This window comes from Phyllostomus hastatus, unplaced genomic scaffold, assembly GCF_019186645.2.
Source record: "Phyllostomus hastatus isolate PE091 unplaced genomic scaffold, TTU_PhHast_1.1 phas_scaffold_216, whole genome shotgun sequence".
Classification (NCBI taxonomy): domain Eukaryota; kingdom Metazoa; phylum Chordata; class Mammalia; order Chiroptera; family Phyllostomidae; genus Phyllostomus; species Phyllostomus hastatus.
In genome coordinates this window covers 19,553,687-19,625,775 of record NW_025334018.1, presented here as the reverse complement: position 1 = coordinate 19,625,775, position 72,089 = coordinate 19,553,687, and the positions used below count along the sequence as shown (strand labels likewise).

General features: G+C 41.7%; 1 protein-coding gene across 3 annotated transcripts; it reads right to left on the bottom strand.

Annotated features, from left to right (window-relative positions):
* Positions 1-13,548: 13,548 nt before the first annotated feature.
* On the bottom strand, positions 13,549-27,506 carry LOC123804713 (lysine--tRNA ligase-like). 3 transcript variants are annotated; one of them, XM_045817132.1, is made up of 4 exons: positions 27,370-27,506; positions 20,634-20,793; positions 19,841-19,928; positions 13,549-19,147 (listed from the first exon to the last, which is right to left on the bottom strand). In XM_045817132.1, the coding sequence occupies exon 4, from the start codon at positions 19,133-19,135 to the stop codon at positions 17,339-17,341; it is 1,797 nt and encodes a 598-aa protein (XP_045673088.1). In that variant the 5' UTR covers positions 19,136-19,147; positions 19,841-19,928; positions 20,634-20,793; positions 27,370-27,506; the 3' UTR covers positions 13,549-17,338. The 3 variants fall into 3 exon arrangements, with proteins under 3 accessions (XP_045673088.1, XP_045673087.1, XP_045673089.1); XM_045817131.1 differs by lacking the exon at positions 19,841-19,928; XM_045817133.1 differs by lacking the exons at positions 19,841-19,928; positions 20,634-20,793 and having other exon boundaries at positions 27,370-27,470.
* Between the last annotated feature and the right edge of the window lie 44,583 nt (positions 27,507-72,089).

Sequence of the window (72,089 nt, the reverse complement as noted above, 5' to 3'; positions counted from 1 at the left end):
AATGTGCCGTTCCCGTGACGGGGCCCACCACCACTAGAAGACCTTGTAACCTTGGATGAGGTCCACGCACACGCACACGCACACACACTGGAATGTTATTCAGCCGTGACAATGAGGATATCCGACTACCTGTGACAACATGGACGGGCCACGGAGGCATTACGCCAAGTACAGTAAGTCAGAGGGAGAAGTTCAAATACTGTATGACCTCACACGTGGCATCTGGAAAACAAAATAAAAAAGCAAGTCATATAAAAGGAGATCAGACTCCTGGTTATGAGAGGCAGATGGTGCGGGGAGAGGGGCTGGAGAAAGGGGGTCACATGATACAAACTTCCAGCTGTGATAAGTACCGGGGACATAGGTAAAGCGTGATAATTTATTGAACACTGCTGTATCATATATAGAAACACTGCTAAGAGAGTAAATCCTAAGAGGTCTCATCAAAACGACATTTTTTTCTTTTTTTAATTTTCCTTTTATATTCTCTCTCTATGAGATGGGGGCTATTAGCTGAAACTATTGTGGTAATTGCAGTATTTCACAATATAGGTTAAAAAACCCCATTAGGCTGAATGCATTAAACTTATACAGATATAGATGCCAATTACTTCTCAATAAAACTGGATGTCAAAACAGATTTAAGATAAAAAAAGATACCTGCTCGCTCTTTCTAGAGACAGAACTGACTCCAGCATGAACATGTGGGGAAGGCAGCCAGGCAGTAGCCTTCGATGACCTTGTCACTCATCGTGTGGTCGGAGAAAGGGGCTCTAGACCGGTGACCGAATGAGCCCATTAACACTTCCTCTCCACTTGCCGGGAGCAGCCATCCCTACATCTTGTGCAAGTGGGAGCAGCGAGTCCTGAGGAAACATTCAGAAGACAGCCTCGCTTTGCAACGGGAGGAAGAAGTGACGATCAAACATGCCCTTTTCCAAACTCACCGTTCAGGGAGGCGTGTGGAAGGATTAGGGAGAGTTACTCCTGCAAACAGTGCCCACTATGAGAACAGGGGCCCAGGAGAGGGGACGGTCCGAGGGGAAGGGCAGTATTCGTTGTGCATAAAGAGTGCAGTTGTTTAACCGTCCTCTGTCTGTCCCCTTGTTGGATATTTGTTCCTAGTGATTAACCAGAATAAATAGCATTGCAGTCACAGCCCGTGTGCATATACATCTTTGTGTCTTCTCTGATAGATTTGCTGCTTTATGGAGAAAATAGCGGAAACCATTAGTTTTAGAAACGACTGTCAATAAAACTGAGCAGAGCACCGGTTCAAATTTAAGGTCCCCTACCGCGAGGCATTCCGTTTCAGATTCAGTCTTGTCTAGCAAGGAATCACGTAGAAAGTAATTTCAAACAACATGTTATGGCAAACAAAGCAACCCGTGTGTTTGACAGAGATTCTGTTTTCCTCACCCAGCGTGTACTCAGGAGTAGAGGGGGCAGTCAGCACACACCGCAAGAGGCAGGAATGGAGTCAGCATCTCAGTTAGCAGGGGCTCAGGGCCCGCCTGCTGCCTCGGGCATCGGGTCAGCTGGCCAGAGCAGGCTTTGAGGTGCTTCCCACCCCCACCCCCCCTACCCCCGCACCATCTCCTTCTCTGATTGGTTCTCATCGTCCCCACTGCAGCAGCACCAGGCATGACCAAACGCACTCCGGCACTGTCCTCTGTCTCCTCTGTGAGTCCAGATTTCTGTTAAAGACATAGACGAGCATCCAAGACGATGCCTTCCTTTGCCATGTGATAGTAACCCAGCCATCTAACAGTTCCAACAGCAAGAAGACCGAGGGGATCCATAGGAGCTAAGTCGGTTGTAAAATGACCGCAGTGGCCAGCTGCCGATTGATTCCCCATGGCGGTCCTGGGATGGTGCCCGGCAGCAACTGGCTGAACGTTAGCAATGGCAGCTTAATTTTGTCCGTGAAGATTCATCTTTATCCCCTTTATAACCCATTCTGAGTCAGCCTAAGGATCCTCGTGCATTAGACCGTTCTATAGCAGAGGAGCTCTGGAGGGCAGGGAGAGATGGGAGTTTGGCTCCAGCTCAGAGATGACCCCCGGCGGACCATGTGTGGGAGGACCCTGGGCGGGATGACCCCGGGGGGAATGTGTGCGGGATGACCCTGGGCGGGGTGACCCCGGGCAGACTGTGTGTGGGTGCAATGAAGTCCAAGGGCTCAGTGGGCTTCGGCACCTCAGGGCTCCTTTAAGGGAGGAGGGACGCAGGGTCCACATGGACACCCTTGGGACCCTTAAGAACCTGGGTGGCTTACACGACCTTACTTCACCATGAATGCCATGGGCCTAATGACAGGGGCTTCTATTTGAAAACGTGTATTTCAGCCCTCTGTTCTTGAGGCTATTTGCCTCCTATTGATAATATTTTGTTCACGCATAAGAATGTAAGCCATTATGAATTTTCTGGCAAGCAGTAACTGCACCATACTGCTGAGTTGCGAATTGCAAAGTTCTTTTTTTTTTTTAAAGATTTTATTTATTTTTTTATTTAGAGAGGGAAGGGAAGGAGAAAGAGAGAGAGAAATATCAATGTGTGGTTGCTGGGGGCCGTGGCCTGCAATCCAGGCATGTGCCCTGACTGGGAATCGAACCTGCGATGCTTTGGTTCGCAGCCCACACTCAATCCACTGAGCTACGCCAGCCAGGGTGAATTGCAAAGTTCTTTTTTGGAGGCAGAGAGGAAGCAATCTGGTGGTGTTGTTGAAGACCTCATGTACAGTTTCATCAGCCAAGCCCACTTTTAGGAAAAGTAGCTGATAGAAATGAAAGCATCATAATATTAGGATGTATGTACAGAATAGTTATCACAGCACTGACACATATATTAATTTTTGAGATTAAAGGTTATGTATTGGAGAATATTTTACAGGTAGTTAAAATAGGTGGGCTGTGTGTACTGGTATGAATGAACAGCATTAAGCATAAAGTAAAAGAATATTCTAGAACAGTGTGCATGTTTCACCTTGCTAAACAAAGAAAAGAAAAAATAAAACTACATGAATACATATTTTGTTATATTGTGAGAGCATATTGTTTTGTGCAGAAAGGTTCAAAACAAATATAACTTTGATCGGTTTAAAATTTATATTCTTTGCATCAATTTTTTGATCAGTCTAAAAAATTGATGCAAAGAATATAAATATTATTTTTTTCTTAATACTACTCAGTATTTTGACTAGTTATATGGACATTGTCTTACTTTGTAATTAATTTCTATTTTAATGTAAAAAAAATCTCCCAGCAGAATTTCAAACATACTCCTATATGTCAGGATTATGTAATTGCTACATTTCCATCAGCAAGCCTGCGACACATATTGAAATTAATAGCTGGGGAACGTTAAGCTTAAAAAGTTAAATGAAGGAGTAGGATTATTAATATAAGAAAAATTGACATTCAAAGGAAATGGTTTTAATGGAGCAAAAGATTTTATAATAAAACCCCATAATATTCAGGGTACTTTGTTTACAAGTAGCCTTAAATATATTTGAAACAAAACTGTTAGACATGCAATAATTCATTGACATGAAAATGATAAAAGTGTATTTGTTTCACAGAATTATATGTGTCAAGAAAACAAGAAATAAAGTTACAGAAAAATTAGTTAACAAAATCACCCGGCCCCAAAGAAAGGTCTGCTTTCAATGCACACAGAAGTTTACCTTGATGGCTCAGGCACAAAATTTTGAAGGAACTCCAATAAATAAAAAGGCCACTTTTTTATAGATTATGTTCTTCAACTCAGAGTCCATATAATTGAAATTATGGGTTTAGACAACATAAGAATTAACAATAACAAAGAGCCAAATACTCGAAGTTTTATAGAATATCACATTTGAAATTATGAATATTTCAAAATGAATACAACCCAAAAATATCACAAAGCACAACTCCCAGGTTAAATCTCAATTTAACCTGTGCTATTAGGATATTTTTATTATATCTTTAAAATCACAAAATGCTAATTAGGATATTTTTATTGTATCTTTAAAATCATAATTGTTCTAGAAGGAAAGATATACCAACTCCTACAGTGATGGATAACCAGCTTCTCTTATCAGAAAGCCCTGGATTTGCCATCTTGGCTTTGCATCAGCTGGCAAATTATTGGATTTTACTGAGTCTTACATTTCTAAGATGTGTGATCTATTAGCATTTAACCCCTCCAAACTTCTACTTTACATAAATGATGAAAATATTACCCACCTCATGTATTTTTATAAATATCAAACGTGTTGTCCTCAATCCTATGTCCTCAGTAAGTGTTGGGTAACTTACCATTAATTCAAACATTAATATTGGATTTATCACGAAGCAAGTTCTTTTCAAACAATCTCCAAATTATCCCTTATTGATTATCGGCTGACTCTGTCGATAGATACCATTGGCCTTGTGCACGACGTTTGGGCATGCCCCAGAGCATTCGCGTGTCCTAGAGCACAAAAATTTGTCATCAGGACCCGGAAGCTGGCTGCCAGTCGGAGTGCCTCCCTTTGCTAAGCGGATTGGTGACTGATCCGTAACTTACCAAAAATAACCTCTTGGGTGGGGTTATTATAAAGCATTCTGTTGAGAGATGGTGTTAGGGGATTTTTAACATGCAGACATACTTTGCACATTACAGCTGTTAGTTTATGCCACCGCATAGGGTAGAGAGTTTCTTAGCATCCTCTTTCTCAAGCAAATCACTCCTCCCCTGGAAAAGCACGTTGCTTAGGAAAAGAGCATCATTCCCTCCAGTGGAATCTGGATATTCATGAGAATCTGTCTCGGCTGATGCTGGGACCTAATGGGACGCAGTGTTTGAGCTGAGAGGTTCTTTCAACTGAGGACGTGAGACCAGGGATTTGACGCTGTTAAGTCTGTGGAGGGGTAAGGAGAAAGAATCTGAGACCTAAGCAAGGCAGCACAATCTCCTCTCATGTAATCCAAAGGGTGGAAATCTTTGCTTAATTAAAAGATCAATCAGATGACAATTATTATCTTTATTTTACCTGTGCGGCTGACAGAACTGTAGCAACAATCACAATGAAAAAATGAACTGCCGTCCTGTAAAAACGACTGTAAATACTAAAAAGGGAAAATATTATTAACGTGCAGGAATCGCCTGAGGTATTTTCATGATTTCACAAACGTGTATGTTTTTGCATGCACTGACCCAATAAACAGGCCCCGTCTTCCTGAAGCAAGTGGGGGGTGGGTGGGGGCGCTGCCGGGGAATCAGAGAAATAATCCAGAGCTACACAGTGTGATGGGCTCTTCTCCGTGTCTGAATAAAAACTGCACACAGATGGAAAGCAGTCTTTGGTCAGGGAAAGATGAAAGAAAGCGAAACCATGCACCTTTCTCTTAAGAAGCCTACAATTTGTTTGGAAGTTGGAAGGCAGGCTCACTGAGCCACACACAATAAAGAAAGCCGTATAGAGTGCGTGGTTGCATTATGATTCTTTAGTGATATGGGAATTTAGGGAAGGAAGAAGGCCACGAGCAACATGGGAGTGTTCTAGAATGTTCCATAAGTAAATTGCTAAGTACTTTCACTGCATTACATGAAGAAAAAAAAATGCAGGTGATGAGTGGGGAGGGTAGGAAATAGCAAAGGTAAATGCGTGAAGTATTTTACTTTAATGGGTTTAATGGTTCTGAAAATTAACTTCAAGCTTTGAAATACTGCTTCCAAAACCATGGGAAATGCCGGTTTCTCTCTGGCCTGGATCCAGGGGAAGATAATAGCGAGAATAATGCACAGAAACATATCTTGGATGGAGCAAATAAATAAAACTAATGGTCAGAGAGAAAATAGCTGGTTCTATTAAATGCTGCGCCATTTTAAACCTGCTGGTGAGGACCCAGGCAGAGGAGGACCATTTGGAGTGTGGAAGGGGAAGAGGCCTTGCATCTTAAAAGGCCTGCGACGCGGTTTCTGCGCTCATGAACTTCTCTAAGGCAGGAAACAAACCCACACGCAGCGTTTTAAGGTCGAGGACCATCACATGTGCTTTTAACTCATCAGGAACTGACTATTGAAATAATTGAGTAATAAAAAATCGAGAACACATTTGTGATCTCTGAAAGAGGTTGTGGGAGAAACTATCAAGTTTATTGCAAATTGTACTCAGTGGCAACGTAGACTAACCCGCATATGAGGAAGACACATGAAACACGCCAATCTAGCATTTTATTTTCCTTGAAACAAAAGTAATATTGTAATTTAATGAGTTATTTCTTTCAGCCAGTTCTAAAGATTAGTCTTAATTTGCTCATCGTGTGACATGCAATGAAGCGACTCCTCAGGTGCCAGTCTCTATGCTGCCGTCATAAAAATCTCATTTGGTACAAAGTGTTCTACAATCTATCATGCAGGCTGTAATCAATTGTTTGTGTCAGTTAGTCCAGCCAGCCTTTTAGTCCTGAGAGCAGGTATAAGAACTGGAGCAAATTATTAAGCCTTCCTAGGCTTCAGCTTCTGTGTTACATTGCTTCTTTATGTCCTAAAGATATTTGAAGGATTAAAATAAATTATATGCTGTTAACTAAGAGGCAAAACTCTGTTGCGCAAAAACAGTTATCACTACCACTGGTGCTGTTACTCTCCTCCTCAATGATGATACCTTCGGTGGTTCTAACCTTTTGTCCACATAACGTCTCCAGGGATTTTAATATTTTATGTCCTGTGCCTATGGCCAGGTAGACTATTGGGGCCACCCACATATTTGAATTTATTATCTTGGTTTATATCACAACGGACTTTTGTAAATATCGTTAGAGATTATTTTTGCGGAAAGATGCCCAACCAACTGAGCTACCCTAGTCCCTTCATTAAAGATTATGTTTTAACCTCTTGCATTCTACACGCAAAGATAAGGAAGAACTAGGAGTGTAAATTTTTCCATCCTTTGGCTCCTTGGCAGAGTGGGGAACAGGGAATGAGTATCATTTTCAAAAGGAAGTGGACAGGCAGAGTCACAGGAAACCCCGCTCCTCAAAACTGCTCCCTGAGACTGCTCGCCACGTGGAACAGCAGCGCCCAGTCCAACGCCTGAAACAATAACCCACATTTCCCCTGATTAGCAAGACCCTGATGGGCCCCCTTCCTTGGGGCGGGCAGTTCTCTGCCTCCTGGAAGTACATTGAACTAGAGAGGAAGTTTGGTGGACATTTGTTTCCTGAGAGACACATTTTTATGGCCAGCCCGGCTTAGGGCAAAGAACTCTGAGATCAGTCTAATGCATGCAATGCTCGCAAAATTTTGTCAAATAAATAATTCATCTCAACATAGTAAAAATCAGCAAGGAGAGGAAAATTGGGCATAGGATACTTGAAAAATAGAAAAGTTAGTCTTATAGTGATGATGGTGATGGTAAAAGGAAACGATTGCCTAAACATAGCACGAATGTCCCAAATATAAGGCCCATAGTGGCTATCTACCTAACTAGTTCTTGCATGAATAATTGTGAGGCAAGATTCAAGAGGTCTTCAGAAAGAAAGTTATTTGATTAAATATGAAAGATTTCTTTGAAAGTTCACAAAATTCATATAGAGGGATCATTAAAAGCTATAGCATTAGCTATCCTCAGGCCCAGTGTGTGAAGCTGTGGTCAGCCCTTTCATCCAGAAATGTTTAGTTCGGGCCATGGTAATGTCTCCAGCCGTCTCTTCTACTGAACCAATGGGAGAAGTAGATGATGGAGGGAATAAAAACATAAAAGAAAATGTATGCAGATTCATGCTCTTCAGCTCATTTTGTGAAGCACCTACATGATATCATTTGTGTCATCTTTGTACTGAAAGATGCACCCCTGTCTACTTTAAGGAGCTAAGACAATACTGCTCAGCCTGTATTGTTCTTGATGTACTCATGAAGATTCTAAAAGTGATTCCCACTCTAGATTTCAGCATCTATTTCATAATGTTTTCAACTATAGCTGAAGCGGAGAATTTCCATGTAGAAAATCAATATATTTAAAATCAGTCTATTTAATTCCTTGTTCGCATTATTTGAAGGAAATTGTATGGACTTATAAAATGATGTGTGAAGCAGTAATGTCCAAGAGAATAGATAACCTTTTAGTTTCAATGTGGTGTAAATATAAAATTTGTTGATATGAAAGCTACTGGGCAGAATGGCCGTCATGAACACGTCAACAAACAACAAGTGTTGGAGAGGATGTGGAGAAAAGGGGACCCTAGTGCACTGTGGGTGGGACTGCAGACTGGTGCAGCCGCTGTGGGAAACAGTATGGAACTTCCTCAGAAAACTAAAAATTGAACTGCCTTTTGACCTGGCAATTCCACTGTTGGAATTATACCCTAAGAACCCTGAAACACCAATCCAAAAGAACCTATGCACCCCAATGTTTACAGCAGTACAATTTACAATAGCCAAGTGCTGGAAACAGCCTAAGTGCCTATCAGTAAATAAATGGATATAAAAACTATGGTACATTTGTACAATGGAACACTATGCAGCAGAAAGAAAGAAGGAGCTCCTACCCTTTGCATGACAGCATGGATGGAAGTAGAGAGCATTATGCTAAGTGAAATACACCAGGTGGGGGGAGACAAACACCATATGATCTCACCTATAAGTGGAACCTAATCAACAAAATAAAGAAGCAAGCAAAATAGAACCAGAGATATAGAAATAAAGAACAAACTGACAGTAACCAGAGGGGAGAGGGGAGAGGGATAGTGGGGGGAAACAGGGGAAGAGCCATCAAGGAACACGTGTAAAGGACCCACGGACAAAGCCAAAGGGGGTAGCTTTGAGGGTGGGAGGAGGGGCTGGGTGGGGTAGGGGGGTACGTGGTGGGGGTAAATGGAGACAACTGTATTTGAACAACAATAAAAAAGCATTATATATATAAAAAGAAAGCTACTGGAAGAAATCAGCCAAAGAATATGTGCGCGTATATGCGTTGCCCATGGACACAGACAACAACGCGGTGAAGGTTAGGGGGAGCAGGGGCCGAGTGGGAAGGGGCAAAGGGGGGAAATGGGGGACATCTGTAATAGTGTCAACAACAACAAAATACAAAAAAGGACGCTGCAGTTAATCTTATATTTTAAATACCTCTAAAATGGCGTACACTAGCACAGCCGTTTTAACTGCTTGCTTGAACATTAGAGTCCCTCTCCAAAACCTTGACGTCGGCCTCACGCGGGAAACCCATCAGGAATATACGGTGACCCTCCAGCCTTGGACCGCTCACCGCCCTGCAGATACTTCTGAATCTGCAGTAAATCCGTGCCAGTGAGGGGGTGCAAAAGCAAGCGTTCAATGGGGACTACCTCATCACAAAGTGTGATTGTATTTCACGACATACTACATTTCATACATCGTTCATGAATTCCCTTCAAATTAGCCAAGTTGCGCGAGCCACCTGTCTTCCATGATGACGGTGACCAATAGACCACTATACCTGCTCCTCCTCTGCAGAGACAAATACGGATGTCAAGAGAGGGTGGTGGAGGAAGGGTGGACCTCTTCAGGTACAAGATAGTCCAGTGCTTGTCTTACTGGACCACTCTGATTGGCTGAGACTTCCACTGTGAGACTTCCGTTTTACAGCACTCAGAGGCTAATGAGCTACTAAGACTTGAAATGACCTGGGAGGTCATCAGTTCTAACTCACTCAATTTCCTACATGGAGAAACTGGGATGGAGTGTGTGTTGCCTACCATGGCAACCAGAGACTCTCAAATGGTCTTCTCCCTTCCACCTGCATCCACCTTGAACTAGATTCAACTTAGCACCCCGAAGATAGGGTCACTTCTTTGCTCAAAACCTTTCCATGGCATTTCCATTCATTCGGAGGTAAACCCAAAGCTCTTGAAGCTCTTGGAGTATGATCTACTCCCCCCTCTGCCTCTGCGATGCCAGCAACTCCTTCTCTTCGCTCTCTCCTCTGTCTGCAGCTTCCTTTGTGTTCCCTGTTCAGATTCCTGTCTGTGCTAAGCCCTTTGCACCAGAAAGCCTCTCTCCAAATCCTTTCATGGATTACTCCTTCAGTGACAGCGAGATGTCACTGTGTCAACGAGGACTTTCCTAGCCACTCATTTAAAACAGGAACCTTCACTTGTGTTCCATATGCTTTCCCCTTACACTGCCTAATTTTTTTAATCCATCACGCTAATCATCTTATATGGACTATATTGTATTTAATCGCTTATTTACTCTTATTTTCATCTATTTAAATGTAAGCTCGTTAAAAGGCAGGGATTTTTTTTTGTTTTTCTGTTTTGTTTATTACCAAATTCCTGGTGCCTACAAGAATCTCTGGCCCATAAGAGGTGGTAAATAGATGTTTGTTAAATGAATAAATGAGATTGTGAATGGCATAGAAACTCCTGTTTGTGTGATGGGATAGTCGATACTAATGAACCATTCTATGGTTTTACTGGGGTCTTCTTAGACGTATGCAGACACTGAGGATCCATTTCTAATTTACTGGATTTTTGTTATCAGCACAATCATAACTACTTTCCTACATGACAAATCCAAGTACATATTATAGCAAAAGAAAAAAAATCCCTGCTTTTCTAGGATGTAGATTAAAAAAAAATCAATCCAGCTGAAATACACGGTAACCAAGCAAGAGAGCGTGCAGGTCACATTGTCCAGTTACTCCTCCATAAATTACACCTGGACATATTGGCAATAATACTGTGGGGAGGCAAATGGAAGAGGACTTCCTTGTTATATATTTCCCACACTTACTGTTATGTGAATTTAATTAGGATACTAAGCTTGTTTTACAAGGTGATGCTAGACAAAGGAATATATTTTGTTCTTCAGGAGAAAAGTATAGGAATTCATGTTCAAGTTTTCATTGCAAAGCCAGAGATTTACAGTGCTGCTTATCCCTAGTGCATCTTGTAGATTCGAGCATCAGAGGGTGGCCTTCTGCCCCTAAAGGTTCGCTTCCTGGAACCAAGAAGTAGCTACCAGGAAATATTTGTGCAAAGTGGCAGATTCTGGTATTCATGTACCTATTTCCACTGTGTTCTGGAAAGGAAGCTGTTATCTAAAAGAATTTACAAATTCCCCTATTATAGAACTTGGATTCGTCATATTTTTAAAATTTCATGAAAATATATATGTCTGCTTTTATCTTCCTGCGTGACAGCTCAACGGGGTCTTGAAATTTTAGGAAGTACACCTTTGTTTTCTTCTTTTAACTTTTTCTTTTGATGTTGTTTCAAGCTTACAGAAAAGTTGCCAGAATAGTGCAAAGGATTCTGTATAACCTTCAACCAGATTTCTCCTCAGTTAGCATTTTGTCATGTTTGCTTTTGTTTTATCTTCCTGGCTTTCTCTTTCTCTCTCTTAATTTGTGTGCAGATTGACACACTCACACACACACACACACACTGTTTTCCAAATCTGTGAAATTGTAGCTATATATATGCTCTTGTACTTCGACCTTAAATTGAGGATTAGCAGTCATGGTACTGACGCAGGAGAGAAATAAAGAGTTAAAAATCTTTTTGTTGTTGAATGCTATAAAAGAAGAAAGTGCGATGATATTTCTGTTCAAATGTGTGTGAGGAAGACATCGATAGAGTATGTTTTTCATGAAGATAGACTTGAGGATAGAATTTCCAACATGCTTTTCTGATGAAGGCCCTGTGTCCCTCCAGTCCCTCGTCACACTGTCCTTCGTACCCTCAGGGAAACTGTCTTCCCAGGCTTTCACTGGATAACTGGTTATTTATTGGATAAAATGATCACCTGAAAACTATGTCATGCCCAACTGTGCACGAAAGGGTAAAGCCACATCCAGAGGAACCCAAGTTTATTACCTACCAAGTACCATGGAGGGGTTCATCAGAGGAGTTCGTGTCTTCCTTTGCTTCTTGCTCTGCTTAATCACCCTTTCACTAAGCTTTCCCTGGAGCCAGAAATAGGAGAAATGTAGCTCCAGTTAAGACTGCAAGTATCCTGTGCTGAATTCTTATCAGCGCCGTGTGATGTGAGTGTGTGGTCTCAGTGCAGGCTGCCTACTTCCCCGGAGCGTCACTGAAGATAATGATGGCGGACGGCCCACTCTGAGGGCCACATTTATTTTGAGTATTTCAACAACATATGGCATGGACAGGCACACAGTCCATTACTGTAGCTAATGCTGAATCATTTTGTTTATGTTTTAAAAATGCATCGCATTTGAAAATAGCAGAAAACAAAATTGGTCAGAATTTGAGATGGCACAAAACTCACTAAAATATCTTTTATTTCCTCGAACTACAATCACCACCACCAAAATGCTACTCTTTGTATTTTTTCCTTTGCTATGTACCAAAAAGTGTAACTTACTTTTTAAAAAATATTGTTTTTAAAAAGATTATAGTTCAAAAATATCTGTGACGGACGATCGATATTTGTAAGGGCCCACAATGATAAAGGGGAGTTCTGACCAAAAAGAGAATATTTAGCTCAAAATCCCTTGTTTTTTTTTCCTGTATTTAAGAAACAAATACATACTACCCATGACTAGTAAAGATGGAGTAACACCAAGTGCTACAAATTCTGTAATGACGTTGCAGATCACATTTAGATACCAAATGAAGCTCTTAGTCATGACCTTGAAGACAGATGTTTATTTAGTTTTCTTTTTCGTTGGTTCTTGCGTTTGTCTTCGGAAACATCATTGGGTGTGGTCTCATAGAAATGGTGGCTTTTGGTAATCTTCAGGATGATGTAAATGAATACAATGTAATGCCTATTAATGGAAAGTACCCTCAGAGAGTGTTAATAATGATCACATTTAGGTACAGCAAGTAAAAGAATACACATTATTATGTGAGCCATTTTTATTGAATCTAAAATTAAAAGTAGTCTGAGGGGGAAAATAAAGTCAGAACAAGACACTGTGAAATTACTTATTGATCAGACTTTTGAAAATATTTGGGATGTCGCACGGCCAAAGCAAAGCAGGGAAACACATTATGCGCCCACAGGAGCGACAGGGACGTGGAATCTCAAAGCCGGTCACGAGGAGATAAAGGTTCTTGGATTGTTAACATGGACATATTTTCATACTTTTAAATGGAACATAATTAATTATGTAACTAGAATCACTGCAACTGTCTTCTAATGTAGTAGCTGAGCAATCGTAAGAGGACGCTGGTGTTTGAAATGCACAAGTACAAAACTCCAGAACATGGAGAGAACTGCATTTTGCAAAAATTCTTAGTGAGCCAGAAGTCCATGCCCATGAAATGAATCCTTGGGAGACCTCACTTTGAAACAGCAAGTGTGTTTGGGCGGATGAAGGCGACAGTGTGTGGGTCGGAGCCAGCCAGGGTATGTGTTGACTGAAGAATGAGCATCTCTGTGAAAAACGACCCTTTGTAACGGAAGAAAGTATGGAGTCAGCTTGGACTAGGGGAGAGAAAGAGAAAATTTGCACACCCTCTATTTGCACTGTAATCTTCTTTTCCTTCCTCACCTTCCCTGCCCACCATTTAGCCTCAGGGACATGTACTGATACTCTTGGGACTAAGAAACTGTAAACTCAATAATCTCAAGGAACCATTCTTTTATTAAAATATCTTTTAATTAAGTCAGATGGTTACACACTATGGTACTTTATAACGCTCGCCACCCTTTCCCGAAGGTAATTACTGTCTAAATTTATTTTTTATAACATGGAAGAGGTTGGTTAATACTACCTTGAATAGGTATTAGTAAAGTTCTATCCTTTCTTTCATGAAGTTAAGGTTATAGTGTTCAGTATTTCACCATTGAAATGAGTTCCACTAATAAGCTTTCAAACGTTACACACATCTTGCAGTCCTGGGTAAACTTCATTTGGGGATGGTGCGTCTGGCCGGCTTTGTACTGCCTGATCCTGTTTGCTCATGTATCCTGTGTGGATAATTTGAGGTCTACGTCCTTGCGCGTCTAGAAAATTTTGTTTTCATGCTTATCGTTGTCCTACTGTGCACTGAGTCCTCAATGAGGTTGTTTTCTTCTGGAATTTATAATTTTGACTAATACTTGTGTTAGCTAAATACAATTTGATCTAAAAAATGAAAATGTAAAATTCAGATACAACCAACATGCCATAAAGTTTACCCTTTAGAGTGTAGAATTCAGTGAATTTTAGCGTATTTTGAAATTATACAAACATCACAATGCCAAACATTTTCATCGCCCCTCCCAAATTGTTCTCATACTCATTAAATATCATTCCTCCGTTTCCCCCCAGTCCTGGCAAATGCAAATATTTCACTTTCTACACATTTGCCTATTCTGTACATTCCATATAAATAGAATCATATAATGCGTGGCCTTTTGTGTCTGACTTCCTACCATATATTTTCAAGGGTTCTCCATGTTATATCATAAATCACGGTATCATTACTTTTTATGGCTAAACACTAGTCCATAGTATGGATATACCAAATAGGTTTATCCATTCATTGGTTGGCAGGCATTTGGCTTTACTTATTTTTTTTTAGTTATTATGAATAATGCTGCAAGATTTTTGTGTGAGCCTCTGATTTTATTCTCTTGGGTGTATATTACCTAGACATAAATATTCTAGGGTGTATGCTAATGATGTTTAACATTTTTAGAAATGAATGAAACACAATGACTTTAATATTTGACATTGACTATCTACTATGCAAACCATTCATGAGAGTATTTAAAAAGACTGGGATAATATAAAATTATAACTATAAAGTGGTAAAGTAACCCTCAAAATTGTAGGTGAACTCGGAATGGCCAATTTGATGTCATCAATTGCAATTAGTTGGGATTAATTATGTAACTCTTTGTAAAAAATCAATATGCTACTTTATAATCTTAAAATGAATACATTTTTAATGTAACTGCCACTTTAAGGTCAAAACTTAGCTGAGGTATTTAAGTGGAAATGTTGGAATATGTTCCTGGACACATTTGGTTCAATATTGATCTTAAACCCTTTAATTAGACACTTTTATTACATAACATAATTACACAATTGTGTATCTTTCTAATTTTCTCAGGTCATCAAATTTCACTTTTCCATTGGTGTCTCATTCTGAAATTAATTTTTCTGACCACTTTTTAATTATTATCTTGAAATATGAAAACAGTTCTCCGAAGACACTAAAAATCAATAACTATTTAATATAAGCTATGTAATTGTACAGCTTTCCTACTCATATAAAGTTTGGTCGTCAATAAAAGTGGTAAAATAGGCTGCTACCATAAATACATGTTTAATGTATTTTATGCTTGCCACCAACTTCATCCCGCTATTTTCTCTAGTTACATTCCTCCTAAAGAGGGAGATGATTTACATATCATTTTAATAGTTCAAGACGTCCCAGTTTTTAAAGACCAAGGGCTTCACGGGAAGGTTGCCATCTCTACAATCAGCCATCACACGTGAACCGCCCTTCTCAAGGTTATGAATGGATGTACCACTAAGGGCCTTATTTTCCCGCTCTCTGTCATGTGTCACTTGAATGCCATACTCAGGACCTCCCCCTCATTTCCAGGCACTTGGCCTGGTTTCCTGATCACCTCTTAAACTTTTTTTCATGCTGCATGACTTCCTGCTGTTCCCACTGTCACCGTAGATTCTAGACACCTGGACGGACCTTCAGCACCTACCTGTGGTCCCTTCAGGCTACATTAAGGGCCTGACTTCACAGCAATATAAGGCCCTGGCTTTGGCTCCTGCCAACATTTTCTGCGTCACATTGGCAAGGCACAAACCCCTGCTTTAGTGTTCTCCCTGGCATCTGCTTTCCTTTACACCTCCTCCTTGCAGACTGCGACCAGGGTCTCCTGCTCCTGCCATCCTCTATCTTGGCACCATCTACTCCTTGCTGTGAAAATACGGCTGTGGAAGTGGACTGTGTTATTTAAGCCAAATATCTGACTCTCTCATCTTTCTCATAAACACAAATCTTTCAGGTGCTTCCCTGAGAGTGTTTGAATAAGAGGCACAAACTCTATTCCTTGGTGCTTAGATATTCAAATGTACTTGTGTCTCTCTGTTCTTAATGTTCTTATTCCCACTTGTAATTTTTCAGAAATATAAATGGTATAATGAGTTAATCAATGTTTATCGAGTAACAATAATCTGACCAGAACAGTGTCAGAAGTGAGGGATTGAAAAAAAGTTTAAGGTGTGACGGTTAAGTGATTAACCATATGTGACTGAAGGGTGATAAACGGGATGTCACCTCCTTTACTTTATTTTTCCAAAGAAAGTAACTTTTGCCAAGAAAGTAAAAATCAAGCCATGGTAATATTTTAAGGTGGTAAAGGTTTTCATCCATGTTATAAACTAGGAAACAGGGTTAGAGTTTACTATTTAAATAGAATAATGTCTACCCAAGTTATAACTGAAGGTTTAAAAGGGATTAAAGTATTCTCATTTTATATTACTTTATTAGAGATAATTAAATGTGGTTATAAAATCATGCATTTCCTCCTTGAAAGTTATGTGAGTTTTATGAAGCTAAACTATATGAATAATTTAAAAAATATGTTACTTTTATTTTAATAAATGTGGCTATGGTAGCTCAACAGTTCAGTCATAAAAAATAGCAGGAGTAATATGTACATGTATTTTCAGAAACCTAGAGTCTGTATATTTTGTATATTTCTATTTAAAAAATATTAAGTGCTTGATACATTCCATGCACAATTAAATGAGTTAAGAGCGTGCAGGTCTCATTAAGGCGCTCTAACATAGTTTCATGTTGCATTGAGAAAGAAACACAAACACAGAAGAAAGAAGGCTAAGTTACACTAGATAGTAGAGGTTCCAAATGAATGGAGGAGGTTCTTAACTCATTGTTAGAGACAGAACTTGTCTTTAACTAAATATTGTTTTGCACAAACTTGATCGTTTTATCTGTTTCACAGTGCATGTAAAATCAGTAATCAAGCGAGGGTTAGTACAGTTCTCAAACTGAACAGCATCATGCGTTGCATTTAGTATTTTCTAAATCTGTATTGATAATTTTTATTAATTCTATTATTTTGATAATAGGGGAAGCATTTCTCTATAAACTATGAAATATAGCACAGATACAGTGAGATATTTTTCTCATTTGTTTAGGGCCTAGCCATGAATTAATAAGCCCCAAACCCTTTCACCTCTATCATATAACGCTACTTTTTTCAAAAGCGACAAATGGTTTACTTGGCAACGAGGAGTAAAGGAGGAGTGTCTAATTCCTTTCCTCTCTCTCTGGGACGGAACTGCGATAGTCAGATGCGTAGCACCATGCAAGCACGTCCTCGACCTTCTGCAGAAGTGCAGAGATGCCTGAGTTATGAGACTTGCAATGCTCCTTTTCTAGACAGAAGTGCCCACTCTTGTGCTGTCCAGTGTCTCAGCAGTTGCTCCATTGTCCTTCTTGTCATCAGGTTTCATGGCAGGAAACAGCAGCACCTCCTTGATGTTACTGGAATCTGTGAGCAGCATGGTGACGCGGTCAATGCCCATGCCCCAGCCGGCCGTGGGGGGCAGCCCGTATTCCAGGGCAGTGCAGAAGTTCTCGTCTATGAACATGGCCTCGTCATCCCCAGCGGCCTTGGCCTTGGCCTGTTCTTCGAAAAGCTGCCGCTGCCTCACGGGGTCATTCAGCTCGGTGTAGGCATTGCATATTTCCCTCTTCATGACAAAAAGCTCGAAGCGCTCAGTCAGACCCTCTTTGGAGCGGTGCCACTTAGCCAGAGGGCTCATTATCTGCGGGTGGTCACAGATGAAGGTGGGATTGACGCACGTCACCTCCAGGAACTCCCCCACAAGCTTATCCAGGAGCCTGGCTGTGGTCCGAGGTGGAGGGCAGTCAATAGCTCTGGCCACGCAAACGTCATCAAGCATTTTGTGAGCTTCTTCAGTTTCCAAGAGGGTGGTTTCCGGCAGCTTCACGCCCAGCGATTTCTCAAGCTCTTCCAGCATGCTGATTTTCCGGAAGGGTGGGGTGAAGTCAACCTCGTAGGCTTGGCCCTCGGGGCCATCTGGATGGTAGGTGACCTTGTAACTGCCTGCGATACTCTTCACCATCCCAGAGATCATCTTCTCCGTGATTTCCATGAGGTCGTGATAGTCTGCGTAGGCCATGTAGAACTCACAGGTGGTGAACTCGGGATTGTGAGTCATGTCAATTCCTTCATTCCGGAACTGGCGTCCAATCTCATACACCCGGTCAATGCCACCAACCACCAGCATCTTATGGTAGAGTTCTGGGGCGATCCTCATGTACAAGTTCATGTCCAGCTCATTGTGGTAGGTGATAAAAGGCTTGGCCACCGCTCCGCCTGGGATGATGTTCATCATGGGAGTTTCGACCTCCAGGAATCCCAGCTCATCCAAGAAGTTTCTTATATATGTGATGATCTTAGCGCGGGTGATAAATTTCTGCCTCACAGAGTCATTCAGGATCAAGTCCAAGTATCTCTGACGATACCGTGTTTCCTTGTCTTTGAGGCCGAAGTGCAGATGCGGCAGCATATGCAAGCAAGGAGACAGCAATGTGATCTCATGGGGCACGATGCTCAGCTCTCCCGTCTTGGTTTTCCCAGGATTCCCCAGAACTCCAATGATGTCTCCTCGGCGCAGTTTGTTATTGATACGAATAAATTCTTCTTCTGATTTATAATTCCTGGAATTGGCCATGACTTGCAACTTGACCCCCTCTCCTCGGAGGTCATAGAAGATGAGCTTTCCCCCAGAAGCTCTTTTGGCATGGATCCTACCTGCCACCTTTAGGGTGACGTCACTCAGGTGGTCCCCAGGCTGCAGGTGACTGTATTCTTGGATGAAGTGAGTCAGCGAGATGTCTACGTGGAATTTGTGTGGGTACGGGTCTTCCCCATCGGCCTTCAGTTGCTGGATGGCGTGGCTGCGGATCTTGTAGTACTGGTTCGGGTCCAGGCCCTCCTCCTCGGGACCCGCATGGTCATTGGCGGTGTGGGCGGCGGCGGCGGCAGCGTGGGCCCAGCTCGGTGGTTTCTCACTGAGCCCCTTCTGCGTGGCCGCCTTCTCCACCATTTTCTTTTCAGCTTTCAGGCGTCTCTTCTGCTCATTCTTGCTCAGTGTTTGTTCGCCACCGTCCCCGTTCTCTCTGGACTGCTGCGCCGTAGCCATCTCCCCGGAGGCCTGGACCGGAAGGGAAAGCTACTTGTTAATATCCAGATGTATATTGTCCAGAACCTTTACTAATGTCCTTCATGTACTGATGATTCAGAAATGAATTTGACGTAATTCTATGTGTTCATACTTCATGTCTAACATGTAAATAAAATATAATAACTAATTTAGAAGTGTTATAGGCATGTATTTATACACCATAAAGAGGGGTAGCATAGGTAATGAGTTTTCTTAAATTTCTCCTTCAAGAGAAATTCTAGCTTCAGCATCTTATATTCGATAATAGATTTCCATTTAGTATGTTATTTCCATTGGTTATTATTGTTTTAAACTTTGACTTGAAAAAAATATATATACATTTCTATTGAAATATTTACCTTAGTTGTACCAAACTACAACTATTATTGGCTTCATTAAGTTCAATATTCTTAATTATGTTCCATCTAAACAGAGAGACTCGTTTTCTTTTTTCTTTTTTTTTTAAGATTTTATTTATTTATTTTTTGAGAGGGAAGGGAGGGAAATAGAAAGAGAGAGAGAAACATCAGTGTGCGGTTGCTGGAGGTCATGGCCTGCAACCCAGGCATGTGCCCAGACTGGGAATCGAACCTGCGACACTTTGGTTCGCAGCCCATCCTCAATCCACTGAGCTACACCAGCCAGGGCCTCTTTAGTATGTCTCGAATGTTCTGTAGCACTTACCGTTTGCAGAGCACGGCTGCAGTGGATCCCACAGTTTTGACAATGCAAATGGCTGTGTATCTCATTCTTATGCGTGGGCCCCACTGCACTGTACAAAGTAATTAGATTGGTCTAGTGTCTTAAAGTGACATATAGCATATTTTCATTCCCCTCAGCAACTTTGTTGTGATACATACTTAATCTTCATTTAATTCACATTTAGTTTTATTCTTAACATTTACAATAGACCTTCCTATGAAATAACACAATTTGCACCATGCTAAAACTTCCTGATAATGTTCTTGAAGCATTTTTGTGATATGAGATGGCATTAAATTATAGAAAGCCTCAAAGGACAATGAAAGTAGATAATATATCTTGAGGTTTTTTTTAATGTTTCCAAATGTACCACATCCGTGCCCAACATCTTACAGAAAATATTACTTTATAAATTAAGTGAAAAACCAACACTATGAGAAAAAATGGGTGTTTGAGTCCTTTTCAGCTAGCACAAATTCACAAAGTGGACCGCAACTTTATACCACAATTTGTGCGAAAGGCAAACAAATTTTATTTCTTACAGCCAGTAAATAAGAATATAAGAAATTTTCTTTAAGATGGTGAAGCCAGCATTCTTTCCTCTGATTTTTTCTCTCTGAAACCAGCAAAAACATGACAAAAATAAAAAATAGAAAAGAATACAATTTCTTAATGAAATTAGGAGTCATTACCCTTAGCCATTTGAGTACTATAAAAATATACCGCAATTAAATTGAAATTGGGACCAACAGGGAAAGAAAACATTTGAATCTACCTCTTCAGACTTTGGACGACAAGCAATAATCGGCAAGAAAATGGGCAGGGTGACCTTAAGGTTCCGAACAGCGATTATTCTTCTGTTCTTCAGTCATTCACGTTTTCCTGGAGCAGCCAGACCGGGCCACGGGGGCTGAGGAAGGGCCACGCCCTGGGCACTGTGGGAAGGGCAACAAGGAGAGGGTGTTCAAACAGAGAAGTGGCGTGGGAGCTACTGGTGGCCCCGGCCTTGAAATCAAACAGGGACAGTGGGTGACAGCTCTGTGGCAGGCAGCGTCCTGGAGGCCGTTGATTGACATAAATGACAACTTCCCAAGGGTGAGCTTGGGGGTCTCTCTAAGACCCATTAGTTCTCGCTCACCCTAAGGGAAGAAGTGGGCAATGTGGGTGGACTCTGTGTAAATATCTTTGCCTTTAAGCTGATTACTTTTCTGTTGTTCCTTTTGATTTGTATAATAAATAACTCTTCTAAAGGGGGTTTTGGGTTAACCTTCGATGTTCTTGTATCTGGTTAGAATGGAACCTCAGGCCCCAGAACCTTCCAATCCAGCCTAAGCCGGCCTGCAGACTAGTGGTTGGATGTCTTATTAGACTGGTGAACAAGAGTGAGAAGACATTGGTCAGACTTTGCTTTGAACCTTCATGAGAACACGTCCTGCCTAGTTAATTAATTAAAAAAGGTCCCTGTGTGTTTTAAAGGTCAAGGGTCAAGAGTGGTCCAGTGGCCACTGAGCTGGAGCTTCTTATTCTCCGAACGGCCAAGGATCCCGTGACACACCCCGTTGTAAACACATCCTTTGGACCAGCTCGGGGCCTTGGAGGCCTCTTTTCTGTTTGTCATAGTTCCGTCTGTTTCAACACTGCCGCTTCCTCCCGGAAGACCCCACCCTTTCCGTATGGAGTCTCACTAGAATCCTAAACTTGTTTGGGGAAAACACTCCAGATGGGAAGTTGTCCTAACATGGGCCATGATAGGGAACTCCGGGCCAGCTGAACTCAACAGATGGAGAGGAAATCGAGACATTCGGTGAAGTGGTATTCAAACGTGGATCAGCTCTTAAAGTTGAAACGGTCAGGCCTGCCCACAGAATGCTTACTCCCAAGCAGTGTTTCTCTGGGACTCCGAAACCGTGTGCAGTGCGCCCTCGGTGGTCGATGCCTTTCTCTACTCAGCTCCACTGTCCTCAGCCAGTGGGACTCCTTCTCTTCCCTCTGCTCTTTCTCTGGCCTCCAGAATAAACGGTTCCCTTTTTCAGGGCTTTCCCCCCACTCAGGAAATTAAAAATCACGTTGCACCAACATTTTCCTAAAATTAGTCAAATTATCTTCAGCCCTTACACTAGGATTTCCTTGAAGTCTGAAGTTAATGCATGCAGTCCAGCCTCTATTGCTAAATAAACACACACACAGACTTTCAAGTGGGTAATTAAATAACTATAAAAAATGTGTTACTTTCCCCCGTTCCCATTGCCATCTGTTTATGTAACACATTCAATCCAGCGACTTCACTACTCCTACCCATCAAGGAAGACCTCCTATGGATGGCTCTGAAGTTTAGGGAGGGTTCGTGCCTTAAATCTGGTGGGCACTTCAGGACCAAAGGCCACTTTACAAGGATTTTTGATGGGTTTATATTAAAAAAGAACACAGTAATTTCGTGAATAATAACTATCCTGTATTCTTCTGTTGAGTGAATCTCTTTGAAGCCGAATGAACCTAGGTGGCCACCCAAGGATAGAGCTTTGATCAGGCTTCAGGGTCACTCTAGGCAAGAAATTGTACAGAAGTTACGGGAAATGATCTAGCAGGTTATTATGCAAAACAGGCTCCATCAATTTAGTCTTGTACAAAGGCCACTTGCAGAGCGACAAGAAAAATGCACAGAGATTCATGAGGATTCCATCGCAGATGAGCAGACTTGGCTGACTGAAGTGAAAGGGAAAGAAAATGAGGACCATCAGGAGGTAGGAGCCCAGGGGCTGAGATGCGGTGATGCAGGGTGGTCACCGGGAAGATGGATGTCAGTCTCTGTGCTCGTGAGGTCACATCAAGGAGGAACAGAAGTCTGTAGGAAAAGATCACGCACCATAGCAGAGGATGTGGGCTGGTGGTGGTGAACTTGGAGATAAATTTCTCTGCTGTGATCCTAGAAGGCAAATTTTTGTGCAATGCAAACACTACGGTTAAAAGCATTATTCTTTCTAGATTATGAAATCTATAGAGTGGAAGTTATACTTGGTAGGGGAGGGATGTAATCTATAATCATAGCTAAAAAATTATAATATGTTACCAGTGAAACAGAAGCTGTAGTTGTCAAAATTTATAACAATGTACACACAATTCATAAACCCGTTAAAGTAACTGAACTGCAATGTTTGGGGATGAAGCAGCTTTGAATATCAAATACAAGCACATGACAACCGAGTCAGGATGCCCCATTTTTTGCCCATAATATGTTTAAGTGTAGGGATATTTTAGACTTGGAGGAACTACTTCATACATCCACTGAAATGTGTTTTATCCTCATAAAGACAAATGGAGCGAGGATGGTTTCTCATGTTTCACAGCCGTGTTTCACTTGAGGAAAAGCGATCTTTTTTAACATTAATTTGAGGTTAGAAGATTCACAAAACTCATTTTTTTGTCATTTTAAGAACTTGAGCATCTTATGAGTTGCTTTTTATATAGATAACATGGCATGTGTTTTATAACTTCTTTAGCTTGTTTTATTATTCTTAAGGAAAGAGGGATGAACAGTACCAGGGATTATGTAAGAGGCAAGCTGTTACTTAAGGTACTGAAATAAAGTTGAGTTAAGTGCTGGACTGCAAGGTGTCTTTACGATCCACACAATATAAATGGTGCAGTGGACTTCAAAAGCATCTTTCAATTGCTTAGAGCATAACAAAGCTGGAGGAAATTTTCTTTGTAAAGCTTTTATAATTTTAGTGCCCTTCTCATGTTTAATGGGGTTTATTCCGTTGAGTGATAAACAAAATGACCTGGGCTATTTATATTTACCTATTTCTAAGTTATGTATTCATTAGCGATGCCAGTGTATCTTATTTTAATACCCTATTATTTTAAAAAGCAGTATAATGGCATTTATATATGCTTTTAAGCAAGCAAGGTATTTTACAAGGTTTATTTTACATGGATATAAAACAAAGTAAACATAGATTATTTTTTTGTGATATGTTGAAACAGGTGATTAAAATGCTTTGCATAATTTCATATGTTGAAAAATACATATTGTTAGTACTTGATTTTAGCAACATAACAAAGTGAGTTCTATGGTTACCCATCGCAATCATTTAAAGTGAGCTGAGGCCCAAATTCGGCCTCATACCGCCACCTCCCAACCTGTTTGCAAAGTTCTCCAAGTCTCGCCCCAGAGAACGTTCGCTTGGACTCAAAATCCAGTGTCTGTAGTTTTAACAGTTACTCCTGCATCAGGTTACACACGTTTAAAAGAACTAAACAGGATTGTATGCACCTGTGTGTGTGCGTGTGCGTGTTTACTGGTACGCATCAATAATCAGTGACTTTTGAAATAATCTTTATACTTTACACTTTAAAGTTAAAATCTCATGGGGTAACTATAATAATTAAGTGATACTGTGATGATCACCATATTCTGGGGGTGTGCAAATGAATTGTCAGTGTTGAAATGAACACTGGATCTTAGATTGATGTTACTAATTTATTTTAAAAGACCTTTAATGCAATGAGTGGTTGAACAACTTAAAATAACACAATGTTGGCAAATGATTAAGTGGCTCCAAACAGGACTTTGATGCAGAAACATTAATTAATAAAGTCATACTGAAAGAAAATGCATTTCTTATTTCAAAGGAAAATTGTAGGCCTGAGCTATTCTCTAGACTTAATTTTTTTGTATAACAATTTAGTTTCACACATTTAAACACATATTTGGTAGTAAGACATCAAGCCTTTATTGAATGAATGGACATAAAATATTGAGCATCTACGGACATCCATATAACTTTCTTCAATCAATAAATAATGTGTGTGGGTGGGATTATTTCTGTAATTGACATGTTGAGTCTGAGTTATGAACTTGATATCTAAGTAACTGTATCAGCTGGAATGCACAGGGGCTGGCTGCAGAGAACTTCATTTCTACTAGGTGTCAGATTTCACTAAATGATGTGCTGACCTCACCATGTAAAACTCACCACGTAATCCCGGCAGGTATCTTCATTCCAAGTTTTTGGTATAAACAAAGGATAACAGTGATAGATTTTCATGAACAAAATTTTCTCTCAAACATTTTAATGCATTTCCAGTTTCAAAGTATGAAACTGGAATTCGTGATGACAAATTATTTTCTGTATAAAATTTAACAAAAAATTTGGCTATTGAACATTATTCCAAAGATAAAGTTTACTATTTACAGATATTATGTCTTGTTTAATATTTATGCTATATTAATTGTGGTATATTTAATATAAAATGATGCCATAAACATAAAAATTAATGGCTGCATTTATACCTTTTTGGTACCTTTCTGTACATTATATTTTTAGTTCAAAGAGAACAATGTTTCTGAGCCTATTGCTACCAGATTTTAAAGTCCCTTTTTCAGAAATAAAAGACACATAATTCTACCAAAACTCAGGAAACATTTCTTCAAAACACACCACGTACACTGTACACAAATACTTATGCATTTAAGTACGTTGTTATAGTTATATTTAAATTTTTTTATATCCTTCCTTCCTTCAGATTTTTATTGGAAACCCAAGGACTTTCTAAAGTGTATTATTCTCCCGTCAGGTAACTGAGTTGTAGCAGACGTACTGGCTCCTCGGTTTCTGTCCCCGTAACAGTTTTGCGGCCCTCGTGTCCCCCACCACCGCCCACTGCCTTTTGTCTGTTCTTTTTCTGAATGACTGACTTGAATTTAACTTTTACCCTTTATTCTTTCTGGCGCTCTTTTATTTCTTCTTCTCTGTTCTTTTTCCGAAGACAATGTTTATGTTGGCACAGAAGATAAGTGCCAACAATAATAACGGAGAGGTTGTTAAACACAGCCCTCTCCGTTCTGTCACCTCATAGTTGTTGGTTCTGATCGTGTTTATTTCTGCATTGACTCAGCAGACATGTGTGAGATATAGCTTTAAAAATTTCCACGTGATTTTAGTGTTGGTTGTGGAGCGGCGGTAGAGTTTGTTCAAGGTTTTCATTACTAGCTAGTACCATTGTGCCGTACCGTTGAGAGTACATCCCATGTAAGTTCCAGTTTCCGAAATATGCTGAGCTTTTTGGATGCTATGTGACAGAAATGTCTTCGGCGAACACGTAAAGTTAATTTCTAATCTATATATTTAATAAAGCCCAGTGAGTTTATGTTGTTTAATTTGCCCCCCCCCCAATGCCTGCAGGACTGCCTGGGGCATAGGAGGCAATTGATAAATAACTGTTGCCAGAGCAAAGAGGGTATTGAATAATACTACCATTTAAGGTGAGAACATAGGTGACTCCATTGCAAAATTGTGTAACCTGGACAAAAAGATTGACATGAAATAGAGAAAAGAAAGCCCTGCCCGGCGGAACATGACAATGGAAGGTTTACTTAATTTTATGGAGGACGGACACAAACCGTGAACAACACTCTGCCTTCCCTCGTCTCCCTAATGACACAGCGCTCCCTTACAGGGAGAAAGAAAGCAGTGGTGGAGTCAAGTTTAAATCGACATCTCGGCTTGCTGTGTGAGAGATGTTTTCTCTTAGAAGGCTCATCTAGAGTCAACGCGTTGTAGTTAGTGAATCGCCATGACCTGTCACCTACTTCCTAGCTCTTGAGGCTCACCTAAGAGCGAGTCCCAAACAGGAATGTCATCCACAGATAGAAAGGTTGCGGGTTCGATTCCCGGTCAGGGCGTACCTTCACCAGTTTTGCCTAGCAGCACTGTTTACTGTGATTATTCATTTTCAAAACCATTTGTATTTAAACACAACTTCCCTTATCTTTTGGATTGTTTATGAGGTGGATTCAATTTTAACAGCTTTTTGAGAGGACAGAATATACCATGTTAAAGGAATTAATCAATGAGGTCTTTGTATACAGGGCAAGAGGTTTTACTAGTGGTAATAGAATTTTCTGTTTTTCTTGTGAAATTTGTGACATTAAATCATTTATCATAGCAACTGTGCTATCATAAGCCTGGGAAAATTACTTCAATATAGGTTTAATAACAAAAAACAAAGGATAAACAAAATTAGAAATACTTTAAAGATTTTTTCATACTTGTATTTTTTATATAACTGACATCAAGTATTTCTTCAAATATAAAACATGATTCCATATGTATGCATAAGTAGATAATTACAAAATATACAGGGTCTGACACAAATAACACCCCTCTTTCATTACAAAATCTTTTATTACAAAATCGTAAGCATGTAATTCTGTAACATGACAATATCACACTCAAGCACGCCCTGGGACATTTTAGGTGCAATGTTCACATTAAAACTGTACATTATTACACCCATATTATTACCCTGCCCACCACACTCCAGCAGGCCTTACTTCTGTGTATAATATCATATCCTTGAAAAACAGGCTTTCCCAAGGCAACATAGATTAAAAGAATCAGTGCATGTGTTATTTGCGAATCCCATTAATCAAAGCTTATTTAATGTTTGAAACCAATGTACATTTGCTAACAGAATATTTAAAAATGAACCACATAGGTTCCGCTTACCTTCTGGGGACCTCAGCTTCCCGGGTGGGTCTGACCGCCAACAGTCAGCAATGCCCGAGGGAAACAAGACGGAGAAGGTTCTAGCAGCCTGGCCATCTCAGAGCTGGATCTGTTATTGTCTGAACTTCGGAGATGACGGCACTGGGACTTCCGCTTTCCGGGCCACACCTGGCACCGGCCTGCAGCAAGCCTTCGGGCAGCCACCAGCGCCCGTGCCGTTTAGGAAAAGCAAGTCCTAATGACTTTTCAAAAACAGCCTAGAGGAAACGAACCTGGACTCTGAGATGTCCAGAGCTTAAAATCATCACTGTCATGCTAACGAAAAGAGAAAAGTTGATGAAGCTGACGACCTGTGCGTTTTCCTTAGCCCACCATAACATAGACACCCGAGTCTCCCTGAAACCTGGAGAAGCAGGGAGTCACAGTGACTACACAGCACGTGGGAGCTGCTGGGCCCATCGCCTGGCAAGCGCATCCATCTGGTCACGTCGACAAGTCGCTGGAGGCTGCAGACGGGAGTGAAAAGAGGCTGTGGACAGGAGGGGGTGCACAGGAGTGAGAGTGGCAAGCTCACGAGGCCAGGGTCTGGGGGCGGGGCGGGGGGGGGGGTTGGTCTTGCTTTGTGGGCTTTACCTCCAGGGACCTCACAAGATTCTCACTGTGAAGAGCCAGGACAAAAATCCCTTCCTTCTTCTTCAGGGATGCGGAAACTGAACCATTTTTGGAAAACCTCCAGAGCACTCTCATAACAAAGGCCAGCTGCCCCACGGAAGAGCTTTTCCAGAGGAAAGAGCACTTCCCCGAGGCTGGCCCCTCCAGGGTTCCGGCCCCTCCTAAGGGAGGAAAGGTCAAAGGCAAAGAAACCGTCCGCAGGTAACAACCCAAGGACACAGACCAACAGAAAGGTATGGACGACAGCGTGGTGGTTGCTGTGTGTGGGGGGGGGGGGTGGGCACAAGGGCAATAAATGGCAATGGGAAAAATACAATAAAGTTTAAACTTAAAAAATAAGAGATTACAGACTGATCCCCCGCCCCCCTACCCCAAACACACATCCCAGGACCAGGACTCTGCTATAACAGTGAATTACAACAGAACTCGGCTTGTATTTGAGAAGAGACTTCCTAGAAAAACCAAAGACGACCGGGGAGAGCAAGGCAAGGACCCTAGAAGAAAATGCAGCCCCAGTACCTACAGCTGCAGCAAACTTGAAACGCAGCCCAAGTCCTGCCAAACTAACATAAACCCCCCGAGGAAGACCTCCGCTTCCATCTCCTGATGGGTCACACCCACCTTTCACTAAAAACAGCTCAAGTCCTGCTAAAAAGGCCAGAGGAAAAGGCAGACCCAAAGGAAGCATCAGAACTGAACCCAGATAAAACAGTGACTTTGTAACTGTCAGGCAGGACAGTTAAAATATTGATAGGAATGTGTTGAGGTCTCCAGTGGAAAAAATAGGCAACATGTAACAAAATATGGGTAAACAGAGGGTTTTTACTAAAGAACATATTACAAATAGAGGTTAAAAGTGTAAATGTTAGATGCTGTTTTGAGTTCCGTGAAAATGGCAGTACACAATTTAAAACTGTAATGAATATCATCAAAACAATGAACATAATGTCTATCGCTCAAACTAACTGGTGAAATGACTCAGGGCAGAGGGGAAACCAAAGCAGATACAGCATAGGAGAGATGTATCCTCATCTGCTGGTAGGACAGAGTCAGTGGGTGAAGTTCAGCATGGCTTCTGTGTCGTAGATGGTACGTCATCCTAAGGCCAGATTCACAGATTAAAAATTCTGGGAAGTTTCAATGGGCTATGTTTTTTTTTTATTGTGTGTGGGTGTCTTTGTCAATTCCCACCCAATTCAGGTACTTCCCATCATTATAACAAATACCGTTGCACAACAAATATTTTTGGTGATTTTCTAGAGAGACAGAAGGGGAAAGCTCCTGAGGTTTCTTGCTGAGCGGGTCCCATCTGGTGCTCTTGTCATTTGTGTGTGCGCTGAACGCTTTATGACTTACAGCACCTGTCAATTAGCACTGTACCGTCCGCAGATGGATTCTGGGGAATTTGCATGCTGCCGCCGAGGATACGCTCTAAACCTATGCACGCCCTGGTTCCCCAGCCAACCTGCTCTCCCCACCCCCCGAAGAAGAACCGTTGCTTGAATCTAATATTTAACTGCAAGTGGGGGATTTCAATGCTAATTCTCCAAGACAAGAGGCTATTCAGGGCCTTAAGGAAAATTAAAGGCCAGCGGATGGCTGAGAAAAACATTCTAGAGGAGGTGTTACACCGTATAAGTGCACGGTCATGTCATTTATCGTGCAAACTGAGATATTTTTAGAAGGAAACAGAATGCTGTGATTGTGCCAGCCAACAGACACAAACTGGGACAACCATGCCACGCTCCTTCCGGAGTCTACCAGAGGAGGCATCGTGGGGTACTGAGGGGCGGTAAGAGGAAGTTGAGTGCGCACCGCGTACGTGAGGTCTCTCTAGTTCGCCTTGTCTTAAGAACATTTAGCATTACGAGGACTAGTGTGTGCTTGCACTGACCGTTTACCATCTGCTTCTCTGGCATCCGCATGCCTCACTTATTTCCTTTATAGTCCTGTATTGTGTTTGCTTAGTGACTTCCTCCCATGGCCTGGGAAAGCTTCCCTCCCCATTGTTAGAGGCTGGAGTTGTTTGAAGATAGTACAAAAACTGTTCACTAAAATAATTTCTATCTTAATGTTCTGTTCGTTCCTCGACACCTTACCGGAGAAGTGACAGGTTCAACATTTTGCTCACCTACTGTGTGAGTGAATAAGAAAAGGGAAGGGTCCGGGGAGAAGGGTGAAGCCCTCTCATCGAATCTACCTTTTTTTAAAAAAGATTTTATTTATTTATTTTTTAGAGAGGGAAGGGAGGGAGAAAGAGAGAGAGAGAGAAACATCAATGTGTGGTTGCTGGGGGTCACAGCCTGCAACCCAGGCATGTATCCTGACTGGGAATCGAACCTGCGACACTTTGGTTCACAGCCCGCCCTCAATCCACTGAGCTACACCAGCCAGGGCTGAATCTACTTTTTCTACCGAGCCCTTCTTGTGGCTTGCTGCTGGCCATCCGTTCTAATGGTGCTGGACACCGCGGAGTTGTTAATCCTCATCTTCTTCGCTTTCTTCCATGCCGGCGCTGAGAACTTGACTTCTTTTACACCTGGAACCATTCCTTCCCCACTAGAGCAGACCCAGAAATGAACATCCGACTCATCTTTCTGGGGTTTGATTTAAATCTCTTTCGCCATACTTTTTCTTACTCCTGATGTTCAACATAATATCCTGCTCAAATTGACTCCTTGTCATAAATAATGCAAGGAAACATGGATCAGTTTAAAGTGGGTAGCATTTTATGGATAAAAACAAATAAATTACCTATTTTACTACTTGGCAGGAAGTTCCTGATTCTATCCGTGGTATGGCGGCATAAAATACAGCTTTCAATTCCTGCTCCATCAGCCTCAGCTTCCACTACTTAACTCAGTATGTGATTATATCCTCTGAAAGTTTTAGCGGTGCCTTTTTTTTTGAGTTAATAGTATCTTCTCACTGTGCACTGCATGGTCTTGTCTTCATCAAAATTTTACATATATATGTGTGTGCATAGATATATGATATTTGTACTTGTAATTCTGCGATAGAATTAACTCTTAAAGATAACTGCCATAAAGAATTATGGACTAAATCAGGCATGCTAAAAATACCATTTTTATGCTGAGGTTATGAATACACATGTCAAAACAACTGGCTGAAAACTCGAGGTACTCAGTCAATCAACCAGTTATGTCGCCTGCATCATGCCAAACAGCCAGCTTGATTGATATTCGTTCCCAACCAAATAAATTGACTTCCAGAGTCATCGAAGTTATACAGTCATAAAGAACAAAGTTGATCATGTCATAGCTCTGCTTAAACATTCGCCCATAACTTAGAGGATAAAATCCAAAATCTTACTCTGGCTGGCATAGCTCACTGTATTGAGCTCAGGCTGCGAACCAAAGTGTCACAGGTTCGATTCCCAGTCAGGGTACATGCCTGGGTTGCAGGCCATGACCCCCAGCAACCGCACATTGATGTTTCTCTCTCTCTCTCTTTCTCCCTCCATTCCCTCTCTAAAAATAAAGAAATAAAATCTTTAAAAAAATCCAAAATCTTTAGCTTGACCCCCCCTGCAAAAAAAAGGCCTCTCAAGATCTGTCCACAAATTGCTTTTCCAACTTTATTTCCTATCAGCTCTTCTACCTTCCCTACCCATCATGCCCTTGACTTTTCGCCTGGGTTTGTCTTTGCTGCTCTTTAAATCACAGCCTACAGGTCCCGATGTCAGTTACGCCTTACCTTGCACCCCTGCCTGCGCGCAGTCTCATTTGTTCCCATAAAATTTTTATTTGGGGCGCAGTAAATTAATGATTAACGTCAGCTGGATGAATATGTGAGTGAATAAATTAATAACTTGTTCGGTTATTTACTTTTTAGCATCTGAGTCAACGTTCATAAGGTTAATTATGTATCCAGGGGACCCCTTCCATTTCAGTTCATTTGGAAACGGGACACACACCTTCAGGTTCGTGAGAAAATTAATTGTGACTACAGTTACAGCCTCTTTATGTGTGGTCAGAGTGTTATAAAAAGTAATCTAGGACATCAGATGTAGTACTTAATATATTCCCTTATTTATTACTTCTGTTAGTGAGCATTTTTACTTAAATCTTCCTAAGCGTTAACATACCTTTAACACTTTTCTTCATGAGTCTTTTTTCATCATCTTCACTTTTCTTCTAAGGTAATTCCAGTACATACATGGCACACAGAATCCCAGATGTAGTTCACTGTGTATTGTTCTGGGTTTAGAGGGTGGGTGGGGAACAAGTAAATTGTATCTTTTTTTCTCTTCCTGGATTTAGAGAATAGCTTGCAACAGGTACAATTAGCAGATAAGGGTACTGAAAAAGTTCTTATGCCTATAGTTCTTGTATTCAGAGAGGCAGAGAAAATATTCAATGGGTTAAGTAGAGGAAGTTTTCAAAAAGACCCAAATCAAGCTTTGTTTTTATATGCCCTTTGTTTTCTGAACCTGGAGAATTTAGGCATCAAAGGATCTTATTTTATTATGCTTCATTGAATTATGCTATATAGGCTGGATACAGATGATAGAAATATAATTTTATTGCCCTTGGTTGACAACTTGAATGATTAAAAGTTTTTTAAGCCACTAAAAGCAAAGGAATCCCAACCTGATGGAATATAAAGGCATTACTTGTATGTTATAATAGTTTGTTTCTAGAAATGAAAAACTTAGTGGACCTTATAAGAGACCAATATAGAAGTAGGCAATTTTAAAATCCTCAATTTATCTGTCAAATTTAGGGTTTTTTCCCCCAAAATTTAATAACAATTTAGAACATGGGTTGACAAACTCTAGTCTGCGGGACAAACCTGGCCAACTGCATACTTTTGAAAATGAGATTTCACTGGGGTCCGTGTAACCATATATTGTCTAAGGCTCCTCTCATGCTACAAGGGCAGAGTTTAGTAACTGGCAGAGACCAGATGGCTTGCAAGGCCTCAAATATTTACTATCTAACCTTTACGTAAAGAGTTTATGACCGTAGCTTAGAGCCCCTAAACGATTTTTTATTTCCTTCTCTTTAAAAAAAGATACAAGGTCATCCTGAAATGCCAAGAATTACAGGAAACTAAACAAAACTTCCTATTGTTGAAGTGTTTTGAACTCCCTGGTGAGAATTGCATGGGAACATTGTGTCAGTGTAAGCCAGTGGGCCTCAACCGTGGCGACACACTAGATGACCTAGGAACTTTCAACAATTTCAGTGTCCAAGTCACACCTCAAACTAATGACAAGAGAACGAGTATTATTTTTAACGCTCCCTAGGGGATTTCCGTGGGCTGCCAATGTTAGGGCACATGTCCACACGCGGAGTCGGACCTCTTTGCTTCTAGAACGTTCTAGTCAGGTCAAGGCATAGCTAACTTGAAGCAACCAAAGGGAACTAATAGGCTTCCAACAGCTCTTACAATTAGAAAAAAATTGTATTTTAAGTGACAATAAATACGAAGCAAGTAAAACTACTCGGAAGAGTATGACTAAAAAGTAGTTTTCCAAATTATAGTGCTCAAGCCTGAAAAGAAACCTTCAGAATATACATAAAAGGCATAGACAAAGACATGTGTGACCTGCCCAAACCTCAATGTCAATTGTGCTTAGTTAGGTACCTCAATTAAATTATTACTCTCTCAGCGTAATTTATTTTCTTTTACTCTTTCTATGGAAAGGAATCTTTCAAAACCTATCTGCAATATACATGAACACTTTTAAAGTTCATTCTTTCAATGAAAGATACGATTCGAGCAAAGAAACAAAAGCAACAAACCCTCAATTGTGACGACGAAAAGAAGACTTCCCTGCATCTCTATGACAAGACGGCCGTGCGGGCAGAGGGCTGTGAGGGCTGTCTTTGTAAGTGCACGAAGCCCGGGGAGGCAGCAAGTGTTAATTATGAAGTTCTATTCTGACAACTCGGTGAAAATCAAGCAATAAATCTTGAATATAAAATTGCTGCAGGGTTTATTAATAGAGAGAGAGGTTGCAGTCTCCAAGAAAAAAGTCACATTATGTATCTCTAATGAAGAAAGCATATGCTTTATAGCCTCGATGTTTTCCTTAGGAAATAACAAACTCTAAACTGTAGGAAAAAATATCCGGTGGAGGCTAGGCTGCTACTCACTTAGGGCCGTACGGAACTGAGGGCCTTATGAAACGTACACTTATTATTAAAAAGTGAAAAGGTAATTAATGCCAGGATTTCTGTATCTGAGAAACAGAAGGAAAAAATGAGATATTGTTAAATTGAATTGGTTCTGGGGAATATTATCAAGAGAGAGACATAGGAATGAGGAGTCAAAGACTTAAATAATAATAATATTGTTGACAATAATGCTGATGAACACATAATTAATAAAAGAGACCAAAAATAATAGATGATGATTTCATAATTTTGCAAAAATGGTTCTTGAAGTAAATGATAACAAATTAATATTGACAAAGTTTATGCCATCACACTTGATGAGTCAAGTTTCAGAATACCCACTTTCAACTGGAATTACAAGGCCTGTGTACAGCAATGCCTTCATTTTGATCTGTCCGAAATCAATTTTCTTACCAAACTCATGAGTGGGCAGGGGGAATGTAACTCTGCACCCTAAAAGGCGTGATAACTTTTCCCAGTTTAGTTAGGTAAGTTGGTCTTTTATGCTTTATCCCTACACTTCCTTTATTTTTTCTGGGTTCAGATACATTTTCTATGAAGTTCACGGCCTTGGCCGAGAGAGGCCTTTGGTGCTGGGCTGTTTCTAGTCCGCAGCAGGTTCTGTGCATTGTTTCATCCATTTGTTTCCTGGAGTCTCCGGGGGCTTCCTCAGGGCCCCAGCAGAGGAGGAGTTCACAGGCAGGTAACCCGCGTCCCTTTCCCACGCGATTACTGAGAGTCGCGTCCAAGTCGCAATCGCCACAGCGTGCTCAGGGCTCGCTATCTTTGCCGTCTCTCGATATGACAGACTGGCAAGGAGCTGGGCAAGTATTTCTTTCTTTTAAAAAAAAATTATTTTAATTGTTGTTGCAGTACAATTTTCTATCTTTTACTCCCATCCCAACCCACTCACCCAGCCCTCCCTTCCTCCCTCCCATTTCCATCCGCCCCTAGTTTTTATCGATGTGTCCTTTATATTTGTTCCTGTAAACCCTTCCCCTTTTCCCCTGAAATTCCCTCTTTTCTCCCCTCTGGTCACTGTCAGCCTGTTCTCTATTTCCGTGTCTCTGGTTATATTTTGCTTGTTTCTTTGTTTCGTTGTTTAGGTTCCTGTTAAAGGTGAGATCACATGGTATTTGTCTTTCACTGCCTGGCTTGTTTCACTTAGCATAATGCTCTCCAGCTCCATCCATGCTGTCGCAAAGGGTAGGAGCTCCTTCTTTCTTTCTGCTATGTAGAATTCCACTGTGTAAACGTACCATAATTTTTTGATCCATTCATTTACTGATGGACATCTAGGTTGCCTCCAACACTTGGCTATTGTAAATTGTGCTGCTATGAACATTGGGATGCATAGGTTCTTCTGGATTGGTGTTTTAGGATTCTTAGGATATAATCCTAGCAGTGGAATTGCTGGGTCAAAAGGAAGATCCATTTTTAGTTTTCTGAGGAAGTTCCATACTGTTTTCTATAGTGGTTGTACCAGTCTGCAGTCCCACCAACAGGGCACTAGGGTCCCCTTTTCCCCACAACCTCTCCAACACTTGTTGTTTGTTGCTTTGTTTATGATGGCCATTCTGACTGGTGTAAAGTGGTATCTCATCGTGGTTTTAATTTGCATCTCTTTGACAGCTAGCGATATTGAGCATCTTTTCATGTGTCTCTGGGTACTCTGTATGTCCTCCTTGGAGAAGTGTCTGTTCAAGTCCTTTGCCCATTTTTTAATTGGGTTGCTTGCCTTCTTAGAGTGGGGTCGTGTAAGTTCTTTATATATTTTGGAGATTAAACCCTTGTCTGAGGTATCATTGACAAGTAAAAACAGGAAAATATGTTTTCCCATACAGTTGGTTCTCTTTTTATTTGAATACTGTTTTCTTTAGCTGTGCAGAAGCTTTTTACTTTGATGAGATCCCATTTGTTTATTCTTTCCTTTATGTCCCTTGCTCTGGGGGCTGTATCAGTAAAAATGTTGCTGCGTGAAATATCTGAGATTTTCCTGCCTATGTTTTCCTCTAGGACTTTCATGGTGACATGGCTTATATTCAAGTCTTTTATCCACCTTGAATTTATTTTTGTGTATGGTGTAAGTTGGTGCTCGAGTTTCATTTTTTTGCACGTAGCTGTCCGGTTCTCCCAACACCATTTGTTGAAGAGACTGTTTTTACTCCATTTTATGTTGCTGCCCCCTTTGTCAAATATTAATTGACCGTAGAGACTTGGGCTTATTTCTGGGCTCTCTGTTCTGTCCCATTGGTTCATGTGACCGTTTTTATGCTGGTATCAGGCTGTTTTGATTACAGTGGCCTTGTAATACAGTTTGGGATCAGGTATTGTGATCCCTCCTACTTTGTTTTTCTTTCTCAAAATTGCAGCAGCTATTCAGGGTTGTGTATGGTTCCATATAAATTTTTGAAGTGTTTGTTCTATGCCTGTGAAATATGGGCAAGCATTCCTTACCTCACAGTTTTCCTGAGTTAGCAGTTCAAGCCCAGGTCAGTGGGGTTCCCTGCTTAGGGTCTCCTAATAGGGCAGTTGAGCTGTCAATCAGAGCCGTGATTTCATCTGAGACATAACTGGGGGCAGCAGATTTGCTTTCAAATTCACTCAGGTTCTTGACAAAATTCAGTTTTCTATTTATAAAATAAGAATAAATATCTAATAAGCTAACAGTAGAGAAAATGCACTTTGGAACAATGAGGGCCTAGACAGTTTAGTACACATATGCCTCTTGACTGGGAATTATTAGAAGCATTTTCTTTATATTAGAAGTAAGTAAATAAAAATAAGGATGACCACTACCATTTTTTTTTCAAATTAAACTAGTGCAGAATGTCTAAATTAGCACAGTAGAAGTAGACAATAATACAAGCTTTAACATTGGAAATGAAGGAAAAAAACTTATTATTCTCATGCAATGTATTAGAACCCAAAAAACTAGTTACGGACAAATTGTTAGAATTATTTTAAAATTTCAAAAATTTGTTTGGTAGGAAAACTTTCATGCATAATGATAAATCACAATTTTCACACTAGCCATGCCACATTAGAGTGTAATTTCAGGAAGATATTATGGATCACAGCAGCAGAAAAACAAAGTAACTGGAAAAAATTATAAAATTATGTTAAAACATTCTCAAAAGGCTTCACTGGGATTCATGCATTTTTATAAGTCAACATTTGGTTTTGTTTTCTTAGTCACATGACTGGACACCAGGAACAATGGGAAGACTCCCACCTCTGGGGCCCACAGCGTTTTATCGTCCAGTTCCCCAAGTTGTTCGTGTGCCATAACATATCTGTGGCCATCATTAAATAAGTACCCCCTAATTTCAGCTGTACTAATGAGCACCTTGAATGCTCTTTGTAAATTAGTATCATGTTTTATTATCTACATATAATTACTATGAAATGATACGCCCTTTGCTAAGCTTTGCAAATAATTACACTTTCTATAGGAGGCGTGGAAATGATGCCTACATTCAGTGATTATAGCTGAATTTTTATGATTATAAGTGACAGATGTCTGCAGCCTGCAATCATTTTAACTTGACATTTCTAATTATTACAGCTATATTGATGAAAGATTAAGGAGCTCTCCAACGCCAAATCCCATTATTCCAACTTTATATACAGCTGTCAGGGCCTAAACCTTCCAAAGGGGTAGACCTGTTCTTTGGTAACAAACAACACATTGAGAGGGTCCTCCTGGCACGGGGAAATAAGATGTAACCTCTCAAAATATAAACGAAGAAAATTGTACGTGTACATCTACTTGTTAACCTTTCGTTCTCTCTAAAAATAATGCCATGACCTTAAAAGCGATAACCAACAAGGAAGGTTCTATTGCTTAATACATTTTAGCAAGTTAATTATTTGCCCTAAATTTCTTCATAAAGCTGTAACCCAGAGCATACAAACAACTTTAGGGATGCTAGGTTTTCTGCATTTATAGAACTTACTGTCCTGGATGATGCCTTCTTCTGTGGAAACCTTTTTCTCAGCAGTGTGCAGCCCAGTGCTTTCCGATGCATTCTTGGAGGGAAGTGCCCCCTGAAGAGGATCATATCTGAGTCTCGGACACTGTCATGGAAACCACTTGTGCACCTCGGCGCACTTCTGACCTGTGGAAGATTACTATGAATGCCTCGCTTAAAAATAAAATAAAAAACTCTAAATTTACCCGGTTCCCCTTTTCCTTTAGTTTTCAAAAATGTTATACTTTGAATCGGAAGATAAGCCTAACACGAAAATAATGTCCTCTCTGCATGACGGGGCAGAGAAAGCATTCACATAAAATGTGTTATGGGCATTGAGTATAAAATGAGAGGTCGTTAGGTCTGGAGAGTTTATAATTCACGATATTTTTAAGCAATTTCACGTCATCTTCTAATTTATTTTGGAAACTTTCCTATGATTTGCGCCTAAATAGTTTTTAGAAGCCACAGGATCCCACGAACCATCGAGCATCAGCTGAGCCCAGCGTTTCCTTCTCCATTCCTGACTCTCTGTTACATTTTTAAACGTGTTTTAGATGCAATAAACGTACAATAGAATGCACATGGTGAAAGTATGAAATCTGATACATTTTGACATAGGCACACACTGGTGAGCCTCTTTCTGTTTGCACGCATTCTTTTGCATTTCCTAGAATGGCCTGTAAGTGGAACGAAACGTATGGTAGTTTTAGCCCTGGACGTCAAAGCAGGATACATTCATGGTAAGCACGTTAGAGGTGGAGGTGGCACTTGGGTGGTCCGGTAAGGCTCGGCTGAGAAGGAGATACCAAGTCAAGCCCTGGAGGGGTGAGGGTGCGAGCTCTTTACGTGTCTGTGGGAAGAGTGGCGTGGCCGGACACTTAGCAAATGCGAACACTCTGTTGCAGAAACATGCTTTGTGTGTTTTTGGACCAGCAAGGAGGCCGGCAAGGTTGTGACCACGTGAACATTGCAGAGGATAGTACGAGGTGATGATAGGCTGATGTCTTGGTTTCCTGGGACCGCCATAATAAAGTACCATAAATTTGGTGGCTTCAACAACAGAAATTCATCGCGTCATCTTTCTAGAGACCAAAAGTCCAAGATCAAGGTGACATCAGGGTAGGTTTCTTCAGGGGGCTCTCGGTATTTCACACTCCTCACCTAGTTTTTGGTCATCTGCTGGCAATGTTTGGTGCCCTTGGCTGCCAGGAGCACCAGCTCAATCCCCAATTTACTCTCCAGGTGGCATTGCTGGTGTGTGTCTTTGCCCCGTGTCTCCTTCTTATCAGAAGAACCGTCGTGTTAAAGTCAAGACCTGCCCTACTCTGTGCCTCTTAATCCTTGATTGACTAATTATATCTGAGACACCACAAGGTAGGACATCAACATATTAATTTTCCAGGGATGTAATTCAACCCACAATAGTAACTCAGCCAATAAAATGGTGTAAACACACAGAGAAGAGATACTTCTCCCTAAACTAAACAAGCTGTTTCAGAAATCAGAGAAAGAGGCAATGGTTCTCCATTCATTTTATAAGGACACCATAAGCCTAGCACCAAAGTCAGACAAAGATATTACTAGGAAGGAAATTAATGGACCATAACTTCCCATGAACACAGATTTTTGAAAACAAAATCCTTAATAAATCTTATCAAAGGGAATCCAGCAACATCTAGAAAGTTGAATTTGTTTCAGAGATGCAAGTATTATTTGACACTAACAAGTAAATAAATCATGAAAATTGATCAAAGTAATAGAAAAAAGAAAAAATATGAATATTTCAATTAAACAAGTAAAACTTTGATAAAGTTTAGCAAAATTCCATTAAAAATATCATTAAAGTGCTCATTGACTGGATTTTTTTAATCCTGGTAAAAGGCACTACATAAAGCCTAAAGATGCTTAATAGTGAAATACTGAAAGAGACTTGACCAGCGAGGCATGGCACGCTCTTTCACAGCCATCAGAAATAACACTGTTACACTTCCGTTCACCAGTGTCCAGGAAGTCCAGGCCAATATAGTATGACAAGAAGAACAAGTAAAATGCATGATGATAGAAGAAGCAAAGCTTTCATCTACATAAAGATTTGTATGGGACAGATTAGAGCAACTTTGTGTATAATATTCCCAATCCGTTAATTCCTTAAATGTCCACCAACAGGAGAATATCAGGAAAGTTGTGACATATCCATATAATGGAATGCTATTGGGCAATACAAACAATCAAACTACCAATAGAATTCATGAATGAAACAGCAGTCATTGGTCAGAGAAGTCAGAAAATTTGCTTATGTGGTGCGGAAAATGAATCGAAGGGGACATACGTAGACATTCTTGAATGATCGAGATGTTATCTTTTTTAAATATATTTTTTAGACATTTTTTCTTTATTTTTAGAGAAAGGGAAAGGGAGAGAGAAAGGGAGGGAGAGAAACATCAGTGTGTGGTTGCCTCTCTCATGCCCCCTACTGGGGACCTGGCCCACAACCCAGGCATGTGCCCTGACTGGGAATCAAACTGGTGACGCTTTGGTTCACAGGCTGGCACTCAATCCACTGAGCCACACCAGCGAGGGGGATGCCATCTTAATGTTTGTTTGTTACATGGATGTCTACAGTTGCCAAAAGTCATGCAACCGAACAGCTAAGAATGCTACATTTTATTTCCCACCAATTATACCTGAGCAAATGAATGAATGAGTATGAACAGATACATAAAGGGCACATAAAGCGCTACATCTCCCCATTCTGATTGTCGTCGCTCTCCCTCACAGAGCGGCTGGAAAGTCTGACCTCAGTGTCTTTTGTTTTCAAAAGACTAAAAAAAGAAAAGAAATGAACATCACACCCAGCCACGTGTATTTTCATGGAGGTTTACTTCACAGTGTTCAAGACTTTTTCCATTTTTTTGTTACGCCCCCTCCCCCCCACACACATGAACACAGGCCATTGAAGAGAACTTCCTGTTCACACATATTTCTTTATGTCACCCTAACCGTTCTTTCCATTTTTACTTTGACAGGGAGAATAATTAAGTAGCTCACTATCTTTCCCCTCGACAGTTACCTACCTGACTTCTAGAAGTTCACCATCTGTTCAACTACGGCTTTGTTCTGATGCTTTTGTGCCTTGTGGCCACGCTTTACTCCACTTACATTTGTAGACAGCGAGTTTTCTGCCGTTTCAGTGATTTGTTGGTAGGCAGCTCCGTGGGGTCTAATGAGCCCAGTGCCTCACCCGGGTGTCTGTCTCGTGTCGTTAACGAGCCCGGCCACTCGGTGGGTCACAGACAGGCCTGTGCTGAAGGGTGCAGTGAGCTTCAAGTTCAAAATACATCTTCCTAGTTGAAACAAATAAGGTTTCAAACACTCATCCTGGAGGTTTTCTTTTTTCTTTTTCTATTTTTTTTGCAACGCTTGACACACATAAGGTTATGTGGAAAATTCAGAAATCTGCTATTTGTATTTTTTAAAATTGTATTTTTTTCTCTTCCCTTCAGAAAAACAAAAAACAAACAATGTTTATCATTCTGTAAAATAAAGAATGCTAGCTCCAGGATCCTTCAAAAAAGCCAGTGTTTGTTCTAAAGGTAGTCTGTAGAAAGTTGTCTTAGCTGGGGGTCAAAGGTTCGAAATCCAAATAGTTAAGCAGTGAAGAATACTAAATTTTCCAAGATCCTACTTAAATATATTCTAAACGTATGGAGGCTTATAAAATTTATTTGGGAGCAAAAGATAAGATTTTAAGTATTGTTGTTCTGAACAAACCCAAAATATTTCAGTTTTTTTAAATGTTTTTGAATGTCCTGAAAGCCCCTTAGGTTGGTGAAAATAAAATTCATCTTTTGTTAGAGTCTAACTATGTTGTTTAGAAAAATAATATATTTTTTTTCCTGAAGTTAGCCTGTCATATCTGGGCACGATTCATCTAGGTGACTGTTACATCAAATACCTTGTTTTCAATCCAGACCAGAAATGCCTGTCACTGATAGAGAATTACTACTATAGATATTAAAAATAATAATCTCAGAATGTTAATTTTATTCATGGATGATAGAAATATGAAATGACTTTGTGTGTGTATGGCACTTTAACCATGCTTTTTAAATGTTTTCATCTTTCCTGATGATAGATGAACATCCACGAAATTCACTTTAGAAGTTTTTATAAGGAACCTATAATTGAACTTTAAGAATACCTCTCTTGCCCTGGCTGGTGTAGCTCAGTGGATTGAGCACGGGCTGCGAACCAAAGTGTCGCAGGTTCGATTCCCAGCCAGGGTACATGCCTGGGTTGCAGGCCATGACCCCCAGCAACCGCACATTGATGTTTCTCTCTCTTTCTCTCTCTCTCTCTCTTTCTCCCTCCCTTCCCTCTCTAAAAATAAATAAATAAAAAAATTTAAAAAAGAAAAGCAAACCTCTCTTACTCGGTATTCGAAGGCTAGAAGCCAAGTTGGAGCAGTGCTCTGCAGTATGTTACGTACAGTACCTATGAAACTGAGTGCACTCATCTGTCCCTGACTTTGCCAAGGTCCCGGGCTTGCGGTGAATACCCTGCTCGACCTCCGAGGGCCAGGGCCCCCCGGGCTGCACGCCAGCCTCATCCTTCCTGCAGGGCTTTGCAGACGTTGCACCTGTATATAATGTGGCCCTGGACCCCCCAAAGTGGCTGGTGATACCTGATTTAATGCAAATCATTCCCAACCAAGGAGCTCCAGGGAAGGCCCCGGGGGCGTAATTTGTCTGGTTATATTCTTGGCGAAAGGGAGGACAGATTCTTTTTAAGTCTTTGAAAATAAAAATAGCATAAGAATTTCATAGCATTAGATAGCATTAGAATCTGCAGGTCTCAGTGAGAATCTGATGTTTTAAAATATTTCATTTCCTTTTTAAAAACAGCATTTGATAAATATTTCAGGGTTAGATAGCTAAAACCAATCAATAATTCAATTTCAGACATTTGGTTCATCTAAATTACTAATCTTATCTAGAGATGGAAAATTACTTCACGCTCACAAACAAGACACAAAGGCCTTCCCGATCCACAGACGCTGAGACGTACGGATGCCTCGCACGCTTGCAGCTTCAGCTCTGGGATTAGGGAACCAGAACACGGTTCAGACACCGAAGAGCTGTTTTCCTTCCTGGTTGGTGTGAACTTCTCAGCGGTTTGACCTCACTCGACCACACACACCAACAAATGAAAGACGAACAGACCAACTTCCCCCCTGGCTCTCTCCCAACAGCTTATAAATCTCTGTAATGACGACTCCATTACATCAGTGGTTGAGCACCAAGCGGTCAGACCACAGAACCAACTTCCCAGTCACCGCGGCTGCCGATGTAACATCAGATGAGTGAACAAACACCCGAAGGACATCACAGTGGCAGCAGACAGGAGGAAAGGAAAGGAAAGGCAAAAGGAAAGGAAAAAGGAAAGGAAAAAGGGAACACAGACTAGAGACGCAACACAGCTCAAGTCCTTTCGTCCCTTGGAGTTCCCCCGGAGAACCAGGCGGACGTAGTCCCGGCTCAAACTGCGGCTGAGAAGCACGCCCCTGACAAGGTGTCTCCTTGTTTCTATCGCGTGAATCCCTTGGGCCTCTTGCTGGATGACTTTCGGGAATCTTTTATAGGAAATATATTTTTACAAATAAATACACATCCGATCTTTTACTTCACATATGAATTAATAAGGAAATCAGTAAGGCACGGCAACGGATGCAAAGGAAAATGAAACAAAATGCAAAATGGATGTATCACTAGGGCAACAATAAAATTTTACTGATGAAACTAATTTCTAGGGGAAGAATCGGTTGGCTCGTGACAAAGTCTATACTGACCGAGTTGTAAACTGTCTCAAAAGCAGTGAAGGGCTGAGATAACCGGGAAGGGCAGCCCAGACGAGACATCCGTGACCTTCTTGGTCCATTTAAGCGTTTTCACATTTTTTCCCCCTATGCTGCTGGTGCCGGATAGTAGATCACCTATTTCTTTTTTTTTAAGATTTTATTTATTTATTTTTAGAGAGAGAAGGGAGGGAGAAAGAGAGAGAGAAACATTAATGTGCAGTGCTGGGGGTCATGGCCTGCAACCCAGGCATGTGCCCTGACTGGGAATCGAACCTGGGACACTTTGGTTCGCAGCCCGCGCTCAATCCACTGAGCTACACCAGCCAGGGCAGTAGAGCACCTATTTCTAAGCAGTTAAGGGTTATGATAAGGTTTCTATTATAAACCAAAAAGCTAAAAAATAAACAAATGGGATTTATTTAATAATTGTAAAACTTAGCATAGTAACAATAATTAATAAGATCTTCTAATAGTCATTATAATGATGAAACTTTTGAAGGATTCTTCCAACCTCTAAACATATGGCGTATTGAGGCACTCCCGTAGCCCGAAAAGCCTCACACCCTCCTCTGGCTCTTCCCCCTACTCCTCGTTGTGGGAAACCGAAAAAGAGAAAGAAAATGCAAACACACTCCTTCTTCATGGAGTAAACATCTCTGCATTTTGGAGAGAAAATATTTACTCAGCTTGCCGAGTACTGTTTTCAATTAGGTAAAGCCATATGTTACAGTGAGCTATCACTTTGAGAGTTACTTTGATTAGACAATATAAGGTCTGTAGAAAGAGATACATTTTTACTCACACATAAATCTGATGTGCTATTTACACTTAATTCGTAATAGTATTAACAGATAGTTATATCAGTTAATCTTACCTGGTAACTATTAAACATGTTTTTTTTTTTTTAGTTTGGAACAGATTAGCATATAAATTGTCAGCAAATACTGTAAGGTAGAAATAAATAAAAGACTTAAAGATCCATAAAAACAGGAAATGTCAAGTTCATTGCCGAGCTTCATGCTTTTCGAAATAAAGCTTAGCTCTTCCCCGGATATCTTGTAATGAAATATTAAAAATAATAATATTTCAATAGTTTTATGTAGTGGTTGTGATACGTTTTTCTTCAGATACAATATGCTGTGATTCTGATCCGATTTTGGACACACAATCACATTATAATGTCAGCACGGAGTTCAGGAAACCTGTAGGGCTAGCCTGTCAGGAGCACAAGAAGGGCAGCGTGTGGTTGTCACGATGGAAAGCCCTTCGCCGGCGGCATTGCTGAGAGCTCAGAGCACTCAGGTCTTCGCATTCCTGTGCAGCGAAGTGAATGCTGCAGTAATTGTCTTAGAAAGTTCAATTTGTCCGAGAGGATAAGGAGATAATGTCAGTGCCATTAATGTAAGAAAATGATTGGGTAACATTAGGAGATCAATTATATAATGGTTAATATTGTATATTTGCCATTTTCACTATTTAACACTATTATAAGCAAAAAAAAATATTGACTTTCAGCTCGACATTACATTTTTTTAGTGAGAGATTTTCCTTTTTTTTGCAACCCAGCATGTAAATGTATGCTTTCAAAGCCTTTGTAAACATACTGTTATATTTTTTACACAAATGTCTTTTAAAATAATTCCGGGGATAAATGATTGCTTTTTGTTTGATATCAAAAGGGAGTGGATAGGTGAACATTAACCTTTTACATTTTAAAATTGCTTTTATGCATTGTCAGTTATAATTTACATTTGGATTTCAGTGCTTTGTGTTCATAAGTAGCAGCTTCTTTCTGATTGCAAATATCTCTGATTCTTGGGGGAGGATATTAATTCAAAGCTTATCATTTCAAAATGCATAATAAAAAGAAAATAGAGGTATAAATGCGTGCTCAATGGTATCTTTCTAATTAGCCCTTAAAACTGCACTGTTTTTTTTTAATTTAAGAGGTAAAGAAGGCATTTGACTCTGTGATAAGTGAAGTTATCTTTAGAGATGCTAGAAATTAAAATTTTCCCTTTTGAGAGGATTTACAAATAATTGTTCTCTGCTTCACGGTTCAGTTCTAGAATCATCTTACCTTTATCAAACCTACAGCAGTGGCTTGAAATGGGAGTCTGTTTCAACTCAGGCTCATGATGGGAACTTTTAACAAGAAAAAAAAATACTGGAACTTTATAGTTAGTTGCCATTCTGAGAAAAATCATGTGAAACCTGGCTCATGCTCTTCTAAAGTGATTACTATTTTTAACTTCTCCAAATTAGCCTTCATTATGTTTTTGTGAAAACCAAACACTGTGTAGAAAAATAAAAAATGGATTAGAATGAAAAATACAGATATTTTGGACTTAGAATATTGTAAATGCACTCAATGACTGGAAGGGCAAGGTTGAAAGAGAACTGTGACGATTCCCCTTTCAATTTCAGTAAAGCTTTTTATTTGAAAATCATTCCACATAATTCAACATTGCATAAATAAAACATAGTTCAAAGAACACCCATATGTTCTTTTCCCAAAATCATCTATTTTAAAACTTGTCCCATTTGCTTTATTGCTTGCTTTTTCTCTCCTAACATTTTTATGTTAGGACAAAGTAGGATCAGTAAAAATATTTTTTTTTAACGTGAGGCATTTTTCTATTACCAGATGTTTTACTTTAATTTCACTTTTAATCATTTATCTTTCTTTCTCCCCATATTTAATATTTCTAAAACTTTTCTTATTTTAGGCACACAGCTGGACTAGATAATATTCATCACAACGTTTAAATAATTTCAATGACTTTTCATCATTTTGTTATATGTAAAGGGATTAATGGCCAACTTGCCACTGATGTGAAATCGATCTCATGAAAACATTTTGTACATTCTGGACACACTGCAGGGGATGTTAGTGATGTGCTCAGAGGGTCGCACAATATTATGTAAATGTAGATTTTGCCACTGCAGATGCTGTATTTAAAGTGTTCCGCTAGCTCCACGACGAGGCCCATGCGGTAGCGAATCAGGGCCTGCTGCCAGCCGCTGTGACAGGCGGAGGCCTCCTGCCAAAAGCTAAGTCCATGTTAGGGGGTGAATTATGTCCCCTCCCCAATTAATGTATTGCTATGGTAACCCCCAGCACCTCAGAATGTGGCCTTATTTGAAAACAGGATCACTGCAGATGTAATTAGTTAAGATGACGTCCGTCGAATAAGCCATAATTTAATATGACTGGTGTCCTTATAACAGGGATAAACCTTAACACAGAGACAGACTCACGGAGAGAAGGGGCCACAGACAGAACAAGGTGGGAGGTGCAGAGCCAATCCCAGCCCCGCCAGCATCTCAGGTGTGAACTTCCGGCCTCTGGAACTGGGACACCACCCATTTCTGGTGCTCTAAGCTACCCAGTTTGTGGAATTGTGTTACAGCAGCCTGGGAAATTCAATATGTTAACTAAGATGATACTTTCAAGGGGCAATGATCAATTCACTCTATTGTACAACAATGCACGTTTGGCATTTTCCATATGCATGCATTGTTGACTTTGAAAATAACTTTAAAGCTTCAATGAAAGTCTCAGAAAAGAATCATGTATTTGCTCTGGTATGGCTCACACATCTTGTTATAATTAATGCAGAAAACTCCTTATACTTTAATCTCTGCTTATTTATGATTTGTACTTTTCACAGAAGGGAATAATTGTAAACAACAGGTTTGGGGGAAACCCTTTCAAAGTTCTTGGGCATGCAATACTTGTGCTCAGTAAGGGAGAATTAAATCTTCCTTAAAGGAAAAATATTAGGCAGTGGTAGCCTTCAGAAGCAGCAATATATACTCAGCAATTTATGTCTTTCTTCCCGACTTCATTATTTGGTGAACAAAATCCATACTTGTTATAAGGACCTTTGTATTCACCCTTATTTAATAAATTTAGAAGAGAAATCACATCAATGCATTGTGATATCAACCAGGAAGAATCTTTTAAAATAGATTTTATTCTGAAATGTATATGGCATGCATTTTTAAGTCAATTCAACAAGTATTTCTGGAGGATGAAACTTCACTAACTTTTTTCCAGTTTCATTTTCAGATATAGCTAGATAATATTTTAGAAATACTAATATTTTCAATATTTCTTATTTATGTTGGCCTTCTTCTTCCTCATGAAACAGTTAGGTTATTTGAAATCTCTCCCCTTGAAAGGGGGGCATTTATTGGCAAAAAGCAAAGCAAAAAAAATAAGTGTTTCCCCTCTAAGAAACTCCTTGATGTAGAAATCTTAGGTTATAAGAAGTAAAGGAATCATGACATGGACAACATGTTTAAAAGGAAACAATGAGCGAATTGAAACTACCACCCTCACCTCTCTCTCCTCACCTAAACTTAGACAAGAAAAGACTCCCCGAGTCCGAGACGAGAGAGGTGCTGTGGAAGAACAGGCAATGCGCGCTATAAGGCTGGCGTGTCCCTAATGAAAAAGAATCCTGCTTCTTGTCCCCTGCCTCCAACCAAATCCAAGGAGGAGGAACTCGAGATGAAGTGATAATTTACTGTGTTCATTAGTGACATATCTACTTTTTAGATCGGTTATCAGGAAGAGTTATTTCATTACATAGCCCCTCCCGTCCAAGACTGTGGACCTAACTTAATTACCGAAATCTAACCGTAGTTTGGCACAGTATTTCAATATATTTTCTTCAATAACATGTGATAAACGACTGATTGTCTTGACCGACTACTGGGAGGTACCCTTCAGTTGTTAAGAAGTCAGTGTTCGGCTGGTGTGGCTCAGTCGGTTGGAGTGTCATCCCGTAGACTGAAAGGTTGCGGGTTCTATTCCCTCTCAGGGCACATACCCAGGCTGCAGGTTTGATCCCCAGTCAGGAGGCAACTGATCAATGTTTCTCTGTCTCTGTCTCTTTTACTCTAAAAGCAAAAAAATTAAAATGCCCTTGGGTGAGGATAAAAAAAAACTCAGTGTTCAGTGATCTGAATACTTGACCGCCTTTGTGTGTAGGGAAGAGACATGACAATGGAGGTGTAGAAATCTTTAATTAATAATGAGTAAATACCCAGATATTACAGAATCGTTCACTTCCAGTTACAAAATGAGAGTCCTGGATTTTTGGCTAGAGGGTCTTGAAAGTATGCATTTCCCTTATCTGGTACACTTATTGAAAGGGAAACAACCAAACAAATATTGAACTTCAACCAATTTTACAAAGCCATTGGACACTGAGAACAGTTCAGGAAAATCAATATTAATTTTCAAAATATTTGCTATCTGAAAACATCTCCCAAATATATAGGGTGGGATAGGGATAGGTTTACAGTCATTCATATAGAAAAATAATACAATAATTAATAAATAATGCAAGAATACAATGTTCTGCACACTCACAACTGTAGACCTACTTTTGTCCCACTCTGTATGATTCTTTATGTGTCTTTCAAGCGCTCGAGTTCAAAGGTGCTGGTATGCGTTACCTTTTCTGTTCCTGGCGTGACTGCACAGAATCGACCGTTAAGTTTTCCAGCCTAGAAGATAGGGAAAGGGAGTCTTGCCGAGGCTGTTTACAGACTTGAAAACAGCCGAGGCTGTTTACAGACTTGGAGGGGAAATAGTTTGTTTTGCTCTGTGAGCCATTTTCTGACTTCGCGCTCGGCACTGGGATGCGGCAGAGAGAAGGAGGTGGTATCCTGTCCCCCGTCCCCAGACCACGCTCTGCAGTACAGGAGAGATGCATTCTTCCAGCTTCTCGGAGAGCAGGAGTGGTGAGCGTGGACACGGTGGATTGGGGGTGCCTGAAGCACTCATTCAGAAAGGTCAAAGGCAAGGGCATTTAACTACCTTTGCTCTTGGCTTCCTACTGGTGCCCAGATGTCCTAGCCTGTTACACGCTTCAGATCAGGGAAGGAGAAGGGCCATCGGGTTCATCCTTTCTATCAATGTCTAATGGAATTAAGCATGCAGGCTCTCCACCTGGAGCTTGAGTCCGGGGAGTAATCCTTCTCCTCACGCCTACTGAAGGTCCTCTCGTTTGCTAATTCTCTAAGAAGCCACATAGAAAGACCTCCAGTGACCCGGTTCTTCTACATTGTAAACTCTCGCCTACCCGTGCTTTTGAGAGAAAGGACGGCAAGGCTGTGGACGTAGGGGTAGGTTTCCATGAGAGGAACTGATCACTGGCTGGGCGTGAAGAGGGAGAAAGCAAGCTTTCTGAAACATCCAAGCGCGTTGACATTGGTGTGCTTGCCCGGAGTCCGAGGGCCTGCCCGATCCGGTCGGTATTGATGGAAATGCGTCAGAGTCATTTCCCCATCCAACGTGACCACTCTGCTGTTGCCGCGTTCAGTCCTGTGCAGCCATCCGTGCGTGCTGTCATATTCTTTCAATCAAGCAGAGATAAGCTTTTTCTCTGAAAAATAGAGGAAGCGTCTTGGCATTTTAAGTCCTTTCAAAAAGTCAGCTTTTCTTTTCCTTTTTGCCAGCTTGAACTGATGCACATTGCTTAGTTCTGATAAACAAAATACAATGTGGCCTTGGCCATGAGAAATACAGAACTGCCCACATCCCTGATGAAAATGTGGGTTCAAGGCAGTAAGATTTTTCTCTAGAAAACTCCATGTTTGAGCCCCAGTTAAGACCCCATAACAGGACACAAATGACCTATATAATCTATAGGCTCCTTGAAGTTGTACACTGTAATGAAAGGTGGGGGGAGGGGGAAGGAGAGAGAGAGAGAGAGTCAGAGAGTCTGAATTACTCCACTTGCTCCACGAAACTGTGCATGGAGCCGAATGGCACTGGTGATGGAAGAAGACAAAATAGCTCGTCTAATTTAAGGACTTCAGGTGCTTTTGATCCAGATTAAAGAAGGTGACCACAGCCGGCAAGAGGGCTTTCAGCACAGTGGGTGGCTGACCGTCTCGCCTAGAAGGCAGCCAGCAGGAGGGAGGATCCGTATTTCAGAGGCAACCATGCGATCCCTCATTCCTATGGGTGATACGAATCTGGGGAAACAGCCAGGAGACGGGGCAGCCTGCTGCGGACCAAACATCGCTGAGACGTGTATCCCCCCCTTCAATGGGAGGACATGACCGAAAGTGAAATCTTTGTAGAGGCAGAGTGGGCGTCAAGAAATCGATGGATGGCTTCAGGGTAGCAATGAAACTCATCCTGAAGCCGTCCACTCCAGATTTAACCAGTTTGGGAAGAAGGAGATTCAACAGAACATGTTCTAGTCTGGTCTCCTTGGGCCTCCGAAGTTCGGTGAAGCAAGTAGTGGAAATGAAAGTTATCAAGGTGAACACATTTAGGAATCGGGGAGACTGTAACTCCTGGGCTTCGGCGCTCATGGTCAAGGTGAAAGTCACCTCCTGAAGACTGGTCTTCTAATGAGTCAGGACTAGATGGTGACAGGGAGAACGAATGGCTTCTGTTGGCTTTCTCCCTTGAACTTGCTTTCCCACATCCTTGGTGGAATCTGGGCTAGAGTCTGCCCCAATTTAGATCAATGTCATGACAACTCTTTGAAATTAACCAAACTTCAATCAAACCTGCATAAGCAATTAATGTTTGAGAACATAGCAAGCCAACTATTAGATTAAATTAAAGATCATTTATAACTCTGCTTGAAAGCCGTCGAGTATTTATGTTTTACTGTATTTTATTATACAAATGATTTTATATTATTATTTTAGGATTGGTACATTTACCATGCAATTGTAAATAGAACTAGGAGATATTAAGTTAGTAATGAACTTTTGTATTTTTTCTTTCTTTTGAATTTAGTACATATTTTGCCTCATAAATAATAATACAAATGCATAACAGTTGACTAAGGAGATAAGTTAAATATCCAACTTAGTTTGGAAGGGGAAGAAACTTAGTTCCCATTTTTTCCCTATTTGTTGCTCTAGTTAAAATTTGAATACACGTGGGAAGTCTCAATGAAAAGTATTTCATACACTGACGGAATTAAGATTCACTTTAAATGACCATTTGACCAATTATTATACTTTAGCTACAGCATTTTAATGATAAATTAGTCAACCTCCCCAGCATTTATAATGTGTTTCGCACAACACTAGGTTCAGTGGAAAAACACAACACGGTGATGCTCCAGGTGGAGAATGAATATTTGCACATCAAATTTTACAATTAGGGAAAAATAAGCAAGCAAACAAAGACAAGTACTATTACTACACATGTAGTAACTGGAAGAGTAACTGGCGCTTGAAGAAAGGGGGGGTGGGTGGGGGTTGTTATCGTCACGGAACTATTGGAAGTTAGCCTGGGCCTACAAGGAAGCAGGCGACCTGGGCCAGGACGGGGGTGTGTTCTTCTGGAGCTGGGGACAGAAGGAGCGGTGCAGTGGGCAGGCGTGGCATATGGAAGCCACTGAGGAGAGGAGATGGAGGATGTGAAAACATTTTGGGATCATTCTGAAGAGGAAAGAGTGAGACCTGTTGGGGAAGAAATTAACAGACTCAAAAGTATCTTGAAAGCCATTATCGTCCTTGACTTCTGGGAAATACAAGTCAAGGACTATATAGACAAGAAAATGATATTTTAAATAATGATCTTCTGATTTTTTATGCGTGTTTTCACTGACTTAAGCAATCAGTCTAATTAAGGAATTCAAAATGGAATGACCATACCCTACTGAGCACACAGAGAGTAAAAAATGCCCAGTGACAGATACTGTCGGACACAGTGAGAAATGCAAGGCAGTGGCCGTGCCCTCCATAAGCTCATATGTTCTGAGTGAGTGGCTGAAAAATAAGTGCTTCCCTGTGGATGTGAAAAAGTTTAGAGATTCCTAGAAATAATAGTTTTGTGCTATTTGATTGTTAGGGGAAAAATAATTCAATATAATGTAGCGTGCACGGTGTTCTCACGAACTGTTTAACGGCAACTAATTCATCAATCAATTTCTGAGATCCCACTGTACTGGGGGAAGTGTTTCAGGACCACAGGATGGGGAAAAAACAGCCTCTCTGCCCAAGAGGTCCTCTGTCTCAATGTGGGTGAACGCGAATGGCTACCAGCAAGAGACAGACGCGCTAGTATCTCAGGGGGCGCCAGTGCAGGAGAAGGAGGAGCAGGGAGGAGGAAGGGAAGGTTGTCCTTGTGGACTATATGTGCAGTTTTATGTGTGGTGTGCAGGAACACATTAAGATCAAATTTAGGCAGAGGCCTCAAGGAAAGATGGCAATGAACAATATAGATATGCAGAAGCATTATATCGTGGGCAGAAGGGGTGCCATGTGCAGGAGCCCGACACGGAATATGTATGAAAACGAATCTAAATCACTTGATTGCAATAAAGCAAGAGAAAAGTCGAGGTGGAAGGCAGAGAGAATGGTGGGCACTCTGGTCGGCGTGGGTGTGCGTGAGAAGTCTGGGGCAAGGTAGAGCCCGCAGGGCCTTGGAGGTCATTACCGAGTCTTTTGCTTTTGTCCTGAATGGATGGCGGGGTACTGGTGGGTTTTAATCAGAGGAATAACCACGGGGCGATCACTTTGGAGACTGCTAACAGGAAGATTTTGCAAAGTGAGGCTATTAATAACTTTGACAAGCACTGTTGAGAATGGTGAGGGGGAAAAAGCCTTCCTGAAATGTTGGTGAAGAAACAGATCAGAGGAACAGAAGACAAGAATGGATAACTCGAAGAGCTGAGCTTTCTGGAAATCAAAACACAGGAGGGTGACTCAAGAGAATGTGGCTTAAAGAGAGGATTTGTGTTTTGTTTTTTGTCTATTGCTCTAATTTTTAAGGTAGGCATTTACTATGGCAAATTTAAATGCTTACAGAAATACAGAAGGGGGCGGGAAAGCTCGGTTGACAAAACTGAGTCAAGAGGAGAGAGATTTATCGGGCAAATGGCCTTGGGAAGGTACATGTTGTAACCCAAGGGTCTGCAGAGTACATCTGCCCAGATGCAGGTGGGCTAATCGGTGTGGTTTGCTGATGATCACTTCCATTTCCTCAGTGAAACGGGAAAATCGAAGATGGGATAGTGGTTGAAGGAGAGAAAAGAGAGTATGAAATGCTTGCCTAGGGAAGAAGGAGATTGAATGACCGGACAGGGACAGGGACAGGGGCAGTGGCCAGGCAGGACCAGGGTCCTTCAGAGGCCAACAGTCAAAGTGAGCGTAAAGTGAGACCAGCCAGCAGGGTTCTGTGTTTCTCTCCCGCCGCGATCACCCGCCATGGGTGTAGGCGAGAAGAGAAGGTTGGACTTCTTCAGTGCTGACCTCTGGTCTGTCTTTGCGGGAGAGCAGGGATAAAGGAGTCGAGGATATATGCATTGGAATGGTTTGAATGAAAAACAGTAGAATCACAACCGGATAGAACCAGGGAGGAGGGAGTGGAGTGGGGGTAGAAGGTGGTGACCTGTGTCTCATAAGATCAGCAGAGCGTAGGACCTGGTGGACACAAAGACGCTTTGCAGTTGAAGCGCTCTGGGGCAGTGAGCGGGAACGTCAGAGGTGACTTGGGGAGAAGGAATGCTTCACGTTGAGGTTATACAGGGTTTACGGTTAGGTAAGTACAAGACTTGAGCTACAGCTCCAGGAGTGGATGGCGGACGTAGCTGGACACACTCAGAGAATCCTGGGTATTGAAAAGCTGATCTTCCTTGAGGACAAAGAAAGACGGAAAACAAGAGGCTCAGTTCTTCCTGTTGAACATAAGGGGAGTCTTCTTCTCTCTCTTTTCTCAGAGCATGCACTTCAGAACCCTGGTAGCTGTGAATTCTTTCTCTGTCTCTTTGAAATGTATGCACATCTTTTCAGACACTGTGTAAGCCTCTGGCCAGTTCTGTGGCTCGGGACTGTCTTTTTGAAGGACCTGGGGCCATCTCTTTGAAGTGCACAGGTCCCTGGGAAGGTAGGGGCCCGACTCCACGGCCCTCGCAGTTGGAGAAGCATGAGTCCTGCCGTGAAGCTATGAGCAGCCTGCTGTTCCTAGGGATAGAGTCCATTAGCTAACACAGACCCTCGCCCCATGAGCAGGCGAATTTAGGATGAACTGTGTGGTGTGCAGAAATGGGGTTTTCAAGCCCTCTTATATGGAGCTACTTATTGTTCTCTGGAGAGCGTATGTCTAATGGGTTGGATCTAGTTCACTGCAGTAAAGGGGGAGAGGTCTTTCTGTCCTCACAACCTCTTAGCAGATTGTCGGGGGTGCCCATCACATTCTGGTTTAATACTTTTTAAAAAAATATTGTATGTATTTACTTTTAAAGAGAGGGGAGAGGAGGGAGAAAGAGAGGGAGAGAAACATTAATGTGTGAGAGATACATCTATTGGTTGCCTCTCACACCCTCCCAAATGGGGACCTGGCCTGGAACCCAGGCATGCGCCCTGACTGGGAATTGAACCTGTGATGTTTTGGTTTGGAGGTCAGTGCACAATCCACTGAGCCCCTCCAGCCAGGGCTGGTTTAATACTTATTTAATAATAAAATTGTTTTCTTTTTGTTTTACCATTGTAAAGACATTTCCTAGGTTGGGAGAATATTTTGTTTTTGTTTATATTTCCCCAACAACATGGGGATTAAAATCATGGAGGATCATGACCCTGTTCCAAAATCTTCTAGGGATGAGGAGCGACCTAGGGCGCTGTAGGTGCTGTAACAGAAGGATTAGGGGAAAATACAAGCAGGAGCCATGGGCTGCAGAGGTACGTTGCGCAGGCACACATCAGGGCAAACCTGGGACAGCAAGATGGGCATTTTGTGTGGTCATTATGTCAGAAGTCTTTTGGACTCACTTCCTGGAACCCTGACCGCCTGGCTGGGTGTGGTGAAAACACAGACGTACACTTTGGGGAATAACGAGTCAGGAGAGGTTTCCTCACATGAAGAATTAAATACCAATAAAACCACAGTTCAGGAAATGTCACAAGCCAGTCCGTGAGTGATTGCCAAACGAGTTGTACAGACCATTTGTGCTGTAAGGTCAGAGAGAAAACCCAAATTGAATGAGTTGGAAAGATTTTTTAAAAATTAATATGTATGGAGCCTTCTCGGTATCAAATCAAAAAGGATCATGTTTAAATTGGCTTTCAAGTAACACCCAGGATGGACGATGCATCCCATGGGGGCTTAGTGAGCGCTAATTACCATAATATCAAAGGACAAGAGGCATCTCGTCTGGTCCAGCCCTCCGGCAGCAGGCGAAGCCGTCCTAGACGGCTGAGTGGCGGTCCAAGTGGGAAACCTTTCCTTGAGAAACCCATTCATCATCACTTCTGTTTAAGACCCTTTCTTCTTTTTCAGTCTAATCCTATTCTCTGAGCAACTACCATGATTATATTTGTAGACAATGAAATCATAATGGTTAGATAATATTATTTTCTAACTGTGATTCCCTGATGAATTACTTCTTTTTCTCTTGTGATGGATATCGGAATCACACATAGATACAGCGCTCAGTTAAAGCCCTGGTATCATTCATTCATTCCTTCATTCATCCATCCATTTTTCTTGATTCATTTTTGCAATATGCATTTTGAATCAAGTATTATATTTTTAATTGCTTCATATTAAATTATCTCAAGCTTAGATGCTGAAGATCACACAGGTTTTGTCTCCCTGTTTCAATGGGCCAAAAAGCTGGGTAGGTGTGACTCAGGGCCTCTCCAAGGACTCAGTCCGGACACTGGCCAGGAATAGAGTCATTTCAAGGCTTAACTAGGAGGGTTCTGCTTCCACGCTTGCTCCCTTGTCTGTGAGCAGGTCTTAAGGTATCCCTCTTCTAAAATAACTCTTGTGGGCATCTCCATTGGGCTGTCTTCCAGTATGCAGCTGGCTTTGTCCTGAAGCACGTGGTGCAAGAGAAAGTGACAGGGAACTTCCCAGACAAAAGCCGCAGTCTTTTTTATAACTGAGTATTAGAAATGGCGGCCCATCACTTCTTCCGTGTTTCTTTCTTTTTTTTTAAAGAATCTTTCAATCCAGCTTTCACCCAAGATGGCGGAAGTCATTAGGTGGCCCCAAGTATTGTTCTGTAATTGGTCTAATCCAGAGTATGGCCAGGGCAACAGGGTGGGGTGAAAGCACAGTGGGTTTTGATTGCGATAGGCCCAAGCTGGAATTCCGCGCTGTCCTTGCCTCCTTTCGGAAATGCACTCATTTTCTTAAGAGTTGTAACTTTCTCATGTTTAACATGACGTGAATTGTAGTTTCTTACTAGAACATTATATAGATTAGGTGTTCTTGAGAGACACAGAGACAATACATTAGAAGTGACTATTGCATTTAATAAAAGGAATGTTGGAAAGTCGTGCTAAATGGAAAAAGTGCCATGGGGCCTTGGATACACAGAAGGCCGGACATCCGTGTGCGCCCAGCAATCTAGAGACAACGAGAGCGGTGGACCTAGGGTACAGTGGGGAGGTGAGCTCCTTGTTTCCGCAGGACTGTTTGACTGATGGCATTTTCACCATGAGACACGTTCATCAGTTAAGAGATTCATTCCAGAGGCAATCAGCTGCTTTGGTGGGAGCACGGGATGAGCAGATAATTGGGGGTAACTCGAGTTGGAATTTTGCTGGATGAGTGTGGAAGAGAAAGGGGTCAGAGGGTCAGGGTTTTTCGAGTGAGTGGTGATAGAACTGGACCATGGAATTTTAGCTGAAAATGGAAAAATGAAGGTATAATTGAGAGTAAAAGTGGCTAGAATTCCAGCTCTTAACCAAGGTACTACAGATACTACGTTGTACTAAGAAACACTATTTTCATATTTGTATGCAGAGTAGAACAGTACATGTTGATCAAAATAAATAATGAGAATCTATAGTACAACACAATGCATTCAGAATACTACCCATCTGCATAGCAATAAAAATAATGTTTGAGTAAAAATACATCTTGAAAAACATTTAGAAATGGTTCTAAGTGTTGTAATTCATCCTGTGCCCCTGGGTGTTAGTGAAAAATATCAACACTTGAAGATTTATTTAATCTGATATAATTTGTAGACTATTATTTTTTAGTACTAAGTCAATATTGATTTGCATAGATAGTCCATTATTATCCTAAAATATTTAAAAACGTCCTGGGCTTTACACTAGTCTTAACGACTTCCAGTGCTCCGTCACTGTTCAAGCAGCACTCATGACATCTACACTGAAGCTGTTTGAAGTCCTCTCACACAAACGTGCTTGAGTTGGCTGTGTTTGGTTCATTTTTTATTCAAGTCTTGGTTTGGAAACCCTCAAAAGTTGAACTTGTGAATCGAGCCACAAATATAATTTCCTTCATATATTTATTTTGTTTCCCAGTATTACTTACTTATATTTCTTTATGTGAAGACTGAGCTATAAATATTGTATAGGAAGTCAGACTTTTTTGGAGTTGGCCAGGATCATAAGAAGGCGAGAGAGCAGCTCAAGTCTTGTGGCCATTTGGTCCCGCTGCTTTCTTTGGTCCCGCGAGATCCCCTTTCGTCTCAAATGCTGTTTTCTAATCAGATAATAGCAGGCACTGGAAGCAGGTTACGGTTTTGTGATTAGAGGTTAGTTCGCCAGCAAACAAGACACACTAAACCTAAGTTGGTTGCTTCTGTCTTCAGTTGTGGTTTTTAGAGTTAATAGATGTTTAATAGGAAAAAAGAAACACTTTGGGACTTATTCTTTTAGGAAATGCTTTGAATGATTATGTTGTGTGAGGATAGGACTATTATGCAGATAAACTGGATAGGAACAGAGGGAAAAATGATTACACATTTTAAACCGCAGTGCATAGGGAAAGCCAGTTTGGTCGTTATAACGCTGTTTAGGAGTGCAGCCTTAGGCTCTGTTTTGTATCCAGGTTCCAGCACATACAATTGGGTGGATTTGCCCATCTACTCAATTTCTATAAACTGTAGTTTGCTGGTCTCTAAACTGGAAACAATGATAATATCCACCCCTGATCATTGTTCTGACATTTCAATAAAATATTCCACCACAGCCGGTGAAGGGCGATGCCAGATTCCCAGTGAGAACACTGGGGATGAAAGCGGATTTTTTTACCAGTGCATTGGGGTTACATGCGTGGAGCTCGTGCCTGGGCCTCAGACACCGTCCTGGCCCAGCACGTGAGAAGATGGGGCCTTGGGGGTCGTTGTCTCTCAGTCCCTGTTTAATGAACCCGTGGGATAGGGGCTCAATGCGTCTGCCTACCAGGGTTTTCAGACGTGTTATACTGAGTCGATTAAAATAGCATTCCCACACACCCATGCATTTTTATTGATGTAATTCATATACAAAAGTGCAAACACACAATGCAAAGGTTTTTAACAATGACTGCCGTCAGGGACCCACCATCAGTGCCTCACATGCATGTATGTAGGCACACGCACACGCACACACACGCACAGTTTCGTCTTCCCCCGGAGCTCCCCTGAGTGCTGTGGAGCCGGTCCTTTCCCCATGCACGAGGCCCTGTAGACCAGTCATAAGTTACACTTTAAAAAAACGTCTAAATGCTGAGATAACTTTAGAATCCCACAACTTGACAACGTCATGCAGAGTGCTCGCACACCCCTTGTCCAGCTTTCCCGTCGGGTTAGGATGATAAGTAATCGCAGAACAATGATCAAAACCAGATGGGCTTTGGTATTACACCACTAAGGAAATAACAGAAGTCACTGGCACGGCCCCAGTTTCTTCCCCAGGGTCCCCTCTTCCTTCCGGGACCTAATCTCCAGCCTCAACCCGCAGCTGGTCACCTGGCCTCCGGGGAGGGACCTGGGGGCAAGGGTCTCCGAGGCCAGCGTTCTGCTTTCCCATAAACCTCTGCGCAGTAATTCCAGCAGCCAGCCCTCCGCAGCGCCGGCTCGCGGCGGTAGTTACTGCGTCCTCATGGCGGTGTTCTGACTTTTTATTCTTTGCCTGCTCTCAAAGTTTCACTGAGAGTAATACATTCTTCAATTTTATTAGCTTTCCCAAACGGAGAAATACCTCCCTCTATGCATTTACATAATTTCTCATTTAACTCTACAATACGTGCAAGTGATTAGAGTTTAAAACCCCAGGGAAACCGAAGCTCTAAATTCAGATCCGTGCAACCTTTTGCCAACAGGTGAGCAGAATAATCTGTCGTTGCCAATCCCGCCCACTTTTCCTGTTTCCAGAGGAGGTGCGGATTACTGGTTGGCAAGCTCTGAATTTTTGCTAATTGCTTGTACAAGTGGAAATGTTCCTCATTCATTAATTGCATATTAAATGCCAAACATTGCACATGCCTTAGATACATATTTATTTCTATTCTGTCCTCATAGATAATAATTTATGAATAAAAATACGGTATTACACATATCTAAGGGTTTGAACATGGACTGAGTAACATGTCTTTCCTGTAAAATTAATAATTATAGCACCCAACAGGTTGCAATCCTGCAATGCAGTTCTGATACCGATCACCTGGATTTCGGGCAGATGACACGGATTGAGGACACAGCCCCCAACAAGCTGTCCATGCTTGTGTCTAATGCAGCCACGAGCTTGGGGGCCCCGGGGACACCCATGCTTATGACAAATGACTGTAAGAGCTGAGTCCTCCAACCCATTCAGATTCTGTAATTCTTGTTATAGCCATTCGTGTTGTTTTCAGGAGATTGATATAATTTATAACAGGTAAAAGGAGAGAGAATTTTATGGTGATTTGCACTGTAAGAGAACCGAGGTAGAAGATGAAGTTACCAAGAGCGCAAGTTGGGGGTGCCTTCTGTCCAGGTGTTGGCGGGAGCAGTTGTAGTGGATGACAAGTGTGTCTCCTTCAGCCGTCCTTCCCCAGTCTTCTGGGGCATGCATCCTATTTTCAGTGCTGTCAACCAAAGAATCTTACCTCTCAAAACTAAAGATTGGGCAAATACCCTGACATATTTGTAAGAATTCACAAAATGATACTGACTGTATGAGACTAAAATAGTGATTATGATAACTGTGGAAAGTATTAGCCTGGGGAGGATTAAGATCCTTGAAAACGAAACTAAGAAAATCAAAAGTTGATCATCAGAAATAACTATAATGTGTTCTACATACTGTAAGCAAAGAGTATAAAGACATTAATTAATATTAGGATTTGACCAAAATCATAAGTCATAGTGATTGTGAAGAAAATAAAAAATTAGAGGATAATCTCACCATTAACTTGGAGGCAATATTTATAAATATTCATAATAATATGCAAAAAAATCAAACAAGCGATATTATGGCCTAGAGTTTATCTCAAGAACTTGAGTTTGGCATAAAATTGAAAAATATATAACTTATCACTGTAACAGGTAAATTAGGTGAAAAAATCACATTATATTATATTATATAAATAGATGTAACAATAGAATGGAATGACATTTAACAACCCTTCAAAATTTAAAAAAAATGAAAATACTTTTAATTAGAAAAAAATGGAAGCTTTCCTAAATGGATAAAATATATCTACTAAAAGACTGTGCAATATCAGCATAATGCATACAATTTAATGCCAAGAACAAGAAAAAGATGCCCACCCATCACTTTTATTTAACATTGTGATGGAAATCCTGGAGGATCCATGAGGAGAGGAAAGACATGCAATACATAGGAAATGGAACTAAAAATTAACCATTGTCTTTTTTTGCATAGACCAATTTAAGAAAAACCACAGATAAATTCTGCCAAATCATAAGGAAGTTTAATATATTTACAAGATACAGACTTCATATGCTAAAACTAGTAGCACGTTTTACAAGAGTGACAAGGAAACTATGTACATGAAAGATGTAGCGCTTATAGTGGCACAACACTTATTAACTACATACGAATAAACCTCACTAAAGGTAGACTTTATGGAAAAAATATAAGAATGTTAATTGGCAGAAAATAAAGTTTAGATACAGAAATAGGTACCTCCACCATCTTCATAGATGGGAAGACATAGTGTTATAAAAATGTCAGTTTTTTCCATCTGATACCGAAAATCACTGCAAGACAATTCAACACAATATAGACTGGTTGTCAAATAGATAAAAATCAGTTCCCCACATATATGGAAAATCATAACAAAAAAATGGTAACAATCATTGGGAAAGGAGACTACATTATAAACAGCAACGTATCTGCTCATTAAAATTCGTAGTGATATTAATGCGAGGCATTATTATCCTCAGAAGTAATGAACTGAGGTCCATAGAAGTTAAATAATTTGCTTACATAAATAAACACCAGAAGGGTTTTGAAAGAAAGAGGTTGAATTTGAATCTACTGAAACTCAGGCTGTCTTTATCTCAGCCCATTCTTCCTTGAGATGCAGAAACTGATGTCTTTACACTTACTATATAATTTCATAAAATAATAATGGAATGATAAATCACGATCGTTGAGATTTTAAACTGACAGTGAGTAGTTTATTCCTTGCCAGAGTAAATTATATTTTTGTATTTCAAAAATTTCCACTGAAATGCATAATGCTGCTGGGCATCCTTATTATCCTCATACGTTCTGTAAACCAGATCGCTCCAGAAGCGAAATGACGAGCAGAGAATGACTAGGCGCCTGTCTCTACCTGCACTGCCCAGAGCCAGCCATACTCGATCAGCTCTTACTAATGACATGCTGTGTGTGTGTGACACTGTGAAAAATGTACATTGACTATAGTCCGTGGGCATGGCAACATAGGAACACACAGATTTCAATAGCAAAATAGTCTTAAGCATTTTAAAAAGGATCTTTTGATATATGAGGAGGGCTCCGATGTCTGTGAATACCAGGAACTTCTTAGGCTTCTCACTTCTCATCATTAAGTTAAAAATCACCCAAGTGGAAGCTGTGATCGGACAACATGACACCTAAGTGACCTGGGTCCCTGGCAGCCAACCAATTCTTTGTCTGTGTTGTTTTCTCAAATACATCAGATGTTCAAATCCTTGTTGAAGAAACTTTTATTTATAACTTTTCCTATTTGTTTTTACTGCAAAATATTGAAAAGCGGGACTCCTGTTAGGGAAATACGCTGAATTAACTTATAGAAAAACAGGCTGGAAGGTTTACATCAGGACAGAGGTCATGTGTGGTCATGAAAAAGCTGACTTCTGAAACCAAATGTCTTGATTCACTCATGTCCTTAAAAGACACAGAAAGATTGAAGAAATTAATCCATTAAGCCAACTGGCACAATTCAGTTTTTCCCCCTAAAATGTGACTGAATTAGGGGTGGAATTTTCTTTTAAAACTACTTCAGTGATTTCCCTGTGGCATTGACAATTTTAAAGGAAGGAAGGGAGGGAGGGAGGCAGGCCGTGTTATTTCTAAGGATAAACAAATTCTAAAGCAATAAAAGATAGGGACTTTATTATGTATCAGTGGTAGTAATCTACATAATTTTAACGTTAAAAATCCTTTCCCAGCAAACTGAATGTAAAACAGGAATGTCAACGCAGCTGGGCTTTATTTCTGTAATTACCCGAAGAACAGCAGTAAAGAACGGTATTCACAGAGAACACTTGCTTTCCTCCCAATCCATAAAAATTAGCACTTTGTGAATCATCGCTAGTTACAGTAGTGGTAGGAGACACAATGCGAAATGCTAAGAGATGGTCTTTGCGAATGCGTGCCTCTGCTTGTTTAGAGCACGTGCTTTTAAAAGTGACTCTCCCTCCTGAGTTACAGAACACTGGGCTCCTTTGACACAACATCCCATCCTGTGCCATTCTCACCGCGCCGCTTCCCCTGAAGGGAGGCTGATGAGCGGCTGCAGAACAATTCTGAGGAAGTACTCGTTGGGACCAGACAATGCAGTCTCCCTAGGAAAATGTGCTATTACAATCTCAGAATCAATTGAAATGGAAATATCGCTCACATTTACATGCATTTAGAAAAATCTATAGAATTTCCTGCTACTTGTGGAGAACGGAGAGGGTGCGAGAAATGACTGACAAACAGCAAAGTTAGGAGAAACATCCAGTCTTTGGAGACTTTGCAATTTGAAGGGAAGGCTCTTGCTTTTGCAATGAATGTAGAAATCATAAAAATTCTCTGGAGTAAGGAGTAGGGGAGGGTACGTGGGGGTAAATAGCAATGAAAGGAAACCTGACTCGGGTGAACATGTAACTGGAAAAGACACCGGCGTTCGGGCTGCCTGTCACTACCAAACCCAATAAGCAATGACAGCGATTGAATCTTTATGGGCGCTGTATTCAGATGGCCGGCGGTCTGAGAAGATGGCGGGTTCCTACCCTTACAGACCATCTTCTCTGCAATTTCCAGGCCAGATTTTTTATAACAGAATAAACAAGGTGCAGTGAGAGCTTTGAAATTCAGGGAGGATTAGGTGATAGAAGCTGCAACATTCCTGTCCTGGGAAGTTAGCTGTTCCCAGGGGCAGGTGGTCCTCTGTCTCTCCCTGGAACACAAAGGCCAGGATGCCTTCACTTGTCCCCAGGCGGTAATCTTTAGCAGTGCCCCAGGAGGTTGGCTGTTTTCCCAGGAGCCACTACGGGCCTTATCTGTAGTTTCTGAAAGAAAGGCTTTAACATATATTACTTACTAGGCTCAAAACCTTTTACCTTAAACTAAAATTTTCCAAGTCTTGAGTCCCCTATCAAACACACAACACAATATAGGGGTGATGTACTATAGAATTTTACACCTGAAACCTATGAAATGTTATTAACCAATGTCACCCCAATAAACTCAATGCAATTTTAAAAAAAGACACACTAGGGCCCTGGCTGGCGTAGCTCAGTGGATTGAGCGCGGGCTGAGAACCAAAGTGTCTCAGGTTTGATTCCCAGTCAGGGCACATGCCTGGGTTGCAGGCCACAACCCGCAGCAACTGCACATTGATGTTTTTCTCTCTCTCTCTCTCCCTCCCTTCCCTCTCTAAAAATAAATAAATAAATAAATAAATAAATAAATAAATAAATAAATAAAATCTTTAAAGAAAAAGACACACTAGTTTTTATATGAACAACTCCAGTGAGGCTCCCGTTTTGCTTTGCCTAACTCAGAACTCACTCGGAGAACAAACGTGCCCTGGCCATTCCGTACTGCCTTTGAAGACACTTTTTAAAAAGATGAATTCTTATTCGGCTCTTTCAGTTTCTGCTGATGGAATGGAGATCCGACACGAACTCCTCCGTGACAGTCTGGAGCGGAAGGTCGCCCTCTCCCAGACGCAGAATTCACAAGCGAGAGCACGCACTATCGGTGGGGTGTTAGCTGCGGGACCGCCATGTCTAATTTATGTTTGAGCAAGTGTTAGAGTAGTTCCCTTTCTCTCTTCTCTTTTCACTCAACACATATTTTTTAATGTGTGAAAAGTGCATAGATCATGGCGTTTTGTTTCTGAAGCATGGGACATCGTTATTGAATGACTCTAACAGGCTCTGACCCCTTTGGGCATGTCCATCGAAGACTACTTATATTATGCATCTCATAGAGGCACACACATGTAGTTTTTGAGAAAATTCCATGTACTCAGATCACCGTTTATTTCTGTTCGTTTTCATGTGTGCATACCCAAATATTTATTCTATTTTTGTTATTGTTCACTTACAGTTGTCCCCATTTTCCCCCGTTGTTCTCCCCCGCCCTATCCGCCACCCACATCCCACATTCAATCCACCCCCACCCTGATGGAATGGAGATCCGACACGAACTCCTCCGTGACAGTCTGGAGCGGAAGGTCGCCCTCTCCCAGACGCAGAATTCACAAGCGAGAGCACACGCACTATCAGTGGGGTGTTAGCTGCGGGACCGCCATGTTGTTTTTGTCCGTGGATCCTTCCTAGATCGCCGTTTTAATTAGCATTATTAACCGAGTTTTTCTGACCCGATAAAGTTAAAATTACGATCGTCCACTTGACAGAGAAATTATTTTAATTAGAGCACGTGCTTCCGATCAGTGGGACCATGGCAGCGGCCCTAACCGGTGAAGGTGATAGAAGGAGACAGCCAGGCCACAGAGCAAACTCTTTGCAGAAGAAATGCTGCCTATGGCCAGACAGCCATCAGAATGAACATCAGTTAACATGTAGTGACACGTGTTTTGGAATGGGGTGCTTTGCGTTCATCACACGATTTCGTCTAGAAGCGCATGTGAATTACTAGTGGTGCAGAGTTACACACGAGGACGCAGTCTCAGGGGGTAACAGACAGTACCAGGCAGAGCTGCTGTGCGGCACAGTTCTGGCCATCCTGGCTGCGGGCCTGTGCTTAAAAAATATTGGATAGTAAGACGAACTCGTAGCATCTCCCTGCTGAAGTAGCCTGAGAGTTTGGGTGTACATGAACCCTGGGGAGTCTGGGGAACGCGCACAAGGCCCAGTCTCAGGTGCAGGGTGGGCTATCGCAGATAGGGTGGGCTGCACATGGATTGCAACTCGAACAATTAAAATACCATTCATTCGTTTATTCTTTATTGTTCAACGAGTGCTCCTTGCCAGGTAAAGCATGTCCTCTCACACGTCAAACTCAACAGCCCAAGTTTAGGGACTCAGAGGGAAAGTCGTTCCAACAGTGAAGTCAGCAAAATTAATTCGAGGAGCTGTGAGATCTTAATGAGTCCTAATTCTTCCTAGTGGAAAACAGTAAAAGGATACTATTATTAGTGAAAATAATAGAATAGATAGAATAGTATGCAATAGATGACGTGCACGCTTATTTCACCTGGTAAGGACATTCTGTGTATGTGTGTGCCTCTCCTCACGTACAAACACACGCGCTCACACACAGATGCAGCACCATGCAGTAACAGGCGCCTTTTCTTGTGTTTCTCAGTCAAGAAGATTGAGAGGCCCCGTTGCTCGCAGGAACACTGGAGAATATCTACTGAGAAGGAAGAGCCTACAAAATGAAACACACAAACACGCTTTGTGACATTATAGAGTATTCCCAAAATTAGTGTCTTAGAGAGCAAGCAACAGCTGACATGGTAAACATTTCCCTGCCGCAGTCAAAGAAACAAATTTAATGATACTATTTTCAGCAATTTCAATAATCTGGCATTGAACATAACTTTAATAAACCATTCCTTGTTCTGTCTTTGCTTTTATATTTACTGATTTTAGCGTTCCTTTCTTCTTATGGAAAAAGTCCTGATCAGCCAACCATTTCTGTTTTCAGTCTTTCTCCGTGAAGCCGCAGATAAGCTATTACAGAGGGAAGTTATTGTAGACAAACTACATCGACCATTTAAAGTACATTTGATTCTTACAATCTCTTTTAAGAAATCTTTTCTTTGTTGTTTTTTTTAAGAAGTGGATGAAAGAAAAATTTCCCTCTGTTCCAAATCCCCAATTCATACTGTTTTTTCATACCTGTCATCAGGGGTATTTGGGATTTGAGCCATTTCTGATTAGAATTCTGCAGATCAAACTTGACCTTGAAGCTTGATGGCTAACAAGTTGTTTACAAAGTGGCAAAAGTTCTCCAATGAGCTGTGAGTCGGGGGACAATGATGTCCTTATTGGGACCGATAGTCACAGAGTCACAGCATGCAAAGTATATACTGCGTGCTCCTAATAATGCTATAAAAATTTTAAATTTATTTTTTTAATTTTTTGCTTTCAAAGTAACAAATACCGGTAGTTATTTGTTTGATGTAATATTGCTTTCACACGGAACACGCTGGCTACATGACGTACACTTTCATCTACTTATAAAAATATTCACCATCTTATAAAATCTGTCTTGGATCACAAACAGCGGAATTCATGACATTCAAGGGAAACCTTAGCAAAATAACTTACAACGCCACAGAGAAACGATACACTACATTAGTGAAAGAGGAAACTGGGCTAGTTCTGATTTAAACAGATCTAAACAGAAATTGTTGAAAATATTGTTCACATAAAAAAAAACCTAGTGAATTTACTAACAAGATCTCTTACCAGGACATAGAAATTAAATACCCCGAAGGTTTTTGTTTGTACACTTTTAAGTAAACAATTATATATGTGTATACCTCATAGTATTTAACACATGGCAAATTAGCAGTGACGTAAAAGCATCACCTGAAAATACTCCTTGGACCTGGGTTTCCTTGTGTATGGGGCCATCGCCTGCGCCTTTGGGGTCTGCCTTCCAGAAGGCACTTAGTCTGGGGTCGGGGGTGGGGGGCGGGGCTGCCGTGGTGGCATGTGGGAGGAAGCCAAGCTTCGCTTTGATGAAAAGGAGTAATTTCTTTTAAATTTGAAAAAAAAAAAAACCAACAGGCCCACAGCCTGCACGGGTGGAGGACTCTGTTTCTGTGACATGAAACAAACACACACACAAACAAATCCCGGTGAACCCCTTAAAATGATTTTTCACAGAAATAGCAACTGAAACTAAAAAACATTCCAGTCTCTACCGAGTGAAAGTCCCACGTGGAGATGCTGAATGAGCCCGTGTTTAAAGTTTAAACAGACACGGGCTGGCAGGAAGCCTCCTGGAAAGGAAATAATAACCCCAAACGCTGTTTCAAGGAAAACAAGGAAGGGGAGTGGTGGGATACATTGTTTCCCTAACCATTTTTAACTTTTAAAAAAAGTTGCGGTTGGGAAAGAAAGTGGGCTGACACAACCCAGAAACATCTTCCTGGCGCTCATGGGAGAGTCCTGGCCGAACCTTTCTCGGTGGTAACAAAGTGTCCCAGCAGAGCGGCGATAACAAACTGTCCCAGCAGAGGCAGAAGGGACCCCAGGTGCTCAGAGAGAAACATGCAGCCGTCCTGCCCACAGAGAGCTGATGCTCCCCACAATCGATCAGGCCGAAAAGTACTGTGGACGAGAGAAAATCAATACGCTGAGATGCCCAGAGAGAGCAGGAGGTGCCCCGGGAACTCCAGGTGAGACTCTCTGCTCACCTGTGCCGATGAAAATGGTCACAACCAGAGGGGCCCCTGAGCTTTGCATGGTTTTTTTTAAGAATTTTATTTATTTATTTTCAGAGAGGGACGGGAGGGAGAAAGAGAGAGAGAGAGAGAGAAACATCAATGTGCGGTTGCTGGGGGTCATGGCCTGCAACCCAGGCATGTACCCTGACTGGGAATTGAACCTGTGACAAAAGGCAGAGTTTACACCGTCTCGAGGCCTCTCCCTGTATCGAGGGCCTGGGAATAAGAGAACTCTTCCCCCCACCTGTAGGACTAACTAGGAGGCTGAAATACAGCATACTGCCTTTTTTTTTTAATGTTAAATGTCTTTCCTTCTTTCTTTCTTTCTTTTAAAGATTTTTATTTATTTATTTTTAGAGAGGGAAGGGAGAGAGAAAGAGAGAGAGAGAGATAAACATCAATGTGTGGTTGCGGGGGGCCATGGCCTGCAACCCAGGCATGTGCCCTGACTGGGAATCGAACCTGCGATGCCTGCTTCGCAGCCTGTGCTCAATCCACTGAGCTACGCCAGCCAGGGTGCATACTGCCTTAAACAAGAGCAAAATTAAGAAGAAGAGCACAACAGTTATGCAAATATACGGACATAAGAAAAATGAAAAAAAAAGTATATGGTTTGAAAAAATAGGTGAAAAACTCAGACTGTGGGGAAATATCATCCAAAAACTAAGAGGCAAAAGGAGTAGGAATCCTAAGTGGTTGTAACATGTTGAATTCTGTAGGGATAAATTAGTGAAATCACGAAACAGGTAACACAAGGGCTCAAAGATGCACCGTGTAAGCAACACAGAGAGAGTGGAAGAGGAAGAGGAAGGCCGAGCTGTAGGGGCAGTGCGAGGACCCCGAGGCGGCCACAGACTTATCCCTGACTTTTCACGGTGATGGACGAGGCGGCACCCGGAGTCCAGCTGCCGTGGCAGGAGTGAGGGCAAAGGGAGAGGGGGCAAGGAGGTAAAGGGGGAATAATCAAAGTGGAGGGCAAAGCAAATGCCACCTAAAAGTCATTGTCATCAACATAGAACCCCCCCAAAATGCAACAGATTTGTTTTCAGCCTTCTGGGTCCAAGAGAGTTGGCGGGGGTGGGGGGAGCGGGGGAGATGAGAGAACTGGCAGTTCCCAGACGCGCCCCCGAAGCAGAACCCCCCTTCCCTCCCACCGCACTCTGCAGAAGGGCCGCTGCGCCTGCTCCTCCCTTAGGCTCGCCCCTCGGTGCACGAGCATCAGCCCCCACTAGTCCAAGCCAGAACCCTCCGACCGGACTGAACGCGAGTGCTTCTCCAAAATGATTTCTGCTGCCCCGCACTGCCAGCTTTACTGAGAGGCAGCAGGCGTATAGCATGGTGTCAGCCCGCGGTGGGCGCTGTGTTCTTTTGATGCGAGTGTCTATTGTGAAATTATCACTGCTGCGGGGCTGGTTGACACCTCATAGTTACCACGCCCGTGTGTGTGTGTGTGTGTGTGTGTGTGTGTGTGTGTGTGTGGTGAGAACGCCAAAGAACTACTCTCTGAGCAACTTCCAAGCCTGCAGTACAGTACAGACACCAGGCTGAACATTAGCTTCCCCAGTCTTACTCACCTTCCAACGGGAGGTTTGTATCCACGGTGTCGCCCCATTTCCCCACCCCAGAGCGCCTGGCAAACACCATTCTGTTCTGATTCTGATTCCATAAGCTTGGTGTGTGTACGCCTTTTTTTTTCAGATTCCACATACATGTGAGATCATACAGTATTTTTCTTTCTCTATTTGACTTCCCTCCCTTAGCCTAATGTCCTTAGTGCCTGTCCACATTGTCACAGGTGGCAGGGTTTCCTTCCCTTTCTATGGCGGAATAATATTCCATGATATACATTAATATGTATCTAGACACATTATATATAATACTCTGTTTTATCCATGCTTGTAAATACCGCATCTTTGCTGTCCGTTGAGCCGTGGATGGAGCTTCACTGTGTCCCCAGGGCTTCTGGAAAGGGCAGCAGTGACGGTGAGCAGGCAGCCCTCTCTTCGAGGTGGTGATGTCGTTTCCTGGACATACCGCACAGAAATGGGCTCGCGGTACCCAGGGTCCTCTCTGCTTTTAGTCTCTGGAGGGGCATCCGTGCCTCAGTTTCCTGTATCATGTTCCTCTCTTCTCTTACTAACGCCAGCCCTCCTGGTAGGGGTGAAGAGAATTCTCACGGTGGTTTTTTCACTTGCCTCCTTGGTCGGGTGAGTGACGTTCAGCATCTTCTCCTGACCTGTGGGTCCTTTGCGTGTCATCCTTGGAGGAAAGTCTTTTCAGGTCGTTTGCTTATTTTTAAAAATGAGATGGATAATTTTGTTTTGTTTTGTTTTGTTTTGCCTTGCCATTACCCCCTTGCCTGATAAACGGTTAGCACACATTTTTCCCCATCCCACAGGTTGCCTTTTCATTGGCCGATCGTTTCCTTCGTTGCTCAGAAGCCTTGCGAGGTTCCTGAGGCTCAGCCAATGAGCGTCTCCTTCCCGGTGGCTGAGCAGAGTCTAGGGCCCTCTGGGGCTCCTGGGGCCTCGGATGGGTGCATCTCCTGCTGGGTCCCTGCCTCAGAAGCCCTCCCCATGGACTGCAGCTGAGAGGGGTCCGGGGGTTAGCACAGGGCGCTTTCCGGGTCCCCAGAGGTACAGGCAGCAGTGTGTCCCCCTGGAACCTGGACTGGGAGGCTGTGGCTGCGAGGAGGCAGGAGCCCCACACAGGGTGCAGATAGGACGACCTCTGGCAGGGTCCCCTTGCCAGCAACACGGGATGGGGTGGAACGGGAGCGCAGGGACAGCGCCCTTCAGGGTCTACAGACTGACCAAGAGGGCAAAGCCAGTTGGAGGGCGGGTCCAGGGTCTGCAGCCAGGACTGAGGTCTGTGTGCCTATTACCCAGGGCCCAGTGAGCTTGTCGGTACCCCGGGCGCTCCGCCTAACAAGCTGATGGCAGGCGGAGTGGCACAGGGCTGTGCCAGGGTCGGCCCTGGGGCGGCGCGAGGGGTGAAGCTGGGCCTGGAGTCTGGGTGACAGTAGGGGGTCGGCTGCCTGTGTTTCCAGGATGGCTCCCCTCCATCTGGGACGGCGCCGGGGTCTCACTCTCTGCTGCCTGCGTCCCAAAGCTCCTACAAAGGCACCCTGTCCTTGGGTGGAGGCGCAGGTATTGTTGTGGAGGTGGGTCGGAGCGGGCCGGAGTGGGTCCATCTTATTCTGTCCTGGTGCTGACGTCCCTCCCCATCAG

Coding starts and splice junctions, on each gene's coding strand:
- LOC123804713 (XM_045817132.1), bottom strand. CDS start 19,135: ATGGCTACGGCGCAGCAGTCCAGAGAGAACGGGGACGGTGGCGAACAA.